Source organism: Magnolia sinica, chromosome 16 (genome assembly GCF_029962835.1).
Source record: "Magnolia sinica isolate HGM2019 chromosome 16, MsV1, whole genome shotgun sequence".
NCBI lineage: Eukaryota > Viridiplantae > Streptophyta > Magnoliopsida > Magnoliales > Magnoliaceae > Magnolia > Magnolia sinica.
Genome location: NC_080588.1, coordinates 10448520 through 10509467, shown reverse-complemented (window position 1 = coordinate 10509467; position 60948 = coordinate 10448520). Strand labels below are relative to the sequence as shown.

The window sequence follows — 60948 nt, the reverse complement described above, 5'->3', positions numbered from 1 at the left end:
ACAGGTTGGATGGCAAATAAACATTACGGTGGGTTCAATCACCACTGTTTCTTATGGTGTGGTCCACCTCAGATTTGGATCTGATGTACTGAGCGTTTACAACACGGTGGACCCCATGCAAATCAATGATGGCTGTCCCCTTTCAAACTGTTAAGGTGCTGTGGCTGAGGTTTTGCGTCTGCCCGATTTTTGGTATAAGTCCAAACGTATGAGGACACATCTGATGGACGGGTCGGATGTCATGAATACATCTCGTGGGGCCCACAATGGCCCAGTAGCACCAGAGAGCATCTGCAAAGGTATCTGAGTGTATCTTGTACATTTAGTACATCATAGCTGTGTATACACTCTCCCATCAATAGCAACAACTGGAAAATCGCTTGTCCAAAATGGGAAAATCCAACGAATGGGATCCAATACAAACGTTTCTAATGTTCATCCTTACCTACATATCGACATGTGGGACCCACTGTTTGTTTTTGTAACATCCAATCCGTCCATCACATGCGCCACCTCCTATTCTCCCTGGCCCACCTGAGTTTTGGAATGACCCAAGTCAGATGCACCTTCCTAGTCGATTAGATGGAACATTAAAAAAAAAAAAAAAAAAAGCTGTCCCCCATGTAACCTGGAAGGTTTTTAATGGTGGGCTTCCCTATCTTAACTATTCCCTGTTGTGCAGCCCACCTGAGCTTAGATCAGACTGGTTTTTGAGCTCCAAGGAGAAAAATAGGATGTACAATCGATGGACGGATTGGATGTCTTTAAGCAATTATGGAGGGCCACACATCGATTTGTACGTTAAGCTTAATGTAGAAATGTTTGTATTGTGTCCGGTCTCAAGACGGAAGAGAAAACGTGTATTGACTCCAACCTGGGGTGAAAACAGGAGGCTAAGCTCATGGTTTTAGGAAAAGTCAAAATTCAATGTGGCCCACTGAAATATACATAGAAACTTCTTTGGAATCATAACAAGTGATATACATCTCTTCTATATATTACCACCAAACGCAGGATAGAATCTCCATACACATAGTTCCAAGGCATACAGAGCACATACACCATACTTGCATATATACACTTTTTTTTTGTTCACAGGGATTGAGAAAAAGAACATCCTCCCATCTTCGAATGGCACCTGGCCGTTGGATCAAACCAGAGGTACTGTGTTATGTGTATGATTTCCTTCTGACCATGTAGTTTTTCTTATTTATTGGGACTTTTTATAGCAAAATTCCTATGAAATTCTGATTTTATGAAATAATGCCTATGTAGGTGATTCCTGAGGGAAAGGATTATCAAAATGCTCTGCATTAGCTTTGAAAATTTTTCCGAAAAATTATTTTATATATATATATATGAATGCTCACATGTGCACCTTGTTACGTGAGCACCTATGCGCACCTTTGCACACGTCAGAATTTGAACGGTTCATGTGGTGCCGTACCCCTTGAAACCTCACCATCCCAATTTTAGCCCAATCCAAAACTCTAGTGATACATGGTTACCATGTATCACTAGAGTTTTGGATCAAACTAAAAATTGAGCTCATAGAGTTCCAAGGGTGCCGCATCACGTCGACCATTCAAGTTCAGATTCTATGCCTAAGATACGTGCGCGTGCACACGGGTGCTCACAAAAGAAGGTGCTCAGGAGCATTCCTCACTCTCTCTCTACACACACCAATTGCTCTGCTGCGCATTAGTTCGCACAGAACTCCTGGGAACAATTTTTTAAGAACTCATCATACATTATGTAAGTCCAAAATCTAAACGATCCACGCGACGTAGCACCCCATGAAACCCCCAAGACCCAACTTTTACTTTAATTCAAAACTTTGGTGACCCATGAAAAAATAAAACAATTTCCCCCTTGATTTGCATCTCTCTTTGCTATGACCCACTAGAGTTTTAGATCAAGGTGAAAATTGGTCCTTTAGGGTTTCATGGGATGCCGCATCACATGGACCATTCGAATTAGACACACATGATATGTATATATGAACAGGTTCTATGCGGTCCAGCTCATGGGAACTTCCCATGAGGTCGAGCTGTGTAGGCCCCACCATGATCAACACTATGCATTTGATGGGTCCCCTTTAAATTATGGGAAATCCCAAAAACTAGACGTATACGGAACTCAGGTGGGCCATACTATCTAAAATCATGTGAAGACATTCCTAAAACATATAAAGGCACTTGGTGGGGCCCACTCAAAATTTGGATGTGTCTAAAACTTGGTTAGACCCCTCATCTAAGTGGGACACACATAATGGATAGGCTGGATTTATGAACCACATCTCGATAGGCCCAACAAATGATTATGAATGTTTTAATGTAGGGAAACCTCTATCAACTTTTGTATGTGGGTTGGCCCACACAAATCACAGATTGACTTGATTTTTAAGCCATAGGCCCGCCATGGAATGGTGCATCTGACTGATGGGGTAGATGTTCGACACGCATCATGGTGGGGCCCACACAAGCTTTCTAGGCCCACCGTGATGTGGTTCACAAATCCAGCACATCCATTATGTGTGTCCCACTTGGATGAGGGGCAGACCAAGTTTCAAACACATCCAAATTTCAGGTGGACCCCACCAAGTGTTTTTATATGTTTTAGACATGTCTTCACATGATTTTAGATGGTATGGCCCACCTGAGTTTCGTGTACGGCTGATTTTTGGGATATCCCATAATTTAAAGGGGACCCATCAAATGCACAGTGTTGATGTTTGACACACATCAGGGTGGGGCCCACACAGCTTGACCTCATGGGAAGTTCCAGCAGATAAAACGTGCATCAACGGTTAGAAATTGTTTTTTTATGGTATGATCCAGCTGATAAATGGATAGGGCTGATTTTTGCGCAAAATGATCCTCAAGGTCGGCCCAACCTATTGTAAGGGTTGGATGTCGCACATGCATGACTGAAGAGAGTTAATCATTGGATGGACCACAGATTGCGGACCAACCAGTTGGACTTGAGACACACAATGGATGGGCTACAAGTCTACCACATCTCACGGGAATTATATACAATCAGGAAGGTTTCAATGGGTGAGCATCCACTCTCAACAGTTGCCTATAGTGTGGCCCACCTAAGTCATGGATTGAACTGATTTTTAGGCCCATGGCTCCCCATGAAAAGGTGCATCTGATTAATGGAATGGATGTCCATCACACATCATGGTCCAAGACAAATGAATTTTATAGTAGAAAGGGATGTTTAGAACATAGGACTCGGTTAGTCATTGGGTCAGGTCAACCCAAGACTTTTTGGTCAAGAAAGTAATTCTTGTTTCTTCTTCTCCACCTTATTCCGCCCGATAGACAAGGCCGGCCAAATAAGAGTCCCAACTTACTCTAGGGAAACCATGATGAGCGACCTGGTTTTCAGTTAGCAGCCTGGTCTAGTTGACCAGACCAGTTGTGGACTGACCAGCCTAGCTTACCAGCTATATGGTCTACAAAGACTCATTCCATAGGAATGATAGGGTCCCATCCATGGTTTAAAAACTTAAAAACTCGACTCAATGTCCAGCTGGATTGAGTTGACTCGGAAGACACGATTCGACTTTATATTTATATGACTCGGGTCAACCTATAGTGCAAAAATAAGGCTTATCAGATGATCCTGAACATCCAATCAATAGCATGAAAAAACCAAAAATTCAGATCGAGTGGAGAAACGAAATAGGTCTGATCGCCATGAAACATCTGTTTGACAGATTCCACTTCCTATTGCTTGTGATTCCAAAGTAGCACTTTGGCTTGAGGATTCTAACCATGTAATATATGGTTCACAAAATACAGATACATTCAACAAAATGGCCCTATTCAAATGGTTAGAAGAGTCCCATGAAGGCGGGACCATTAGCATATATATAATTATTAGCAATCATTCATTTTGGTGCCGATGAACTCTATCTCTAGGTTTTATGTAATCTGTTTGATTTGGAAAAAAACAAAAAAAAAAAAAAAAAAAAACAAGTAAAATGTATTTATTTTCACCACTGTTGTTAGCGACTGGACAACAACTTCAACAATTTGTAAAGATCCATTTCAGGTTTGAATTTTTTTGTTTATTTCAAATAACGACGTCTTCTACTTAATTATTTTATTTTGTTTGTGTATTAAGTATGTGGCATGGATCTACCCATCTGATTTTCCTACATGTTCCTTCCGCCAGGTGTATCCGCTAATGGCCGCGATGACCTTTGTAACGGGCATGTGTATCTTCCAACTTGCTAGGAACATGCTAATGAACCCCGACGTCAGGTTAATCCAATTGCCAGCCCAACCCATCATATCTGCTTTGGCTTTTTTAAACCCAGAAATTTACTTAGGGTCTGTTTGGCATACACCTAAAAGATGAGTTAAATCTCATTTTAGTTCATTAGGATTGTGTATTAGAGATCATATATCATCTCTATTACATAATTATGATTAATTAAAATGAGATTATCTCATTTTCAGGTGCCTACCAAACTGGCCCTTAATCTAAAATCATAGATGAATTATTAAAAAGTAACATTGGTTAACCTAATACTTGGTGTTTGATTTTCAAGCCAAAGGTTCAAGCTATAGTGCTCCTAGTTGAATCAGTTCACTTGGAGAGTACATTCAGCCAATCTGAACCATCTCATTAGTCCACATTTCACAGGCCATAATGCAAAAATCACACTGGTCAGATGATCCAATCAGTCCTTGATTTGGCATTACTTTTTATAGCCAACCTTTTCTAAAGCCATGGATGGGATGACTAACATTGCCTAACATAGGTAGTTCTTCAGAATCGTAATCCCCCCATGATGGGTCCTAAGAGATGGATCATATTGTTGATTAGACCTGTTTTTGGGCAAACCATCTTGACTGAGTCCATATCAAGTCAGACCCAGTTCCGAGTTTCCCAGTCACTTGGCTTGAACCTCACCGAGTTGAGTTGATTTGTTTGAGTTTCAAGTTGACCAAGTGAGTTTTTGAACCATGGATTGAAACAAACACACCTGTATTTACCCTTGTACTCTTAAATGCATGGGGATAAGACCGTTACCAGGTTAAGAAACTCGAACTGGCTCATCCAGTCTTGAGTTGAGTCACAACTCACCCAAAGGGGGGATGAATCAACCCAACTCATCCGAGTTCGGTGTGACTCATCCAGGTGACTCATGGTGTCCAACTGGATCAGGTCTAGCTGAGTCCGAGTTGATTCGGATGAATGACAAGGGAGACTTCTTAACCTAAGATATGGTCTATGATATAGATAGTTTAAACCAGCCTGCAATTCACTCACATGAATTTGAGTTTTCATTGCGATCGCAGGATCAACAAAGCTCATCGCACCACTGCTGTCCTCGACAATGAAGAGGAAGGAGAGAAATATGCGCAGCACAGCCTCCGCAGGTTCCTCCACCAACGCCCTCCAGAGATCATGCCTGCTATAAACGAATTCTTCTCTAGCAATAAATAATGTCTATTCATTTCTACCAGAAAACAAAAATAATGATGATGATAATGCCCATGCATGTATGTTATTATCTTTGTTCATATATGTGTTTATGAATGCATAAATCAAGACCCATATTCATGCATGGCTAGCAACATAATCACGAGTTCGTACTCGTTGTACACTGGCATTCAACTCTCAGTTATGATTTCAAAATTTCTTTTGATTGGTGTTTTTCATACGCCGTAAAGATGTATCTCTATCTATGACACAAGGAATGCTAGTTGCAGAAGCAGATCTGCGGTTGCCAGACATGACACCCCCACACATCCCAACTGGGCACACATGTATGAGATCAGGGTAGTTCATCAGGTGGACTCCACCTTTAATACGTCCTAGCCACATACTAATTAAGAAATGGACAGTTAAAAAAAGATAATCAACAGTCCACATCCAACTTATATGGGTGGCCCACCTGATAAGCAGACTACATGATGAGCTACCCCAGATCTCATAGACGTTGGCATATGTGGGGAGTACAGGCAGGCCCCAGATGGCCTTCTACAAGTGCATTCCTCCTATGGAAGTAAATGAACGGCTATGAGTTTCAAGCATGTTCACTTCTTACGCAAATACAACAAACCCGCTACAACAGAAATGGCAACGATGGCCACTGGGAAGACCCAGTACTGCAAGGTCTTGTCCATGAGCACGTGGGCGATATTGGTAGGCTGATCTTTGGAAATTATCTCAAGTTCTGGGATAATTGGAGTTGGGTCTACCTCTCCGATGCAATAGTCTTGCATGAGCTCCCTCGCGCTTTTGCTGTGGCCCGCATCTTCGAATTCATCAGTTGCATCTTTCCCTTCACCGAATAATGATTAAGCGTTAGATTGAATTGGGTAAAATGATGATTAAGCATTAGATTGACAACTTCCTATTTGAGGAATTATCTAAGTCCAGTGACTCAGCAAAGAATAGTTCTAAAACTCACTAATTAGATCCGAAACTCGGCCAAGTCAAATTGACTCAGTGAGCTTTCGAGCTGAGTCCAACGGGAAACTCGCTTTTGAACTTAGCGAGCCGAGTTTTGGAGAGACTCAACGAGTTGACTCGCAGACTTGGTTGACTCGAGCTGAGTCACTCTCCAAGTCAAGCCAAGTCACTCTCCCCTTTTCATATATGGTCATAAAACACCCTATGATTAACTTTGGTTAGAGTGGGCCATCAAAGATGGCAATTGACTACTGGTCATATGAAATAATGCTTTTGCCCTCGACTCTCTAGAAATGAGAGAAATTTTCATTTTGGGCGAGATAAAAAACCACTTGTTATGTAGGCCCCTACACAACCACATCATCCAAACCATCCAATGGCAAGCCATCCATGGCATTTGATCTAAACTATCAAAATGGTGCATCAAAACCGTCCAAATGCTTTGGATAACCTTTTCATGTTTACATGAGGGAAAAAGGAAATTTCTACCATCTTTATAAAGTTAAGTGCAAAAGCATCATTTCATGTGATCAACAATCAACTCCAACAAAAGTTAAGCACATGGTGTCTTATGACTGCATATGAAAAGGCAAAGGGGCTGTTTGGTGATACTGAAAAGGAAAGGTGGTGTATGTCACCAACTCAAAAAAAAATTGAGGGAATCGAAATTGGGATCTTTTCCAATCCTAGGTATCTTTGCAGCATCCCATCTGGATCAAGGATTCCATCTGGATCAAGGATTCAAAATCTGTTTGGGTGTACAGTAGTGGTCACCACCAAAACAGGGTTGTATCACCCGATTCCATTGGGTTTTAGGTGATTTTAGTTTGCAAGATATTGTTTGGTGCCATGAGGCACATTCACTTAAAAGATGATTAAGAGGGAGAATGAAATACCAGCTGCATTGATGAGAACATCATCCCCTCCAGGATGCTCATCCAAATAATTCGTCACATCATATACCTATTATGAAACATGAAGGACACAAATAAGTGAAACATAAACTTACGTACTCACGTTTCATGTTAAACTGAAATGTGCGCACGCGCGCGCGCACACACACACACAAAAGAGGCTGATGCCCAAGTCGGTTAAGTTCAAAGAAATGGGAATGCATCGTCATAAGTTAACACACTAGGAATTGTTTGTATGAGGCCAATTTGCCTATTCATAGTTTCATACTGAAGAGGGAACTTCCCTGATCAGAACTTAGTTTGTAGATGTGGGGCCCACAGTTGGTCCATCCAAGCCATTGATCTGACGTACACCATAATGGATTGACCATTCCTAGAATATCCTCTCAATTTGTCAACTCTAACCTTCACATCATTGGCATGCAACTGCATGGTCAAAAAGACATGCGCGAACAAACCACATTCAATAGAGGAAAGAATAAAGATTTGATGGCTAACATCTTCCAATTTGGGATATTTTAGGGGAATGGTCCATCCATAATGGGGGCCATCAGATCAATCGCTTGGATAGACCAACCATGGGCCCCGCATCTACAAACTCCATTCCAAATAAGCAAGTTCCCTGTTGAGAATGAATAGGGAAATAGGGGCCTCTCTTTGTAATAATTGATATGAAATTGAAAAGCAGAGTCATTTGGATGCTCAATTGAATTAAATTGCAATCCATTCAATTCATCATATAGGAGATTACGATAGTGGGGGGCAGTCGAGTGGCACCATTTTAATCCAGAATGATAACAGATCATGGTTTTAAGATTAGGACAAGTCCAATATTAGATTTTATCAGAAAAGAAGGAACCAAATATCCATTAAGGTAATGGATAGCAATTGACTAGTACGAGGGATGGCTCAGACATGCCATCTTTAGCAAGCATGTCAGTAATTGACTTTACACCACATGGAACAACAATAGGAGGAAGAAGAATAAAACTGTCGGCCATGCCTTGGCTGCAGATCTATCTCATTACCAATAAAGCGTCTCTAGCACAAAGCATGCACTTCTCAAGTTCCTTCCACCATGAGGTGACCTGAGAAGTATTCCCTAGCACCAACATAAGGTCCACATCAATGGCCTCTAACCTGGCCCCATTAGAGTCTCCTCCACTGATCAGCCCAGATAAATCCCATTTGACCCCTCCAAGCTCGTCTCAAACAATACCTAAAATACCTGACTGACAAGGTCTACCAAGTGAGCCACCATCCACATTCATCTTCCACCAATTAGACAGCTGAGGCTACCACATTGCACTAAGCTAGGGCACGATACTCTGGCCATTGATGATCTCCCACCAAATTCTGGAAAGAAACACCGGAAAATTCGTAGCAGTAAGACCCCAATAAAATTAGATTCGCTTTGATTTGCTCCTTAATTCTCACAACCAGGCATGAGGCACCTTCAAAATTTCTCTTGTTTCATTCTTTCCTGAATCCCCCACATTGTTCACTTACAAACCATATGCCATAATACTCTCTCCTGATGGCATAAAGGCCCCCCAAGCCATCCCAACATAGATTGGACACAAAAGCTTACAAGACTCAACCTAGAACAACGGGGAGTAAGACTATCTCTTTAGCAACACTGCAATGAAGCATCAAATGGTCATCCAGCTGTTTGTTGTCCCAGCAGAGAAAACAAATAGAAGGGCCTGTTTGGATACACCCTCCAAAAGGGCGCTTGAGGCCTAAGCGCCATTTTGATCCAAATGGCAAATTTTATTTATTTTTTTTTTTTTCACACACACTTGCACCCACACACACCGCATGGGCACTCGAACCCATGACCTCAGCGTCGAAAAGCACATGATCCACCAAATGGCAGTTGATGTTTTATGTTTGGATGCACTTTGCAAACCCCCATCTCATCTCCCACTTGACAAAATAGGTGCTAAATTGCCGACCTAAATCCAACCAAAAAAGCAAGCTTGAAACCCCTTTTTCAAAAACCTTCTTTTTAAGGAAGTGTGTCTAAATGCACCTTGAGGAAGCATCCAATCCCAAACAACAAACACTTCTCATGAACCTGCAAAGCAGACCATATTGCATTCATTGCACCATTCAGCACTTTGCAAGCAGTAGGACGACAAGCTTGCATCAATTTCAAACTTGTCGAGCTTGGAGAAGATACACTATGCTCCGGGCAATAGCAAACCATGACAAGACCTGGTGCGGCATTTGAGACCGTGGAGGCCACTCAATTGATCAAACCACTGTCAAGGATTCAACCTCTGTTGCCGACAAGGTCATGGACTGAAACAATCTTGTGCACTTGGTTATCAATGTTGCATGCGTTGCAGAGCACAGATTGAACATGAAAGCCCCCCAGCACTCGGCACCAAGTTGCCGAACAGTCAATATTTCAACAGACTCGATCAACTACCAGCCCTAAAGAGGTGGAAGATTAATGGCCTCCAAAAAGGTGATCACAAAGAGCCACTGGCGGGCTAATTGGCTGTCAATGAGAAACTTAGAGCTCACCAGCTACTCACCACATACATCTAAAAATTCTTGCTCAGTGTCACAATGAACCTCCCATGTATCTACGCCATGTGAAGAAAGCGCGATCACACAACTACCCACATCTAAGTAACCAATACAACTAACAATGTCGTGGTCTATCATAACATCCATGAAACCATAGGAAGACCTGTCAGCAATTACCTTCCAGATTAATACACCAATTAACTCCCATGGTCATCACGAAGATAACATCAGTTCAACATCATGGTTGCCAGATTTCTGAAATTCAACACAATCATTCACCAATGCTCTTCCGTGGTCGTGTTGAGCAGGCTTCTCACAAACTCTGAGTTGTTGATCTCACAATATACAGGATTGCTTGTTGGCCTTCCTTGCCGATGCAAGAACAAAGGATTTCTATGACCGACTCTAGATTTGTTACGAACAATCTGCTGCTCCTCCTTTGGAAATTGGCAAGAAACCCCAGAAGTCAACCACAAGGGCCATGTGCAATCAAACAGAAGGAACTCCATCATCAAAAACTGCAATTCCCACCATGTGGAAATCTTGGACCACCCTTGGTGCTTACATGCATTTGAATCGGGGGATAACAATAACTAGACAAGCTGAACTTCCGAAGTTTCATAGAAATCCAAGATCTACTCGATTGCAACATGCCATTTCCCGAATTCTTCAGCGTTGAATCTCCCATGGAACCCTGGAATGTTTTCTTCATCAATCTTGATCAGTGGATTAAGTAGTTGTGCATCCACCAATTCTCTTGGTTAGAAGCATCATAGAACAATGCTTGATGCTTAGTAGATTTTTCAGATTGCAGAGATGACAGACAGTGGAATTAAAGAAAGTGATGGGTAGGGTTCTTGATGGGATGGATTGGAGATGGAGTATAGTGATGGAGAAGGTTCTTGGTGGAGTGAGATAAAATTGGAAGGTTGTGATCATTGAGAATGTTGGTAGAGTGGAGTTGAAAATGAAAGTGGTGGTAGTTGGGAATCTTGGAGGTGAGAGTTTGAGATGGACATTTGTGATGGTGAAGGGAGTGATTTTGGGTAGAGAACGGGTCGTGGTGGTGAAGGGGGGTACGGTGTTGATGGTGATTTCCGAAATTCTCCAAGGGCTCCGGTTCTTCGACAGCATGAATGAACAAATGGGTTTGCACAAAGCACTGGGATAGGATTCCTCCCTGCCTTCAGAGCCTTTCAATCTCCGCATCATGCAGATCAAACAACAGTCAGTCGTCTACCACTATACAATCACGACCTCTCACTTGAGACACCACCCACACATTCTCCTCAAAAACAACTCAGATCTGGAACAGGCAAACTTTGATTTCAGACTGCAAAGCTACAATTGCTGTCCCTGCATGAATTTCCTCCACATTCTCACGATCAGTGGACAATGTTTCATAGCTCCAAGCGCCTACCAACAAAAGATTCACAAGAACGAGCAAATCATAATCAGGTTTTTGTCAGAGACCTCTCTGATACCATCTGATGTAATCCCGGATCAGCTTGAATTGACAAGAAACCCGAATTTTCAATCTCATGGAAAAAGGGAAGGGAAGGGGAAAGACAATAAAGGGATTCCAAGTGATTTGGATTGCAATTTTCAATGCTGAACTCCTTCCAAACTAGAGAAGAAATTAGGCTCTCAAGATCTGTCTAAAACTTGCTCAAATTCTCATTTAATTTCTTCAAAATCAAAGGCTAATTAAAATGCAGAGATATATATTTTACAGAAGTTCCCCAATTAATTTTTAACGATTTGTGGTATGAATGGGCTAATCACAACTAATCTTCAACTAATCCTAACCAACACCTTAACAATAAACTAACACTAGCAAACAAAAGGCAAGTGCCAAAATACCCTTGCAGGCTCAAAACACAACACTACAAAATACCTTGAAATAGTTCACCTTCACTCGGCGTCCCTGTCTGTAGCAATTTTCATCAATCAGTGACGGATCACAGGTTTGGCTGGTAAAAATTCATTTTCCTTCAGCCATGGATCCTCCCGAAGTTTGGCTCATTATGGCCCTCCAATGGGTGGTCCGCATTGGAAGATGTTTGGCCCACTAATTGGGCAAAGTCTTGGGCATTCCTCCTAGGTACAGTGTGCACAAACAGTTATCTAATGGTAAAGATGGACACTGCTACCCGTTACGAGGCCCATGGGTATCCGGATGTAGGCTCGTGGGCCCATGACGAAGGGCTCCACCATCCTCTTGGATCAAAATTCTATCCACGATCACCCTTTAAGGGTCAGAACAATCAGATCATGGCCCCTTGGCGATCATCATATGAAGACATTTCCCCCCTTTAGCCTATATCAATATTACAAAATCCCAACCTTTTCTCCACCCTTTCTAGGACTGTATCTTACATAGAGGAAGGCAGGTCAGGCCCTGGACAAAGCCTCATGGGAAGTGCAGTTTGCCTACATCTTAGGGCTAGCACGGCTTCATCTATTTCTACTGCATTTAATGAGACTGGCTACCACAACTTTTGAGATTAGAGAACAACTTGGCTATGATAATGTTGTCCAAACTACCCACTTCTCTATCTACAATCAACACACTCATTAGGCCAATCTCCCCACTTCTCTATCTAGAATCAACATGCTCATTGGCTATGAGAATGTTGTCCAAAAGTATGGCTCCTTAACAACAACCACTTGGAATTGGAACACAATCAAGCCCATCACCTCTTTGATGCAATTAGAGAACAACTTGGTTAGGATTTTATATAGACTCACCAAACTAATTGATGGAATGGGATTCGCTTCCTCCAACTTTAGAATCAAAGCAATGATGTGGAACTTACTCTCTTATTAATAATCCTTCCGGAGTGAAATTCCTCGATGACCTTCATGAAGTCCCCTCTTGTTGATCTCCCAGTAGGCCTTGAAGAATGACATTTGGCCTAGGGGCAATCCATTCCTTCATTATATAAGAAATGACTAGAGTGGGGGCGGACCTAAGAGGCAACATTTTAATCCATAATGATAACCAATTCCCTAATTACAGTTCTGTGTGCTTTCACATTTTTTTAGAGGTAACAACAATTTATTAAGAAGCCCAACAAAAAGCAAGAAAAGAATACAACCGACACAAAAAATCAAAAAGAGAAAAGAGGAGAAGCAGTCGAAGCTGCCTATACATAATCAGCCCAACCCAGAATGAAACCCTTCACTTTCCTAATAACCTCTGACACTGAAGCACACTCATTCCAAAAGCAAAGGCCGTTACAAGCTCCCCAAATAGCCCAAAACACAACCATGATGATCAACTGCCACCAAGCTTTCCCCGATTTTCCAACCCCTCCCCCACGCCAAGCCCACAAAAGATCTTTCACTGTCTTCAACTTCACCCAATCAGTATGAAGTAAAAAATATTAGCCTATCACCCAATCACTTTGGCACACTCATTATAGGCCTATCAACCTTATTGGGATTCCCTATAAAATATTAGCTACCAGATTTAAGAAAGTTCTCCCATCGGTCATATCGGACAACCAGGGGGGCTTTGTTGCTGATAGGCCAATCTTGGACAGTGCACTTCTCGCTAACGAATGCATAGATTCAAGACAAAAGGAAAAGAAGCTAGGAGTGGTATGCAAGCTTGATATCGAAAAGGGGTATGACCACATCGATTGGGATTTCTTGAAATACATGTTGAAAAGGATTGGGTGTGGCGACAGATGGATCAACTGGATGGGGGAATGTGTATCCTCTGCCTCCTTTTCGGTGTTGGTTAACGATTCCCCTAAAGGTTTTTTTAAGGACTCAAGGGGGCTTACGCAAGGCGACATGTTATTTCCATTCTTGTTCACATTTGTAGTAGAGGCTTTGAGTGCTATGTTAGTGAGAGGTCAGCAACTCCAATTAATATCAGGTTTCCGTAGCTCGAACTCCAAGCTGATCGTCTCCCATTTACAGTTCATAGACGACACTCTTTTATTTTGCAAAGCAGATCCGGTGAAGATAGACAATTTAGGGAAGATTTTGGGTTGCTTTGAAGAGGTTTCTGGCCTAAAAATCAATCCGCATAAAAGCGAGATGTTGGGGATCAGGTTGCCTAAAGAAGAAGTCTCGGATTTAGCGGCTATTTTTGGATGCAATGCGGGATCCTTCCCCTCGTCTTATTTAGGGCTTCCTCTATATCTGGGGAAACCTCCTAAGCCTCTGTGGAGTAAGGCAATCGGAAGTTTTGAATGGAAACTTTCAAGGTGGAAAGGGAGGCATCTTGCATTAGCTAAGCACATCACTCTTATCAAATCAGCCCTCTCTAATCTTCCCCTTTACTTCATGTCTCTCTTCAAATGCCCGAAATCAGTATTACAACCCCCTAAAAAACTTTGGAGGGAATTCTTCTGGCAAGGGGTGGATGAAAAACACAAATTTCATTTATTGAAATGGAGCGAGGTATGCCTCCCTCTAGCTGAAGGTGGAGTGGGGATCAGGGATCTCAAATCTATGAATATGGCATTGTTGGGAAAATGGCAATGGAGATTCAAGGTCGAATAAGAAAGATTGTGGAGAGATTTCTTAGCCCATAGGTTCGGGTTGGAAGATAAAGGATGAGAACCAAAAAGTCTTCTTTTTATAGGGCCTCAGCAGTTTGGAAGGCAATCCTCATAGTCCCAGTTTTAGCATCGTCAACTTTTTTCCTTTGTATCATTGATTGCATTAGGTTTTGGGAGGATTCGTGGTGTGGGTCTAGACCTCTAAAGGAGGATTTTCCTTATTTGGTGGCCTTGTCGTCTCAAAAGGATATTACGATAGATCGTTGTTACACTTTTTAGGTAAGTGGAGCATGGTGTCCCCCGTGCAGAAGGGGGCTTTCGGATGTGGAGTGCGATGAGTTGGCTAGGCTTCTTCTCCAATTTCCATTCTTACCGCCTTCTCCAGCCTCGGGCAATTCCTTGGTACAGTTGGAATTAGCTTCCAGCTCCTTTACGGTCAAATCTTATTATAATTTGATTCGGCCTTCTCAAAGTCACTCAAATATTTTTATTCCGCATCATTTTTTGTTCTACGGGGCTCCTCCCAAGGTCTTATCTTTCACATGGTTGGCGGGTAGGAAGCAAAAGAAGGGTATGACTTTGCTAAACATTTACCTTCTATGCATAAGCAGCGCGGAATCCGTAGATTAGCTTCTAATCCACTGCCCATTCGTGAGACAGCTTTGGAATCACATCTTCAAGTTATTTGAGATCAATTGGTCCATGCCTCAATCAGTTCCGCAACTCTTGTGGGCTTCGCACAGCATTCTTATGGAAAAAGAAAGGGCAGTAATGAGGTGGTTGTCTCTCCTGGCGGGTTTTTGGAATATTCGGGTTGGGTTGAATGCAATACTTGGTGTTTTGATAACAAGTGCTCTCCACAAGATCTTTTCCTGAGGAAAAGGTGTTAAGGGATGTAGTTGAATGGGCTACCGGGAGTCTTCAATTAGATCTGAACAGTCTATTCTATGTTAGTAGTTTAATTTAGTTGCTTGTTGTATTCTTTGTCCTAGTTTTGCCAAGCTATTTTCAACAAATTTATTCATAACACTTCAAAATTAAAAAAAAAATAAAAAATAAAAAAAAAATGAAGTAAAAAATGGAAAATGATCCCAAGCTTTGCGAGCAAAAGGACAATGCAAAAAGAGGTGGTCAATCGTCTTCACATTCCCCATGCACATCAAGCAAACATTTAGAAGAATCAAGGATCTTTAAAAATTGTCAATCATGGGAACTCTTCCTTCCCAATAGCCAAACAATAACCGCCACGGGAGGGGAGGGCTCCACATCCGCAATACAAAACAAAAGAATGCCATCCACATACTAAGCATGACTATTTTGGAGCACACCATCCGAGGCCTTGAACCCACTAAGTAAGCCATTCTCTTCTCCTTTAAGAAGCATCTTGCTCAACCCCTCCCTATCAATAACAAACAAATACAAAGATAGAGGGTCCCCCTAATTGAGACCCCTGAACACCTTAAATAACCTTTCAGTGAACCATTAACCAGAATAGAGAATGAAACTAATTGCACACATGACCAAATCCAACCCCTCCATCTAGGGCCACACTCCAACCTCAAGAGCATATAATCTAAAAACTCCCAATCTACATGATCATATGCCTTCTCAATGTCAAGATTGCACAAAATCCTAGCTTTCCTCTCCCTAGTCCTGGAGGCAATGCATTCGGGAGCAATAAGGGTGCTATCCAAAATCTGCCTTCTCTCAATAAAAGCTCCCTAATCATAAAAAATAACCTTCGAGAGAACACTCCAAGATCTTGAAGTAAGAACCTTTGCCAAAATTTTGTAAGGACCTCCAATTAGACTAATAGGTCAGTAGTTCAGTTGGATTGCAATGTGGCGGCGGCTAACCCCAAATTGAATTGAATTGCAATCCATTCAATTCATTATACAAGATATGATCAAAGTGGGGATAGGCAAGGTGGCACCACTTTAATCCATAATGATAACCAAACCCCTAGTTGCATTTATGTGTTTTGAGTTGGATATGAAACAAAACTAATTGCAATTTGGAGGCTAGTCCCTCATCATGAGCAGAGTAAGGCTGGTGGCTATCCTCACGTTAGTAATTCACTCCCGTTTATAAAAATAAAAATAAATAAAAATAAACATAAAAATGATGCACAAAGTCGGCTGTGCAGCATTTACTTAGACCAACAGCATTTACTTAAAAATGGGACTATAGTCGAGCAAAGCAAATAGCAAATGGCACCCTTTTAACATGCTTCCACTTCAGTAGGGACTGTTCTATACAAACAAAACATCCAACTGCTTCAAAATTGAATACTTTTGTATAAAAATATGGAAAATTCAGGATATAGTCTTCGTTCAAACATCCCAAGGTATACGTGTGCAGGTATTACATATAACTGGGATTCACAGGAAAGGAACGTGACTCCTTCGGACTCTAATCATTTTATTACTTGCCAATAAAAAAAAAATCATTTTTTCATGTATTTCATATCCCACGAGTACGCGTCCACAACCAGCTGTGCTATTCCAGCAGAAGACCCTCGGCAAGGCTCAAATCCCAGACATTTTCTGGGAGAGTGGAGATCATAACTGGCTACGCTATCCAAACAGGCAAAAGAGTCAGGATGTACACCCCCCATCCTTAAACAGGCCCAAAATGTGTTAGTTGTGCAGGTAAGCTGCATCAAACCCATCACTCCAGAGTTGAAAATATCATGTAGTTGATTACCACAACACGAGGCTCAACATATGTGTTTGTTTCATAGCACAAGCTGAGAGTCTCAGAAAAAGGAATGTGATTCTACACCACTAGACTCCTTTGTGTGGTATGTGAGCCAAGTTTTGAAAAATAAAATGAAGGTGGCTAAATAACACTAGCCTCTGGCACTCAATGCCAATGACTAAACTCTATCTAGGAAAATACTCAAGGCATGTTTGGAAGTCCACACAAAACAGAATCTGACCTGCTTTTTCAGCGGAATCAATCCAAATCATTTTTGGAGCAAAGCTGTAAAGCATTAGGTGCACTTGTTTCCCTGCTTTTTCCACTCCAAATGACAAGTTGGATAAGAACCAGGATTTTATGTGAATTTGATTTCCCACATGAGTACAATGGACAGTCAATGCCCAATAAAAAGAACCAGGATAAAGTGTTGCCAAGGTAGCATTGAAGTACATATGATTTATGAGTGCCTGTTTAAAATTGTCGACGCCACTCATGCTCCACTTAAAAAGGAAGATTATTCAAATTAATAGAATGATCAAGTATATAGAAGGTAAACATTTTTAGTAGAGAGACAGACTGATAAATTTGAGTAGAAGGTGAACATTTTTTGTAGAGACAATACTGATTTATAAGCGGATTACTTGAAAAAGGAAGGATTTGGGAGAGGCAAAGAACAACATTCGACCATCCATATACATTATTTTTCAGAAAGTAAGAAATTCTAATTAGTTTAATTAAAGTTTTCTAGTTTAACCTTATTTATATATAATATATAGACACATCCATACATATAGCCATTTTTTCACTCCGTTTAATTTTTTAGTCCAAACTGTATAAAACCCAAACATTTCTTTTTTAAAGCAATTAAACCCAAACATTTCATTCTCTGAATTTTTGGCATTTCCCTTCTTCTTCTTTTTTTACTGATTTTTTACCGAATGTTTAAACATTGAGACCAAATTAAACACGAACATTTACCATATCATTTTTTTGCCGTATGCCATTTTGCTAACTATGGCCATGCTAAGCATAACCATTCTTGACTAAGTTATCTAATTATAGCATACATAGGTCGTGTATACACGAAGAAGAAGAGGATAAGAAATGAAGGAGAAGAGAATGTGTAAGAGTTCAATTTGATATCATAGTAGACGTGTTTCTAAAAAGTAACTTGCAGGTATTTTATGGCTCTATTTGGCCACTTGGCCGTACGTCCCTAACATTCAAGACAAGGTTTTTAAATAGCAGTTTTGGAGTGTGATTCAACGGGAAAGTGAGAGAGCTTGCTGCTCCTCAGTCAGACTCATTCTGACTCGGTTTGGTTTTGGAGTATGACTCACCCAATGACTTGTTCTGTTCTCCAGTGATACCAAGTCGACTCAGATTCAATATTGAAAACTGTGTTCCCAAACCCTTTTAGTTTATATATTTTTTACTCCATGTTGTTAGTTTCTCAAAGCTACAATATACATGCACGCACGCACACACGCACACACATAAATAGTTTAGAAATGTTACAACCAAGTGGCAGAATAAAGCCTCAATATACTTACAAGCTGCTTTTAAACGATGAATTTCTAGTAAATCAAATTGAGCTTTTACACCACCGCTTTCTTTTTGTCATTTGCTCTTAATCATCTATTTTGTACACTCCTTGTTTTCTTGTTCTACATATGTAACTCTCAGTCAAGTAGATCATTTTTTACTGTACTCACACAACTATCTAAGTGACTACACATTTTTCAAACAAACACCAAACCAAGTTTACTTGGATCATGGGTGGCCCCGATACGTGGTATGGGAATGGGTACAAGCTCTACTACTTCCTCCAATGTGTGGTATGCTAGGGGTAGTATCGTGTGTGCGCTACAGTAAATACACTAGGTATATATAGTATCATTTTATATTTGAGCTGATGTTGTAATTTATAGTTAATATTCAGGTCCTACATGCATAATATTATAAGTGTGCACGCTTTTGCAAAAATCAAAGGATAGATCTCTATGGTCTGAATATAGATGGACATTACAAGTCAAACTATACTAGGAGTAAAGAACCATAATTTCGGACAGGTAAAAGTAGTGATCCGTATCACAAATGACTTATGATCCGGATTATGGGATTCGGAAAATACAATGCAAGGGGTTGGTGATTTAGGTACCATTGCTCTCAATGTGTGGCGAGTTGGCGATTCTCACAACTCTAGATATTTCAAACTTTGGGAACCTTGGCACCCCAAACACTAACTCAAGTTATTTTGAATAAACTCTGACAAAACTCCTTAACTATTTTTCTCAAGCACCTTTTCAATGTACTCCAAAATTTCTTGTTCTCGATCCTTGTTCTCTTTGTTCGAGATATCAATTTGATTCTTCGATGCTTTGATATGCTCCTTAATCACGTCTTCAATCAAGATGATCTTCAACCATGAATTATTCTCTTCTGTTTCTTATATGTATTCAACCAGTCTACAAGTTGAATTGGCTTCTTTTCAAGTGTAGCATGATTGTTGTCAACAATCTTGATGGGTTACTCTCTCTTTACATGTTTCAGTACTACACTCACAACATTCTGTTCTTCCTTTTTTATTTGGCTTCAACCATCCCATTTGTACTTATGCAAAACTTCCAAACATGAGCCTACTGTTGAATATTGTTCATTATCAAGTCCTTGGCAGTGTCAAAAAACAGGAGGGGATAACTTTGACTTGCATTGTGGCCTCTTGCTAAACTGACTTGAATGGGATCTCAACTTCACTAACAATTTTCATTTGTTGCTCCAAAATAATCAAACTACATAAAAGAGGTTGATTTACCTCAGCTGGTTGATACCATTCCATCATGAATAAGCAGGGCCACTTATCAACTCTAGCCATCCACAATCAGGTTTATAATTTATTACTCAAAAGCTTCGAGTACCTTCCCCACAAAATTGCACCATGCCAGGAACCCTAACATAGACTGCAGTCCACTATTCGTATTTCAAACTTCCCATTCTTTGAGAGACAAATAAAATTCCCTTTCCAAAAAATGCCTCAAACAAATAATTTTCCAATGGACCAAGAATGCATTTTTGAAATAGATTTTTGTTTCAACACAATTAGATTGGACGAAGATATCCATCTCGTTAAGCAACCACACAAACCCACATTCATTTTCCGAACAACAAAGAGGTCACCTACCACCTAGTAGTCCCGAGTATTGTTGTCCTCTCTTCCTTTTCACACAATTTCATTCAATACTCACCCTTTCGAAATAGAAAAATGTCTAATTTGAAAAACTTCTAAAACATATTCTCTTCTCAAACGATTGTTCAATAAAAATAAAAATAAAAAACTCAAGATTAAACCAGGGTTTCGGAATTTTAGGGATACAGAGCCCTTAGATATTTAAGAGTTGTGTGTCAAAATACCTTTGCACTTCTCAAAAGATCGTTGGAGAAAGAAATCAAGATTGAGCCGTCAATTCTAATACCATTTGTACGTCTTGATAAATGAGTATATATTGGGCACAACCGAGCCTTGACAACTTGGTATTCGATACAATATCGGATGCGGAGGCTACTGTTCTCAAGGGTCCTTTTGTGAAGGCTGAAGTTAAAGCAGCAGTGGAGACAATTGGAAAGGATAAAGCTCCGAGGCTGGATGGGCATCCCTTAGCATTCTTTGAGGTGTTTTTGGAGGTGGTTAGGGCTGACTTGGTGAGCTTCTCAATCAAGTTCTTTAAGTCAGGCCGACTGCTGTCAAATATGGGAAACTCCTTTATAGCAATCATCCCAAAAAATAGAAGGGGCTGAGAACTTAAGGATTTTAGGCCCATCAGCTTTATCAGCACCCAACAAAATCATTGCTAACATCCTAGCCAAAGATTTCGGATTGTCCTCTTGAAAGTAATCTCCCCTCCTCAAAGTACGTTTATTTCCTATAGACAGATTCTGAAGAGTGCGTTGGTTGCACATGAGTGCATTGACTTGTGTCATCGGGCAAGCAGTAAAGGTATTATCTGCAAATTGGACTTGGAGAAGGCATACAATCACGTGGATTGGAAATTTCTTGATTATATGTTGGGTTGACTGGGCTGTGGGACGTTTCGGAAAAAGAAAAGAAAAGGTCAGTTGAGCTGTGGGGCTTGCTAGAGACAGTGGATTTAAGCTTCAATTTGCCAAATTCTATCCTGATTAATAACTATCCTTTTGGTTTCTTCAAGGCCCTAACAAGCCTCCGACAAGGGGATCCCCTCTCTCCCTTCCTGTCTATGGTCATCTCGAAGGCTCTTGGTAGAGTGTTGAGCAAAGGCTAGTCCTTAGGTCTCTTTGAAGGTTTCAACGTGAAGAACGTCGATCTTCACATCTTCCATCTCCCTGTCCCCAACGGAGAAACTGATCCCCTCCAAGACTTTGCTCACCAAACGTGCAACCACCTTCCAAAGGCTAGATGCTCTATAGAGGGAGGATACCCTAATCCACCACCCCCTATTAATAACATCATACTTGTTGGCAATGATAGTCCTCCAAAAATGATATGTTCCATTCCAAATTTCCACACCCACTTACCCATCAAGGCAAGATTGCAATGCTACAACCGTCTAATACCTATGCCTCCTTCCTCATATAAGGTCTACACAGTTTCCCCCCATTCCAACAAGTGGAATTTACCTTTAGCCGCAACACCTTGCCAAAGGAAATCCCTTAACCTTTCTAATCTTGCCAGAACCGACTTTAGGTACCTAAACAGCGATATGAAATATAGGGGAAGGTTTGAGAGTGCGACCTTAATGAGTGCAATTCTGTCGCATAAGGATATTGTTTGCTCTTTCATGACGATAACTTCCTCTCCATTCTTTTAAGGATCTTGTCCTACAACTTCTTTGCAAGTTTTACCACGGAGAGGGAGGCCAGGGTACATAGAAGGGAAAGACCTGGTCAGACATTCGAAGACTTCAGCTAGCCTAGCCACTTCCTCCACAGACATATGAATCCTAAGGATCTCGCTCTTGGAAATGTTAACTTTCAATTACGATCCCTCGTCAAAACTAATGGTTTTCCAAGGTATTCTCCATCAATAACCTACTGCAATGGCTAAGAATTCCTAACATCTATATAATGTGTATGAAAGATGTGAAATCAGTGGATGACCTTTTCATCCACTGCCCCTTTGCTAGGAGAGTGGGGGATGGTATCTTCAGTTCTTTTAGTCCCCTAGGTAATACTGGGATCTATTGACGATCTTTTTCTTGTTTGGCATAATGACAGCTTTGGGAAAAGAGGTAGGTCGAGGTGGCGGTTGGCCTTGCATGCTTGTCTTTAGACCCTTCAGGAACAGCAAAATAACCATTGCTTTCAAACTCATGGTGGCTCCCATTCGGATATTGATCCCCAACTGGAAAAGAAATCAAACTCGATCTCGAGATGTGCCGGCCTAGATGCCGCAGGCTCGCAAGTTGTATGAGTTATGGCCAACCTTTTCCTAGTGGGCCTAACCAAAGTGAATGGAAAAAACTATCATAGGAGAGCTAAAATGTATATTTGGGAGGGGGCACAGCCTTTGGGCTAAATTTTATTTCTCTCTCTCTCTCTCTCTCTCTCTCTCTCTCTCTCTCTCTCATGCACACACAGATTAAAAGGGTTTAGAAATATTAGACATTGAAAGGGTTTGGAAATATTGAGCATTAAGGCTGATCCTGAGAAGATAAAAGCCATTCTCAATTAGCCGACTTCGACGAACATCAACAACGTTTGCAGCTTTCATGGACTAGCATTAGGCGTAAGATTGCAACCAGTTATAAAAACTATAAAGGGTATGTTGAAATAAGGTAATGCTTCGAACAATTCAAGGACGGTGATTAGGTGTTTTCTAAAGCCAAAAAGGTTTCTTCCAGGATCACATAACAAGCTAAATTCAAGGAATATGGGTCCCTGCTATGTCAAGAAGCAACTTGGAGAATACACGTACCTCATTCTGTCCGAATTGAAAAGCATTCCTATCTTCAATGAGGAAGACATACTTTGAGCATCATGAAGATGAAAATGAAAAAGAACAAGAGATCCGGATAGTTGAAGCATCATGACAGTGTGATTAAGTGATTGAAGATGTACACAATGACCAGATTTCGTCCAAGCATAAAACTTTTTGCTGAAATGGAGGAGCCGTCCGAGGTCTAAATGTTTGTGGATCTCTAGTGAAGAATTTCAACACACTAACCCAAAGCTCTACAAACAGTACATCAAAATTAACTCGATGTAACCGAATTCTTCCAAGACAGGGGAAGCTGATGCAATCAAATCCGTCCAAAATACCGTTGTTTGATCACACATGTGGGCCCCACATGAGCACGTGCGTGGGCCGCGCATGATCACACATGTGGGCCATGGTCACATGTGTGGGTTGGCCATAGTTATTCCAGTTATTTTTGCTATTTTATGTTGAATTAAGAGTCATTATGAAATAACAAAATGGGGGCATTTTGGCTTTTTCACCCTTATTACAGTTTGGTAGAAGTTGAAGACTCTAAAAAGGCAAGGGGAAGGGACCAAAAGGGCATGTGTGGAGGTAGTAAGAAAAGGCTTGATGACTTATAGTCTAACTAAAGTTATGGCTCTTGATACAGTGGAATGCCAAAACAAGATTCATGTAATCAACCCAATTACTTGGGATAAGGCTGGATGATGATGATAATGACCCTCAATAAGGTTTTCTCTTGTTTTACTATGTAAAATCTATGCTTGAATGTGTAAAGGCAATATGCATGGAAAATTAAAAGATTGCTTTGAGTTTTTGGTGTTGATTTGCTTTGGGAGAATAAAAGAGAGGTGGCTTTGTGATCTCTAGTTCTTGACTAGAGGCTGGTGGGTTCTCCCCACAATGTTTACTCCCTTTGGTCCATTTACATCCTTTGGTTGCATAAATTCATTAGTCATTTTTGGAGGACAATGGAAGTGGCACACGACAAAGCTATGGTACAATAGTGTGTACCATCCTCAAACCGATGGATAAACACAAGTGTTAAATTATACATTGGGAAACATTCTAAGAAGCCTTGCAAGTGACAAGCCGAAGCAGTCTACGCATACCTCGAGCGGAATTTGCATTCGACAATATGAAATTCAATCAACAAGAAAATCACTATTTGAGATTATCTATAGGCGCACCCTGCAGCAAACTCTAGATTTGGTTCCTTCCCCAAATTTCTCTCTAGTAAAATGTAGAGGCTATGGTTGAAAGGATGCATAAGGTACATGAGGAAGGGAAACAATAACTCCTGGAATCAAACACAAAGGTTGACGGAGATCAACAACGATGGTTCTAAAGTATATGACAGGTATCACTTAGTGATTTGCAAAAAGAGCAGTTTTGATCGATAACATGTTACAAGTTGCACAAGAAGGAAGTGGGCCATGTAAGATAAAAGGAAGATAGGGTACAAGCATACGTGATCAAACTACCAAGCAATATGGATATCTCATCCACGTTCAACATCATATCTATGATTTTCATGGTGATCCATCTGTTCAAAGTGAAAAGGATGTGCACATGTAGGTTCAAAACATGCCAAGAACCCTATGGACAAAATTAAAGCATTTCTTGATTAACACGAGATGACTAGTGAATATGGTACTACACTCCAATATTTAATCCGACAGAGAGAAAGCCTGAGGAAGCTATGTGGATCAGTGACAATGAATGAAAAAAGATCAAAAAACACAGGATTGAGGTCTATGATGAGTGGAACTCAGGATTGGTTTCTCTTCAACTAAGAAGGGTTGATGTAGAGTCACCAAGTGGCCCATTATCATCATAAAGAAACCAAGATCTCTAAAAGGGGAAGGAGAAATAAGCATTAGGGTTCAAGATGGACCCCACAAACATCATTTGTATGATTAGACGGAACCCAGGTTTGGTCCACATTGGTGAACTAAGGAACGTGGGGCCCGTAAAAGATATTTAAAGCATCTATAGTTCACAAACGCCATATGCATGTTGTTTGGGAAAGATTTACAGTGTATAGGCCCATATGAAAGCCATGGGAATTTTTTTTAAACCATGAGAATAGACGAGATGGAGAAGTAACCAAACTTATGAGTCACAAACTCCTCATACAATTGCATATGAGAGCATGTGCATGAGATATTTTTATACATAACATTTGCATAGCTGGATTTAGACATGTAGGAATTTTCTTTATTTACACGAATAGACATTATTTAGTACTTTCTATCATTTCTTTAGCCCAGTATCACGTTGCTTCCTTTGATTTGATTACCTATTCTAGCCACAGTCCTCATTGGACTGGTTGTTCTTTTCCATTGGGTTGTAAAAGCCTTTATAAAGGCCTGCATACGAGTTGGAGAGTGATTCTTGTTTATTTTATTTTATTCAAATATTGAATGTGTGTAGTTTTCTCTCCTTTTCTTATTGATTCCAAACGATTCAATCATCCTGGGTAGTATTTCTGTCTCAATTACCTTGAGTTATTTCTTAATCTGCTAGGCTGCGAGCACTCTTGCAATAGAAGGTACCTGCATTAAGAAGCCTTCTACAAGGTATAACTCATATTTCCATTCTTTTATCTTGGACTTTTGCTGACATACGAACCTTCTAGAAAGGTGTCACTCTTGCTTCCTAGGCTTTTGCATTTGCTAACATTTCAAAACAGACATGTCCCCTTCACACACAGAAATCCCCTCTCACTTCCACCCATGCTTTGAGCAGCTAAGGTTTGAAGCTATCATTCCCTCCCCTAAACACCCATTAACATGTTTGAGTATTAACAAGTGACTTTCTGTCAAGGTATGAAATGAGTGTCGCATAACATATCATTCACACAGACATCATTATGCATCACCTTGTAACAGGCTGTTTCGGGCCGATATGGGGCCAATACGCCCGTATCGTTCATTGGCGATACTGGTACATATCGGGCGATATGAACTGGTTTCGGATGATACTTTAAACCTTTCTTCCAATTGAGGTTGGATCAGTTGATGATTGCCCTATCTTTCCAAGAGCAAGGCACAAATCAATCTGCTGTTAGCTTGAAAGTCAAGCACCTCAAATTTCGCAATACTTGAAATATAAATCTTAGTTTCTTCTTGAAATCAAATGTTGAATTCTTTCACTTATTTAAAAGAAATGGATAGAGAGGTTTCCTTCACCACTGCACTATGCAACCCAACTAGTGAATGTCAACGCGAATGGGCCAGATTTGAGGTACAATTAGACTGTGGAACTATAGCATGTGATTCAAGTTCATCATCATCATCATCATCATCATGTAATCCTTATCCCAAGTAATTGAAGATGGCTACACAAATCTTGTTACGCCATTCCACTCTACCATGGACCATATCCTCAGTGAAACCATAGGTCATCAAGTCTTTTCTTACTACCTCTACTCAGGTCCTTTGGGCCTTCCCCTTGCCCGTTTAGAGCCTTCAACTTGAACCCACTCACTCCTAACCAGTGCAGTTCTTGGTCTCTATTGCACATGACCATCTAAGCCTATTTTCCCTCATCTTATTACCCACTGGTACTGCTTAAGTTCTCTCAAATACATTCATTTCAAATTGTATCCTTCCTCATCTTGCCATTCATCTTAACATCCTTGTTTCCGCTACATTCATCCTATGAATATGTTGTTCCTCAACTGCCCAACATTTCGTCTCATAAAGCATGGCAGGTCTTATAGCTATCCTATAATATCCATCATTCAATTTGATTGGTAAGCATCAAAAACTCCAGAGACACATCCTGAATTCATCCACCCAGCTCTAATTCTATGAGTAACATCCTTCTCAATATCTCCACTCTAATTCAAGTTCTTAATCAGCCCCCCGAAACCTATCCGACGGGCATGCTTATCAACCAGATATCCTCTGTAGTCTCCATGGCCTGATCGGGCCTAATTCAAGATCAGATCAGACTACAGATGCTATACCGCCTATCCAATTAATAATTACACCCTCAAAATCCATCCAATGTACAATTGTGTAGCCTATGTAGCAACCATCGAGCTGCCGTGTATCAACATTTCTCTATATATTTCAAACAGCTGATCCGCAGACCCCCACCTTGTATGGGGGCCGTCCCAAAAACCTTCCAGATTGCAAGATCCTACTCTTTCAATCAATGGCCTAAAATAGGCGGAAAAGAATGCCCCATATTCAACAGAAAACAGTCAAATAATCATGGATTAGAATCTTCCCATATGGGAGATTCCTGGGGCATACCCCATCCATTGTAAATTCTATCAAATTAACGGTTTGGATTGCCGAACAATTATCCAACGTGTACCAACCCACCGAACTGGCACCTTCCCCAAAATTTTTAAAAAAAAAAAAAAAAAAAAAAAACAACCCAACAAAGAAAAACATGAACATTTTATTTATATATATATATATATATATATATATATATATATATATATATATATATATATATATAACCAAAGCACTCTTATATAAGGAAAGCCAACTTCTCCTACCCAAAAAATAAAAAATAAAAAGTCAAAAGCATAACTATAACGAAAAAACAAAAACATAAATAGAAAAGAAAAAAATAAATAAAAAAAGCTCTAGTGGACCCCAATATATATATATATATATATATATAGGATTCAAATACCAAGGAAAATTAAACATGCCTTAATCAATCCATAAACCCAAAAACCCAAACTCAATAAAAAAGAAGAAGAAGAAGAAGGAATAGATGGTGTTAGGCTAGGAAATGGGAAGATAGGAAATGAAATACCTTTCCAGAAACGATGACCCAGCAATCTTCTTTACTGTTGTGTTCTGAGGCCTCTTTCAACGAAAACAGTTTTGTGATGGTTGGCATCTCTCTTTCACTCTAGAAAAATGTCGCAATGTTGAAGAGATGGAAGTCTCCTCTCTCTCTCTCTCTCTCTCTCTCTCTCTCTCTCCCTCCTTGTTATTAGGAAAAGGGTTACCCGCACCAGCCGGGCGGGCGCGACTTCGTGTGGATCCCTGACTGTGGGGCCCATCGTCATGTATGTGCCTTACATCCACGCCGTGCATCCGTTTTGGCAGCACATTTTATAACATGATCGTAAAAATGAAGTAGATCCAAATCTCAGGTGGACCATACAGCAGGAAACAGTGGAGATTGAATACCCACTGTTAAAAACTACTTGGATTTCATCATGTGTTTTTTTCTTCATTTGCGTCCTGTGTGGACGCGGATTTCCTGCACAAAGATTCTACGTGAGGTTCACTGCGATGTTTGCGAGAAATCCAACTCGTCCATCTGTGTTTTCGAGCTAATTTTAGAACATGGATGCGAAACTTAAGCTAGAGATTGGAATGCGTACCGAGTAAACTCAGTTGGGCCCACCTCTATATGGTCTATCTATGCCGTCCATCCATTTTTTCATATAATTTAAGGGGTTAGCCCAAAATTGAAGCATATCCATAGATGAATTCGGTCATACCACAGGAAACAGTGGGGATAATGATTTCCACCATTGAAAGCTTGCTAGGCCCTACAGTAATGTTTATTTGTCATCCAACCTATTTATATGATCATACAGGTATGGATGAACGGAAAACACAAATATAAGCTTGATTCAAAGCTTCCGTGGCTCCTAAGAAATTTTTAACGTAGAAGTTCAATTCAACTGTTTTCTACAGTGTTATCCATTTGATAGTTATACATGCTTCAATTTCAGGATCAAGCTCTAAAATTACCTAAGAAAATAGATAATCCGAGCGGATAAAATACATAAATCATGGTAAACCTCACAGAGTTTACTCGGCACGCAAGCGTAGTGAGTTACTACGCGTGAGTTAGTACGCAATCGGCCTCCCTAAAGTTAGCCACGGGAGATGAAACTGTGGTGAAAGGAATGCGTACCGTTGAAACCTCTTTAGCCTCCACTTGATGTTTATATGCCATCCAAACTGTTTATAAGGTTATTTTCACTGAGATTTAGACAGATATAAAACTTTTGTGTCTATATAAATATGTAAATCCTTACTATTTTCTCTCATGTGGCCAATTTAAGATTCCAATCCACCTTATTTTTGGTTGCATGTCTTAAAATAAGTTCGCAAAATGGATGGACGGGTAGGATTTTTCACAAACATCACAGTGAGCCCCACCCAAAATCCTGCAACCTTTAGCTGAAAATTCATGGATGACAAATAAATATCACTGTGGGCCCTAGGAAAGTTCCAATGCTGGTGCAGCTCACATGGTCTTGGATCTGCCTCCTTTTCCGCTCGTGCCTTAAAATGATCCCTTAAAATGGAGGATGGATGGCTTGGATAAACACATACATCAGTGCATCACCATGCCTTTGAGTATTTCATCAATTTATGGCATGAGCCACCATAATATTTATCTGCCATCCAACCAAGGTGACGTGGTCCACGATAAAGTGAAAATACAAATATTAGCTTAATTGAAAACTTTTCGTGGCTCACAAGAAGTTTTTAACATTCATTCATTGTTATTTCCTGTGGTGTGGTTCACATGATATTTATATATTGCTTCATTTTTAGGCTTATGCCATAAAATGAGTTGGAAAACCAAAGACATCATAGATGTACAATGCATACATCCAGGTGGGCCACACAACCAATAAAAACGTGTTTGATTTGACTCAATTCCACCATGTCCTGATTGTAGGCCCACCTCTTTGTGTGTGTAATATATTCATGTTGTCCATCTGTTTTGCCAGCTCATTTTATGGCATGAGCCCAAAAAATAAAACAAATTCAAATCTCAAGGGAACTATACCACAAGAAAGAGTGATCATTGAATACCCACCATTAAAAACTTCCTATGTATTTTCCATCCAACTTATTGATAAGGTCACATTGGCTTACACTTGGATAAAAGGAAAACACAAACTTATTGATAAGGTCACATTGGCTTACACTTGGATAAAAGGAAAACACAAATATCAACTTGATCCAAAACTTTCACGGCCCACAAAAAGTTTTCTATGATTAATCACCGCTATTTCGTGTGGTGTGGTCCACATGAGATTTGTATCTACTTCATTTTTTGATACATGTCCTGAGATGAGCTAGCAAAATGAATGGATGTCGATAGATATAGAACGCACACATTAATTTGGGCTCACAGTCAAGACTGGATGGAACTCGATAAATCCGAACATGAATGAATCCATGCCCGCACGGGTGATGTGGGTGTTAACGTACGTGTCCAGCTTGCATTGTTCAACATAAGCCTCTTGAGGTTGAGAGTAAATGGAGAGTTTTTAATATTATGCATATTATAAAATTATCCTTGTAAGCCCTAACTTCCCATCATAGATGTGATTGAGGACAAGCTAGCAGGCTATATTACACATGGTCCAAACCTCTGGCCTGATACTCCACCTGAAGCCCAGCCCATTGATAACCCAAGTTAGGGGACACGGGTTCCTACAACACCTAATTCAAAGATGGGGCCAGCGCAATGTCCATGAAAATTTCGTTCCATGTGTTAGTTTCGCTGGCTCTGTGGGGATGAGAGTGCAAACGAGATAGATCAGATGAGAGTGCAAACCAGATAGATCAAAGACTCGAGTGGGTAATATTATAGGAAAATAGTGTATGAATGCCCACCATTGAAACCTCATTGAGGCTGACATTAGTTTTGAATCTGACATTAGTTTTGAATCAGGCTGAAATTTTTGTTTTCCCTTCATCTTGGTGGGAACCACCTTGTAGATGGGTTGGATGGCATATAAATATCACAATGAGCCTAAGGAATATGGGTATTTCCATCCTTACTGTTTCCTGTTATGTGAGCAAGTTAGATCTTGGATTTGCCCCATTTTTGGGCTATCATCGTAACATGCGCTGCGAAAATTGATGGACATAGTGGATTGTTTATGGAAATCACAATGGGCCCCACATAATTTTGTATTGCAGGAACTCATAAAACATGTGTGGCAGGAAACTTGTTTCCCTTGCTACTTTAACTAATGTAAAAAAATCAACGTAACTTACATGGAATCTGCACCACCCACCATGTACACCACCTCTTCTAGGGTCCTCATCCCAAAAAATTAAGATGGTTTAACACTTAAGTTGGCAACTCTAAAAAATTTATACTTAAAATTGTTAGTGCACTGATTTATACACCTTGTTTGTCAATTATGTGCATATGTGTGTCAGAGAGTTGGTTGAGCCCTTGGAAATTGAAGATTAAAAATACATGAAGACTGGATCATCAAGTAAGTGAAGAACAACTATATGAAAGTGTCTTGGTGACCCTAACCTTGACCCAAAACAACTCTTGAACTTCTAGAAGATCATAAACTTAATAGGGAAACTATCCTTGGTGATCATCCATTAGCCCTGCAAGCCAAATTGGAACATGATAAGTTAAGCTATAAGAGGTGCATAACTGTTGTAAATGTAATTGTCTGAAAATAGCAATTTTCATTAGGATCCTCGAACCCATTAAGCGATTCTCAATCGATCTCGATTGATCAGCCTCAATCATCGATTGAGGTACCCAGAAATATCCAGCAACAAAATGCCTATTTTTTTAAAGAATTTCTTAATGCCATCGAACAACCCTTCAATGCCATGAAAGATAGTTCTATTGATTAAATGCATCACTTGATCAATCAAATCAGACGATTTTTGTCCCTTTTTTTACCGTTGGAATCTAGTTCATATATTTAGGGCATTTGGTATTTGTGCATTTATATATCTTTTTAGTGCAATAGAAGAATAGGACATTCTTCACTCATATCTCACATTCCTAGCCTCTAAATCCATGAGTTTGGATCATCTTCTTGAGCTTAACTACTCTAATGAAGATTTCAACCTCAATGTTGAAAATGAAATAAATCTCCACCCTATTCTAGAGATTAAACCCAAGCTTATTGGCAAATTCTTTGTTTAAATCCTTTAGAACACTCGTCTAGGTGAATCCCCTATGATCATAACTTTTTCATTACTTGTTGAAGATTTTACCATCCTCTCATCACCTTGGTTACCTCAATGGAGCATTGCATGCAAGGTATTTGGTCTTGGAGCTGAAGCATTGACATCAACAATTAGGGGAGCAAAATGGAGTTGATTGAAGAAAAAGAGATCATTGATCAAGCAACCCAAGAAGGCGTTATAAAAGTGGCTCAATCCGACAAGTAAATTGTTAATTGTAAAAGTCCACACACTTTTTCCTTGTGCAAGATTGAGTGTAAAGTTTGTAACCCAAGCTTGCATATGTTCTTGTGTAGGACCATATCGCGACCGCCACAGGTGAGTACGTGTGTAAGTCCTTATGTAGGTTACCGACACATTTATGTATGTGGGTAAGTCCTTGTGTAGGTCACCGACATGGTGTGTATGTGTAATGTTACAGATTTTCACTATTTTGGATTTACAAAAAAAAAAAACTTTGAAAATTTTCATTATAATTATCTTATGTTGTCACTTACTGACCCTTAACGCTCGACGTGAGCCTATATACAAATGATACTAGTAAAGAATCGCACAAATCTGATTAATCAACCATAGGAAGCCAACAAATCTGCCTGAGCACTTAAACCTCGAGTTTAACATCATGATTTGTTCATCTTGGGCCCAAATTTAGTCAACCTGTCATTAACTAATCAAAACAACCTCAACTAAATAAAGACCTATCAAAAGCCGAGACAACTAAGGGTTGGATCTTAGTTAACAAACCAAACTAACACAGTTACTTACTTAGCCTAATAAATAATGGTTTAGGGTGATTAAGATCTGATCATTGTTTTTGCTAATTGCGAATAGGCCACAATATGAACTTAGCTAATCCAAACCTTAATCATCGGACACAAGAAATCTCGTTATCCAATTTATTCCAAAAATATCTCGATTTTTCGAATAAGCTTTATATCATTCGATAGTGAGTTATTAAAACTGAGACTATAAAAAAACGTTCATCTTAGCAGGCTTGATGTCTATTGCGGGACATTGAGTCAAAATTGTGTCTTGAATTACTCAACTTGGACTCGCAATGCTTGTGCATGAAATGCATGAATATTTTCAGAATTAATCAAGAACTTAAGTTAGTTGTGTGTATCCGATCTTTGCTAAAGTTGTGACATTCTTATCATTAGATCGTGACCAAATTTAGGCACCAACCTAAGTTAATACCCTTCATATATCTGTATAGCCACAGCTTCGATCAACCATCTGTGACCGTCAAACTGACTTTTGATCATACCCATCGATTGATACATCCAAATGGCGAGCCGATCGTATCCATACGTAGATCATCACTAGGGCCAACTATCGTATGTTATATATCGACCCCTACACCCCATAATGGGCCCCAAAGGTTAGAAACACCCTCTCATAGGGCTAGTATAATGAAAACCTAGCCCTTAGGGCCATTTGTAGCACTTTTAACACTTTATAAGGCGCTCATTTGGGCACCCTCTCTGCCCATACGAATTTGTACCATAAGATTGGGAAAGAAAGAGAAAAAGAGAGAAAGAGAAGAGAAATAAGAAAGAAAGATGAGAGAAATATAGTATAGGTGAGGGTTGTACACCCTTTACCCTTTTCTCCTTCAACTAAAGCCCCGGGCACTCTTGGATTCTTCGTAAGATTCCTTACATTGGTAATCAGAGGTAATATTTAGATCTCACTTCTCAATCTATGTTTTCCTACATTCAAATTCATGAATCTCATAATGATCTTAATATTTCTATAGGAATCGATGGTTTTTCCTAAAACTCTAATCCTAGCGTAATTATATTGCATAATTCTCTCTTAAGGTGCGGACCAGTCCTCTAGGTTTCATTTTATCAACCCTTGATAGTGTTAGATAATGATTTTTGATTGATTATAAGATGTTATATGCTATTTATATTTGAATTGCTTTATTTTTGTAATCCTAATGTTACTTGTTGATGGTAGCTAACATGTTTGATGAAATGCTTCAAGAAGATGAAACTCCTACTGTTAGAAGTCTTATATTTAAATTGATAAATGATGTTGATATACGTTGGATTGTATTGATATACATTAAATTGTATTAATTCGTACATATGTTCGGTTGATGCAACTTATTGTGGTATTAAATTGTTTCATTATTATGTTTATATATCTGATAATATGATTTGTAGTCATGTGGATTGAGCTATGCAAAATGTTAAGTGGATGACCCTCTTTGGGTTGGCCATACCGGACTTATCCGTCTAATCAAGTTTGAACACGAATAACTGATAGTAGTTGGAGTTACACAGGATGCTTTGCACCTAATGTTGGTTTGGTCTGGGGTCCCCCTTTGTTGATCAGATCAATCCAATGCATGGCCCAATCATTCTTATATTTTATGGTTGTATAATATTCAAAAGAATACAAGATATCACTATTACTATTAAATTAAATCCATTCATAACCGTTAGTGCGTTACGATCCCACAAAGACTCATGAGCCGGGCTTGGTAGTATGTGACACCATGTTCGAGCTGTCAGCCTAAACTACGGTGACATGCTTGTCACATAAGTAAGACATTGAGTGATGAGCCTGCCATGTTGGTAAAATATTATGTGACAATCCTCCCCGTAGTGACAGTTGAGCACCAATAAATGTCACGATCCTTTCATGTTGTTAATGGTTTGAGCGGCATGTCTTCTTCACATTTGGAGTTTGGGTGACGATACATACCCTAGTTATTATTGTCATTCGGCAACAAGCCCTAATATTAACCCAATTGAGTTGTATGGACTGTTGGGTGATGAACACAAATTTGGATTAATGGGCATTGGTGAGGGGCTGATACGTGCCGTCACAAACTATGTGAATCCGAAAATAATAACTACTTTTGAATCGAAAATAATAACTACTTTGCTAATCATGCATATCATTACATTGTTGGGTTGTCTTGTGGGCCAACCATTGCGCATATGTTGACATCCTCGCTAGCAATAGTGTTGATGTGGTTCTATATTGGTATCATTGATCCCGGGCATTCATTATTCTAAACATTGTTGGGTTGTGTTGTGGATCAACCATTGCACATGTCATCAATGCATTTAAATAATTAACTTAAGAATTATTTATTTTGTAATGCTATTATTGCATATGCTTGATTGTGTTAATAAAATGTGTAATTTAGAAAATGGAACTACTAAGTTGGCTACTCACTCTTATCTAAGGCGATGTTCTAAAACACTAACCAGACGATATTATCGATGCAGGTACTATCGAAATCTTGGACGGGTATGCTTAGATCGGCTTGCATCACTGTCATAATGTTTTAGAGGATTGGGCCAAAACTGAAAACTTTACACTTTAATCATTTTTGGTATGTATATTATGGCTTATACAATCCTCATTTGGGCAAACACCACTCTTTGGAATTGTACATTTTAAATATTAGTCATCAATTTTTGAGCTTAGCTATCTCTGCTTAACTTTTGATGCCACTAATTTAAAACTACTCTCACTGGTGAACGTTAATCGGACTACGTGGGCACGTGAGAATTCTCCCACATGTATTTTTACTAGGTTCACACCCGGGAACTCGAGATTAGAGTCTCTGTACTCAGGTGTCAATTTTCAAGGCGTGACAGTACATGGTAAGTCCTTAAATAGGCCGCTAACACGAATAAGTATGTGGGTAAATTCTTTTGTAAGGCTCCAACAAGAGTGTACACTTATATAGGTTAGAGGTAAACCTGATTTAAAAACTCCGATAGTGAATACCGGTATACTCAAGGATTCAGCATGAGTGGAGTAGGAAAACCGAACCACCATACATGCTTGTGTTCACAATTGTGAATTGTGTATATTTTTTTATGCTTATGTGTTTGATTAGGTAAATCATTTGAATGCTTGAATTAGATTATATATTACACACTTAACTTATATAACACATACAAGTACACTATTTATTATAGATTAGTTGTTGCATTAGTATATCTATTGTAGTCTATGTGATTGGACCCACTATTGGCTTGGAAGACTTAGTGTTAATTGGTAAATTAATTTAAGTTAGGCAATTGTGTTTTAATTGGTAAGATTTTTAAGTAGTCCTATTCACTCAACCTCTAGGACACAGCCATTCATTTAATAGCTTCGCCAAGCTTCCACATGCTGTGGTAACCTATTTCGCACAATTTAAAAAACCTCTAAATTCATGTGATATGACTCATTTGAGTTTTAACATACCATGATTGTTGGGTTATTCTTTCATTTATATGAGGCAAATCCGATAAATAGATTAGATGGAATATAAATGTCATGGTGGATCATATACAAAATTAATAAAGGGTGTGTTGAGATTTTATCTCAATTGGGTTAGTTAAATAGAATAATACAATTGTTAGAGTTTACACTTTCATTTTTGCTAAAATTTAAAAGAGATTTGATTCCATTTTCCCTCCAAAATTTGTTTAAAAGTAAAAGTTCTTTGAAAATATTTAGTCCCACATTGCTTAGAGAGAGAGCTAAATGAGTTTATAAGCTTTGAGTTCTCTAGCATTCTTACTTGGAGAATAAAGAGAGAAAAGTTGGCTTATGTGTTCCACTATGAAACATTGGAACACACGCATATGTGCTTGCAGTCGTGGGCAATGTGGCTATAGAGGCGCTAGCGGCACACTTTGTACTTTGTACTTGCGCATTATGGCACTCTCACGTGACCTACCACGATTTGGTGCAACTAGGTTAATTCGTTGCAAAATTAGCCATAGTGAGTATGTTTATCACAAGATTGATTGGAAGAGAATGATCATTGTGGATATCAATCGGCCGAAAAATAATGATCATTTTACCTATCACCTGGCAGATAAGGTCATCTCACCAATCGGTCAGCACATATTGACTGTTATGCTAAATAGTCGACAAATAAAGGCTAATGGATTTCAATCATTGTATTAATCGACCAACGGATTTTGATAATTACCATGTTTTGGTCGGCCGAATGTTTAAATTGCATCACTAGTTAGTAGATTCCAATCGTGTACGAATCGTTACTTTTGCCTTTTGAGTTAAGTCAAGTCACTTCGTAAATGACTTGAATGGTTTCAGATGCATTTTTTAAGAATGCTTTCATTCTCTATAAAAACCCTTGTAAATTGAGGATTAAACATAACAACACATCAATTATCTACTTTCTCTCTCTGTAAGCACCTGAAGTGGGTTCTCTATTTTTTACAATACATAGAATTTGACAAAATAGAAAAACTGTGTACCAAGTTACTAATGTGGATTTTCGTGACTGTTGCACGCTGATCCACCAAGATTTGTCGTATACTAGAAGAAATTCGCCAAACAACCTAACAACGATCTCAAACCAATGAGAGTGGGTGAATAACACTTTAAGGAAAGCATATCTGATACGTGCTTCGAGCTTGTTCTTGATTTGATCTTCTATTTTATTTTATTTCAGTTTCCTCCATTGTTATTTTCTCAACATTCTTCAAAGCGTTATTCATGGAGATCAAAACCAGTGTTGCTTCCATCAAGTTGATGAACTAAGATTTGGTTAAACTTGACCGATTTGATGGCATAAATTTCACACGTTTGCAAGATAAACTTATACTCTCATTGATGACGTTGAAGCTCTTTTATTTGCTAGATCTAAATATGCTTTCAATTCCTCCATCATCTGAGTTAGATTCTCAAGAAGGAATTATTGAAAGAAAGAAAAGAGAAGATAATGAACTGATCTGTCGAGGACACATTCTCGATGCCCTCTTCGACCATTCATATGATTTGTATACCAACATAAGTTTGGCCAAAGTTAGTTGAAATGCCATTGAGTTCAAATACAATGTTGAAAAAGAAGGTACCAAGAAATTTCTCATCATCAGGTTGTTATGGTAGATAACAAACCTATCCTATCTCAAGTGCATAAATTATAAGTGATTGTCAATAAGAATAAAATTTTAAAATTGACATTTCTGAATCTTTTTAAATCCGTGCAATTATCACCAAACTTCCTCCATCGTGGAAAGATTATAGGAAGAAGATTCTACATCCATTCGAAGATTTCACCTTGAAACAAATTTAAAAGCATTTTCAGATTTAAGAAAAAATTCATTTAAAAGATAAGAAAGATGACACCACTTCAAATGGTGCATCTAAAGTTAATTTAGTTGACAAGTTATATTAAAATAAGAGTAATCTAGAGAAGAACAACTCTTTGAAACCTAATAAGAATCAAGACAAGTTCAAGAAGTCTCAAAAGAAGAAAAATATAAAAATCCAAAAGTTTGTGCCATGTCTGTGGCAAGAACAAGCACTTCACTCATGTTAATAGGTTTCGCAAGAAACCTAAGAGGCTATAATGCAATAAATGAAGATAGTTGTTATGATAACCAAAGTTAACATGGTCCAAGGGAAGATACTTGAATGGTGGTATGACATTGGAGCCATGATCCATGTCTGCTACTACAAATTGGCCATTAAAAAAATGTATGAAGACACATCAATGGATAAGAGGTTCAAATGAAAAATGATGGTCGATCTAAAGTTATCGGCATGCCAAATTGTGAAAATCTTCTTCACCTCTAGAAAGAAGATTACCTTGACTAATGTATTGCATGTCCCTGATATGAGAAAAAACTTAGTTTCTAATGATCTCTCAGGTAAACCGGGCATACGAGTTGCGTTTGAGTTAGGCAAATTAATTTTGTCCAAGTATGAAAATATTATTATAAAATGATACTCTTGTAATGAAATTATTAAACTATCTCTAAATGAAAATAATTCTTCTATTGCTTATATGATTAAGTTTGTTTCATTATGGCATAGTTGATTAACACATATGTGTTATAGTACCATTAAGATAATGGTGAAAAATGGTTTAATCTCTCATTCAATGCAAATGAGAATGATAAATGTGAAATGTGTATAAGATCCAATATAACTTTTTAAAAAATCATTTCCAAGTGTTGAGATATACTCCCAAGTTTTGGACCTAGTACACATTGATATATATATATATATAAATTGAATGATATTCTTATTAGAGGTGGGAAAATGTACTTCATTAAATTCATAGATGATTGTTCTAAATATGTACATGTGTACATCTTATGATCTAAAGATGAGGACTTATATGTTTTTAAATACTGTAAAGTCGAAGTAGAAAGTTAATTAGAAAATAAGATCAAAGTTATTCGAACTAACCAAGGAGAAGAATACTTCTCTAATGATTTTTTAACTTTTATGAAGAGTACGGTATAGTGCACCAATGTACATCACCATACACACTACAACAAAATGGTGTGGCTGAAATTAAGAACAACACATTAATATAAATGATAAATTCTATGTTTTTACATTCAAAATGCATTCTAGTCTGTGGGGAGAAGTGGTATTAGCAATTTATCATGTCCTTAATAAGATTTCATCTAAGAAAGCTACAATCTCTGCATATGAAGTATGAAAATGTAAAAAATATAATTTATGATATTTCAAAGTGTGGCGGTGTCTTGCATATTGTAGAACTCTAAATACTAAAAGAATTGAACTAGGTCCTAGAGTCATCAAGTGTACATTTATGGGATATGTAAAAAATAGAAAAGCCTATAGATTTTTAAACTCAAAGTCTAATATGTACATAGAATCTAGAAATGTAGAGTTCTTTGAAAACTCTTTATCAATGGAGTTTAAGGATGTTGAGATCCAAACTCCTAGTAATATCTTATATAGTAATCTCAATTAGAGATATATTCAAGTGAGTCTCGTAAAAGTTAAATGATTAAAAAAGAGAAGAATCTACATTCTTATCAGATAGATTTTCAATCCATTTCCTTTCATCTTGTTGAGGGTCATAGAGAGAAGGTTATAAGAAAGGTCCTAATAGTGTTCAATATCAAGGATGATCTTAGGATATTTAGTGAAGCAGTGTCTTATAAAGACTCCACTTTTTGGAAAGAATCCATTAATGATGAAATGGACTATATTATGTCAAATAAAATGTGAGAACTAGTGGATTTAGCTCCAAGTTCCAAACTTAAGTGGGCATTTAGAAATTTTTTTTTATACTAATGGTACAATTCAAAACGCTAGGTTAGTAGCCAAGAGTTTTTGTAAAAAAAGAATGATCCGATTACTTTGACACATATGTACTAGTGGCATAAATAACTTCTATTAGAATCTCATTCACTTTAGCATCCATACATTATCTTCATGTTCATCAAATGAATGTAAAGATTGCATTCCTAAATGGTAACCTCAATGAAGAGGTATATATGGAACAGCATGAAGGGTTTCTTCTTTCGAAAAATGAAAATAAATTATGTAGATTTTGTTAAATCTTTATATGGATTTAAAAAAGTACCAAAATAATGTCATGAAATGTTTGACTCTAAGGTGCTCTCTCATAGTCTCATGCATAATGTAGCCGATAAATGTATATATTTCAAAGTGTGTAGTGTTTACATTATCATAATATGTCTATATATTGATGACATTTTAATAATAAGTAATAATATGAAGAGTGTGACCGAAACAAAGAGGTTTCTCGCTTTCACATTTAAAATGAAGGATCTTGAAAAAGTTAGTACGATATTATCAAAGTTAAACAATATAACAAGGGTTACATATTATACCAATACCATTATGCTGAAAAGGTACTAAAAAAGTTTAATTAATTGATAATTAAAGAAGCAAATATCTCATTTGATCAAATATCAAGCTAATAAAAAAATATTGGAAGAGCAGTTGCGTAATTGGAATATATGAGTGTAATTGGAAGTCGCATATATGCAATGTAGTGCTTGAGACCTAATAAAGCATTCGTAGTGAGTAAATTGAATAAGTTTACAAGTAATCATAGTATAAAACATTGGAAGGCTATAGGTAAAGTTATGAGTTACCTTAAAAGAAAAAAAAAATTTGGGGCTATTTTACTCAAAACTTCTAAACATATTGAAAGGATATACCAATGAAAGTTAGATATCAAGTATAGGGAACAATAAGTCCACTACGGGGATATTCACCCTAGAAAATTCAACGGTCTTTTAGAGATCCATGAAATAAATTTACAGATCACACTCGATGATGAAATCTGAGTTTATAACTTTGGTAGTGTGGTACGTTGAATCTTGGGAGAATTGCGCTCACGTGGGCTAACTAACTTTTGCGTGTAATAGAAATAGAAATAATCTGATTCCACAGTAAACTAGATCTTGTAGAAATGTTAGGATAAAGAATTCGATCATTCCCTATCTAAAAATGTCACCCTAATCTGCACTTAAATATTCTGAGTAAGGGACTACGATTATAGAGAGTGAATGGGCTAGGCACCCACTTTGCCCTATAAATGTACAGTCTCTACTTCATAAGATCTCGTGAATTGTTAAGGATTAAGATTAATTCTTACACACTAATGATGCAAGGTATATATAATGTTGTGTTAGATGCAGTGCCTATGACAAGTTATAGCCTAGGTGGGATAAATCTGTCTTGACTCTCCCACTTGCCAAAGTTATTACCAACTATTCCAAGTTTCTGATGGACAAGTTCCAATTAACTCAGCGAATCGCAAACCATACGTTTGAACTGATTAGGTATTGAGTGTTATATATGCAATGTAGTTATATATGTAAAGATGCATGTGTGATGCAGTGTTACATGCATGCCTATGGCAAGGTTGTAGTTTTGGTGGGATAAATCCACCTTAATAGGACTTTAAGGCACTTACACTACGGGAATATTTAAATTGAAAGATACCTTTTTATATGCATAAGAACGATTTTATTTTTGGCAAAAAATCTATTATACTTATTTAACCAAGTGGGAGATTGTTGAGATTTTATCTCAGTTGAGTTGGTTAAATAGAATAATAAAATTGTTAGTATTGCACTTTCACTTTTGGTAAAATTCAAAAGAGAATTGAATTTTATTTTTCCTCCAAAATTTATTTAAAAGTTAAAATTATTGAAAAATCTTTAGTCTCACATTGCTTAGAGAGAAAGAACTAGAGGGGCTTAAAAGCTTTAAGTTCTCTAGTATTTTTACTAAGAGAATAAAGAGAAGAAGATTGCCTTCTATGTTCTAATGCGAAGCACTAGAACACATGCACGTGTGTGCTAGCACTAGCGATAATGCACATGCGATCATGGTCATAAGCATGGGCGTGGGCAATGTGGACGTAGAGGCTCTAGTGGCACACTTTGCACTTTACACGTATATATCGTGTAGCAAGTAGCGCTCCCATGCGACCTATGGTAGACCAGTGCAACTAGGCTAAGCCGTTGAAAACTTAGCCATAGCAAGTATCCATTGCAAGATTGATCAGAAGAGAACAACCATTATGGATATTGGTTGATCGTTGCTCCAATCGACCAAAAGAGAGCGACTGTTTTACTTATCACCCTGTAGATAAGGTCACTCACCGATTGGTCAGTGATATCAACCTTTGTGCCAAACCGTTGACAGATAACGACTGTTGTGTTGAATGGCCGATGGATTTTGACCATTGTATCACTCGGCTGGCAGATCCCAACCGTTACTATGTTTTGGTTGGCTGAATGTTTCCGTTGTGCCAAACGGTCGGTAGATTTTAACCATTATAAGAATCGGTCACATTTACCTTTTGAGTTAAGTCGCGTCTCTTCTTAAATGATTTGACAATTGTGAACAGTTTCAGATGCATATTTTAAAAACACCTCTTTACGAAAATGCATGACCATTCATTCTCTATAAAAACCCCTTTAAAAATATTAAACATAACAACACATCATTTCTCTCCTCTCTCTTTATAAGCACCTAAAGTGGGTTCTCTGTTTTTCACAATACACAGTTTGCCAAAATAGAAAAACTACCTATCAAGTTCTTGCTATGGATTTTCATGATTATTGCTCGTTGATCCACCAAGGCTTGTTATATCCTAAAAGCAATTCGCCAAAAACCTAATAGTGATCTCATACCAACGAGAAGGGGTGAATATTACGTTAAGGAAAACATACTTAATATGTGCTTCAAGCATATTCCTAGTTTGATCTTCTATTTTATTTGATTTTATTTTCCTCCTTTGTTATTTTCTCAACAGGGTGTCTCATCCCAACTATTTCCTATGGTGTGCCCACTTGAGTTTTGGATTATCATAATTCTTTAGTTCAATGATAAAAATAGAACAGAATACCTGATGGACGGGTGGATCTCATGAAAGTTATAACTATGTGGTTCTTGATTGCCAAAATAACCGTGATAAGTACCTAGCACAAGTTACCATATCGTGGCATTTTGGTACTATGGTAGAGCTATGGATGATAGCAGGCCATTAGAAATTACTTACAAAATACTCACATAGCTTGTAAATAATTCAAAATAAAACTATTTAAATTATGGGCACATGATGTATCATGAATAGAAAGCTACTCTTGTTTGATAATAAAAATGGTTGTATGTCAGAAAACAAGTATCCATGAATATTAGGATTGTTTAACCAACCTGATTTTTTGTAACACCCTGAAAATCGGGGGTCGAGCAGGAGCCCAACTCTCGAGTTCCAACACATCACTTATGCAACATAGATAATGATGATTAAATATTGTCTGTATTAGTGCATTAAACATGAGTGAGATTATACCTAATCAACATATTATACTCCAGAGGCAGTTAAATTATGCAAGTGGAAGACTGTGATAAGTATATAAAATGTATAAGTGGTTGTACGTCCCTAGAGTATGAAAGGCACCAGGTTAAGCATTTACATGTATAATTCCAAAAATAAAAAAATGATAAAATGTGATATCTTCTATCCATATCCCTGTAGCCCCGATGTGCAACTCCAGGTCTATATAGACCCGCAAGAGAGTTGCATGTAGGAGAACTCCTCCTTGTTATCACGGCTCCGCTACGTAAGCATCACTATCATCTGCGTCTACAACAAGGTCTGGTTGGTATTTAAAGCACCATCCCAGAACGTGGGAGTGAGTGATCAACTCAGTGGAGCTCTAAAGCAAAGGTTAACATGTTATCAATTTAGTCAAGCAGTAATGATAAAGCAGTACAACAATCATGTCCTAAGTACTCTTGTTAATGCAAGTATGAGATGCAATAATGATGTATGCTCTCGTCTACACTCCCTCTGCGACATCATCTTACGATCGCAGTATGCAACACTCCTGCTATGCTCAACTCCAACGCCAAAGGCACATGCAATGCGGTGCATGTGCGTGATTAGCTAAGTTCTTAGATAAGCATATTCATACAGCCGGATTGGGAAACTAAGGTACCTCCCTTTTATAACATTTCCCAAACATTGATCCATCTAGGGTCGTCAGTCCTAGTTACTCACATACGAAGAACAGTTCTAGGTCACTACGGAGAGGCTTGTCACCATCAGCGTAGACCTAGTTTATACTCGAGGTTACTACAGAAAGGCTAGTCACCTTAGCGTAGTCCAAGTGTATACTTGAGGTCACTATGGGCACGTCAGCTGATCGTAGGCCGATAGCTCGAATATAGTGTCCCATACCACCGTATTCGACTCACGAGTTTGGGTTGCTCACTGGTCACTATGGGGAGGCTCGTCACCCCAGTGTAGCTGACAGCTTGACCACGGTGTCCCATACCACCATGCCTAGCTCATGAGTCTTAGCGGATCGAGGTACCAAGGTTAAACGGGCTTGCACTGGTGAGTTTGGTACCTTAGATTCAAGCAGTAGCATCCATACATGGGGCCAATTGGGTTACTTGACGAGCTCGACTGGTACAAGCATACGTTGAGTTAATCAACATGGAGCACATAAGCACTCCGCGTGGCCTAACCACTGTCGACACACAGCGTACGGCTCGGATTCGTCGAACACATCTATCGTGGCTAAAACAGTTCGGCCACCAGTCCCTAAACACAATTCAGACAATAGGCATTCATATGTGCTAGTCCAAACAGTAAGTAGCAACCAATTTAAATATAAATCTCATATAAGTATTTTAACGAGCACATGAAGTACATGTTAACATACATAGGCATTTCATCCATAAATCACATAGTAGTAAGATAGGTTACATGAAGGAAATTGTAACCATGATATGGGAATTGAGAATCCTATCTCAACACCCTCATTACATGCATTTTCAACAAGCATTTCCTCATTCAAGCATTTTATCAAACACTTAGGGTACACATATCACACGTATGTAATAAATTAGTAAAACACATATTACGACAAATCCTTTCGTACAGGAGTTGTCACATGCACAACAATCATGTATTTACAATCAATGATCCTGGCAAGCACAAGTCCAAATTCCATATTCATTCTAATATTTCAACAAACACATGGAATGCATTATAAATCAACATAGTTTATATATAGGCATACTGTACGGAAAACCTCGTATCTAAGCACATGTGGTAACAATCAAGCTAGTCATAAATCATTACTGACATTGAAAGCCTTGAAAACCATAACCTAAACATTTATAGTCCGCACCTTTCTCCGGTAAACTCGTAACAAACTCAGTTTAAACACTAAGTCCTCGCCTACTGCACAACGACATCCTATAGCATGAAATAGGTTAGCTATTTCACCATTTACTCTATTTGAATCCCTAAAACAGATTAGGGTTAGGATTTCTTACCTGAAAATGGAATTGGAAACACCGGTATAGCGACACAGAAGCGGTAGTTAAGCACGTGGAGTGGTAGGGAAGGATCCTAGGAATAGTCTCCCACTTTCTCTCTCACTTTCTCTATTTCCTTCTCTTTGCTCTCTTCTCTCTCCTAAGGTTTACAAATTCGTATGGAGTAAGAGAGGGGTGGGTTTAGGTGCTTATATAGGCCCAGGACTAATGTAAATGGCCCCAGGGCCATGGTATACTTAGGTTATAGCCAAAAGTTGGCTGTTTAGGTCCAATGGAGCACATCTGGAGTTTCTACGTACGGCCCGGAGTAAGTCCCCTAACATTGGATCTAGGTCCAGTTAATTTTTCGGTCCAATTGGATTTACAGATAGACTGTAGAGGAACTGTTTCAGTTCAACGATCACCTGTACTCGATCAGGGCCACAAGTGCACTGACATGTGTTGGAAATTTTTCCTGATCTGAGGGTATAGTTGGGTCAGAATCTGATGGTCTGTAGCCTTAGATTTGGCCTGTAAGTGAACGACACAATTCACTTAAGTTTTAGTTCATTTCCTAAAGATATTCGCATTTTCTCACACACTTCGCTCCGGGCTCAAGTTGTGAGTTTCTGGATACTATTAGGGCTTGATTTCTGAGATGGTTGTCAAGCCTAATAAGGTGGTCATAAACATAAGGTTTCACATCAATCAGAATTTTGATGCGCGGTCCAGGTCCGATACGGAGTTTCGTGATGCTCCCAAGAGCAACTCGGTTTTGAGATTGATCCTACGTTTTTAGGTAATGTAGCGTTAATGATTCTGCTAGTTTTGAGTCTTGTAGTTCGTATTTAAAGTGGTTAGATCTAATTTCACAGATAATCTAGTTTAGCACTTAGTTAATTCTCGTCTAATTTCTAAAGAATTTGGTCCTTAGCGATTTCTACCTGAGGTGGTACTCGGGTCGTTGTACGGATTTTTCCGAGATATTACATTTTATACTATAACTTAGCCACTGTGGTCCACATGTTAATCTGTCTAGTTTAGATTATTATATGCCTTATATACCATTTTTATGTACTTGAGTACCAAGTAAGGATGTAATTGGAACGGGTTAGGTTGGGTTTGTTGTCCAACTTGAGCCTGGCCTGACTTCAAGAGGACCCGACTCAAATTCCAACCCAAGATGCCCAACCTAATCTAACCCAAAGTCCTCTATACTTAATCCAACCTAATTCAACTTTGCCTGTCCCAACACGAATACATGTGTTTATTCAAAACTTGACCTAACCCAATTCCCAATGGGTTGGCGCTTTTCAACCCAAACCCAACCCAAGGACCTTAATAACCCAACCTGACCTAATGCAAACTTAGGTTGGGTCAATTGTATCCAGTTGACTTGGAGCGAAGTTGTAGCCATAGTCTCAAGTTACGTATGTAGCTAGAGTATCAAATAACTCCTAACATGAAAAGATGAATCATGTGCAAGGAGAAGTATGCTAACTTACTGTCCAACTAGAATTTTTTTTTTCCATTAATATGCCATCTCCGTAGGAAATTCGTATTATGGAAATAGTAGTCCTCACCGTGAAAATCACCCGTCACAAAAATTTAGTGTAGATGATTAGCAAGTTGTAGTGAGTTCTATTTATACCCATTTTTTATGCCCTTAGATGGACCAATGAAATGCTGATGTACGTCGATACTACAGGCTAGTACCGGCAGAAATGCCACTATCACTCAAGAGTATCTTCGTTTGATCTTCCAGGTATTTTGTTATTAATGTGCAGTCAGAGACTCTTATGCTTGCCTTTGGGAGAACAAATTAACAAATGTCATGTGGCCACATTTATTGTGTTAATTAATACGGCAGCGTGCCCAACATGTATATAAGAGACCTGCCAAGAGAATGGATCTTATCACATATCTAGCTATAATACCTCGACGAAGCCATCTCTCATAATCCTTACAAAATGAGAGATCTTCACAGAGAAATTCAAGAGACTATAGCTGTCAGGCCTGTGTCCTAGCGGCCATTTCATTTCTTAGGATCTCACAGTTCTCTCGGTTGAATTTCGGTGACCCACAATCTATAGATAGCGTTTATGAGAGACCTTAAGTCGCTCCCTGTCAACTCAAGTCGACTCGACCCGAGACTTGTACCATTACAACCGCGGTGATAACGCCGCGTCTTACGCACTAATGTGATACCCAGGCTAGGAGTTGTGGGCCTGCATTTATTTTGAGAAAAATGCCGTGCATTGCGAATCTCGAGAAAATCTCTACCCAATCTATCACATTAATCAATCAATCACAAGTCAAGTACATCCCATCACAACCCATACCTAGCCCATCCCTCTCTCATCCAAAAGTTAACTCTCACCCATCTCTTTCTTACACACACCCATCCCTCTCTCCTTACATCTCCTCTCTCTCTCATTTTCTCCACCATTTTTTTTCCAAGCAACAAGAGAGGAACGTCCAAGTTCTAACCCAAGTGTGTGGCCCACTTCTTACCCCAAAACTCTCAATCCAACCTTTCAATCTCCATCATCCTCCATCAAAGAAGAAACCAAGGAGCTTAGCATTTCAAGGAGCCTAGAAGATTAACAATCGGAGGGTATTTTTATAGGATTAGATTGTATTTTGATGATGGGCCAAGTGGGGCCTATCGAATGATGATATGGATCTCACTTTGGACCCTAGGTGTGGTCGATGGCCCACCATGATTCATATGATCATCTCATGATGGGGCCATTCTCCATGGACCCTATCATGATATTTATTTTTTCCATTTATGGAAAGGTCATCTAGACCTTGCATCTTTTGGTGGAAAGGGATCTCCACCATTAATTTTTATGACTTAGGGCCTACATGATTTGAGACCCATTTGATGTATGTATTGTATTTACATGGCTCACCTAGGGAGGGCTTATACAAATTCCAGCAACCTGCGACGTATAATCGATGTTTGCGCACGACCCTAAGTTGTATCCCGTAGATTTGAGTCGGCTTAGCCCAAGACTTATATCATAACGACCGCGCCGTCGCCGCGATTCCGATGCCGCGACTCGCGCGCCGAGGCGATACTCTGGTCGGGAGATGTGGGCCAGCGTTCGGTGCGAGAAAAACGCCGCACGTCGCAAATCCCGAGAAAATCCATCACATCAATCACCTCATTCTTCAAAAGTACACCCATTACTCTCCCCATTCCCAAGTACAAAAGGTAATCCCAAAAGTCAACTTCCCATCACCTCACCATTCTCTCTCCCATCACTTCTCTTACACCTCTCTCTCTCTCATTTTTCAAGCTCCTCTCTCCAAGCAACCTACGTCCATGGCTTCTAAGAGGAGAAGCTAGTGTGGCCCACCTTCCTTACTCCCATCTCCACCGTTCATGATCCAATCTCGACCGTTGAAGTTCGTCCATTGATGCTCTAGGATACTTTGGCGAAAGAAGGAGGAGAAGATCATAAGTGGGTGTCTCTATTCTCCTCTCTCTTTCTTTTACTTTTGTTGTGTGTGATGATGTGGCGGTGTGGCCCACCCGGATGTACCCCACTTGATGTATGTTTTATCCAACCATTCAAACCATTTGGACCCTACCTTAGGGAGATGGGAAAAACACAAATATCAAGTTGGTCCAAATCAAGTGGGCCACGTCCACGTGTGACCCACCAACCATCTCCATGGTTCCCACATGTGGGACCCACCTTACTCATATGTTGTATGCAACCGTCCAGCGTCCCTGGACGTGTGTGAGAAGTGAAGAAGTGAAGAGTGAAGTGATATAAAAAAAAATAAATAAAGAAAAATGTGTTGGTTTGATATAAAACAAAAACTTTGGAAGGACCACTCATACAAGCCCTACCTCAATGTATGAGTTTAATCTACGCCGTCCATCCTATCTCTTAGATCATTTTAAGCATTAAGCCGAAAAATGAGGTTAATCTGACTCTCAGACGGGCCCTAACATAGCAAACAATGTGTCTACCACTGAAATCCACCCTGTTGCTTTGATGCACTAAAAATATAGTGAATATTGTACTTGTTTGGTCCGTCTCGGGCCATGGGATACAATGGGTGGTGTGGATCTACTTGATACAGGCCCCACACATGAAAAACCTTCGAAAAACTCATTTTTTTATAAAATTGAATAAAATTAAATATAAGGTGCAGCCTTGCTGCTGGCAGACTTCAGGACGCTGCCGCACGCGCTGGCGTCCTGCGCTGGACGTTAGCAGCAGTGACGTGGGTCCCTGCTGTGGGCCCCACCATGATGTGTGTCACGTCATCAACACTGTGCATTTAGGCGAGCCCCTTAGGAAAGTGGGCCACCTCGAAAATCAGCCTTATACGTGGCTCAGACGGCCCACATCTTTGGAAACAGCGGGATTGAACGTCAGCCATTGAAACCCTGTTTGGGTATCACGGAAGTTTTGGATTAATATGAAATTTGTTTCCCCCTTTTCATTCAGGCCCGTGTGATCATATTAACGGGTTGGATTGTAAATAGACTTTACGGTGGGCCCCACGGGAAAACCACCCTAAATTATATGTTTTATCCACACCGTCCATGGCTGTGGACGGTGGATCATTGATGCATGTGTTTTATTTACACCGTCCAGCAGCTACTGGACGGTGGGGCCCCATCTTGGCCTATGTGTTCTATCCGCACCGTCCACCCCTGGACGGTGGGACCACCCCACGTGTGGGCTGATGTGTGTGCGTGTGTGTCTATATATATATATATATTATTGTATATATATTATATATATATTATACATAGATATTTTTTTTATATTATATTATATAATATATACATGATGGTGGGGCCTTCATGAGACCCACCATAATGCATGTGTTGTATCCAAGTTGTCCATCCATTTTTTAAAACTCCTTTCATTGCGTGAGCTAAAGAATGAGTCAGATCCGTAGCTCATGTGGACCCCGCCCTTGATGAATGTGTTGCATCCAAACCGTTCAACCATTTGGCAAGCTTGTCTTAACAGGCTTGAGACAAAAAAAATAAGTCAGATCTAAAGTTCAAGTGGACCCCACCATTTAAGATAGTGGACAATGATGTCCACCGTTCAAAATTTCTAAGGGCTATGGGAGTTTCCTATTAAGCTGATATTTGTTCCACTTCATCTATCATTACGTTAATTTAAGAACATGTTGGATAGGAAACATACATTATGGTGGAGCCTTAGGAACTTAAATGGTGGAAATCATTATCACCACTTTTATTGGGGTGTGACCCATTAGATATACATGGAGGCCATTGGTGTGGCTCATTTGATGTATGTATGACCATGTGAGAAGGCCCAATTTAATGTATTTTGTGGCCCATTTGTCGGGCCCACTTTAATGTATTTTGTGGCCCATTTGTCGGGCCCATTTTGATGTATTTTGTGGCCCATTGTCGGGCCCATTTTGATGTATTTTGTGGCCCATTCGAGGTGCCCACCTTGATGCATGCACTCTATATTCACACCGTCCAGCAGCTACTGCTGGATGGTGGGGTCCTCCTTATTATATGTTATTATATGTGTTGAATAAGCATACCGTCCATATGCAGTGTGGGCCAGTATGATGTATTTACTTATCCTTGCCGCCCAATCTCTGGCCGTGGGATGTGGAACCCATGTGACATATGAATTCATCCCATGCAGTCCATCTGTGTGAGGCCCACCTTGATGCATCCGTTGTACACATGGATTCCACATAATATATATGTTTTTATATCCATACTGTCCAATTATTTGGATGGGATGCCCCATGATGTATTTTTATCCACGCCATCCAGGGCAGGTACCCCATTATTATATATATCAGGGTTCATGGGTGAGGCCCATTAAGATGTATTTAAGCCCAATTGGTAAGGCCCATTGTAATGTATTTGGAACCCGTGAGCAGAGCCCACCACATATGTTCCACCCTAACCGTCCAGGTTATATAGGGCCAGTCTCGATGTATGTTTTATCCACGCCGTTCGTGGGATGTATGACCCACTAGATGTATGCATCCTATATCCACACTAACCCTCTGGTGGGGCCCATCTGCTGCATGTGCGGGGTCTACCTATTGTGCATTTGTGCGGCCCATTGATGCAACCCACTTGATGTGCATGAGCCCCAATAGTGCGGCCCATTAATGCAAGGCCCGTTATGATATGTTAGGGGCCCAAGGTTGAGGCCCATAGAGATGTATTTTCGGCCCATGGGTCGAGGCCCATTGCAACGTATTTCTGGCCCATATGTCGTGTCCCATTATGACACGTTTCCAGCCCAGTTATCGAGGCCCAACTTGATGTGTGTAAGGCCCATTAGTGCGGCTCATTGATGCAGCCCATTTGTTGGACTGACGCCCATTGATGCGGCCTAATGATGCGACCACCGTGATGTACATATTAGGCTAATGGTGCGGCCCAATATATCGACCCACCGTGGAGTGTAAGCCCACATGCTGCATGTGTAAGGCCTACCTGTGATGACTATTTGAGGCCATTTGTTGGATATTTGGGCACCCCTTATGATTAACTCTATGCGGACCACTGCTTGGGAGCAGTGTTGGTTGAATGTCCACATTTTTGGGTAATGATGGTTAGACGCCCACATGGTGACCTTTCCTTAAACCTAGTTAGACCCATTCTCATCGATACTTATTGTATAGGCCGATTTATTGAGGCCGATTCTGATTGCCGAGGCCGAGTATCGAGGTCGGTCCCGAGTGTCAAATCCGATTATTAAGGCCGATTTCGTTTGTCGAGACTTATTTGATGTATATGCGACCCGTAGTTGAGGCCCAATGAGATGTGTGTTCGGTCTGCGTAATGTATATGCAGCCCGTGTTTAAGGCCTAATATGAATAGGAGGTCTATGTAATAATGCCCATTAAGATGTGTATTAGGCTTATGATGCATGACCTGTTTGATGTATTCGAGACTCATGTCCAGGGCCCATATGTCATGTATCTGAGGCCCATGATCAGGGCCCACTTATTGCGTATATGTGACCCTTGAGTAATGCTCATTGTGTTGTATATTAGGCTTTTATGTAAGGCTGTGGGCCCATTGTATGTTTGGTTTTATGTGGGCCATACCTTGGGGGATAATGTTGGTTAAATGTCCACATTGTTGTGATTGATGGTCGATGCCGGTAATTGATACCAATTATGAGTATGTGACAGCATATAGCATCATGATACATGCCCATACGCATCATCGCATGTTTGTTATGAGATGTGGTTGATCATTGCATATGTCATTGAGCATGTTATGAGACTCCCGATAGGCGGAGGTTATCTCACATGAGCACATGATGTGCATAGGATTGATGCATGACTGGATTGTATGACTCATGCATCTCGCATTATGATTACTTTACGCCCTAGCGATATCAGTGTCCGTAGCCTCCACAGCATATCGTGGATGGCCAAATGGAACACCGAAAATGTTTGGTTCTAACATACGGCGCCATAGATGTCCCCGGGTGAAAATCCCTAAACCTCCGTGGCCGGAGACGCCCAACGTCGAGACCGAGTGGATGCGGGAGCGCCCGAGTGCCGAATACCGGAGGCCGCGTCTCCCACCGTGTCGTGGTCGGTTGGGAGGGGTGTGGCCTTACCCGCCCGAGGGTAGGGGGCATTACTAGGCTGAGTTTGACCAGCTCGTGAATGGGTCCACTATCGACGTGCCGAATAGGTATTGGCAGACTATTAGCCAGGCGGATAGTGAGGTTTTTTATGCTCACTTGGACTATGCTGTTAGGAGAGAGACAGTGCCATTTGGAGTGTAATAGACCCCGGTGATGATCCCAGAGATGAACTGTACTGATTTGTGGATTTAGTGAGTAGGAGTTGCATACTCATTCATGCATTTATTCATTCACTATCCACTCGGGTTGATGGTGCGCAACTAGTTGTTACGTGTGCCTTCGCAATGGCCAGGATTTCGATTGGGGCGCGCGACTAACCTGAGATCAGGAGTTTACCACATTGAGTCTGACTATCCAAATTTAGGTATAGGACTGGTTTGGATAGAAGTCCCTTGTGATGGACCCAATAGCCTGCGATACTATGTACTACTATCACAACTTCACACTCCAGCATGGTCATTCCATTCGCACCGCATATTGCATTACATCCACGGCATACGACATTTTGGGTTACTGTGCTTCTGCATTTATATGGTCTAGATACGGCTGGCGTATTTGTGAACACATAAGGAATTATACATTACATTGTATTCTCGACATTTGATATTGATTGGCTCATGGACTTGCTCATATTTTCGCTTACTCTGTTATCGTATGATCTATGATCTTGTGAGTATTTCTGTTTACTCTGATAATTCTTGCTCTTGTCAGTATTTCTACTTAGATGATTCATGATCTTGCTAGTATCTTTGCTTATTCCGATATTGTACGATTTATGGATTACCAGTACTTCCAATTTGCATGACAATGGCATTGTATTGAATACTTGGTACTTGCCTCGTGCACACACTTACACCACCCCCTAAGCTTTCTATAAGCTTATGCACGATAGATGCGTGCAGGTGTTATTAGGTTGCAGCAGCGTTCAGCTTGGAGCGTGCAGTTGTATTCTGGAGCTTTGATTTCGATATATGTATTTTCCCTTTCAACGTTGTGCTCAAATGATTATATTAGTGGATATGTGATGATGATGTTGCCTTTGTCAATTGGGTAATCTTGTGGTTATGCTTATTATGAGTTAAATGTACAAAAAAAATAAAAAATAAATCCCCCTTATAGGATCCCAGAATCACTGGCGTATGAACGCTAAGAGCCGAGAATGGGGTACTACGGAGGTCACTGAAATTCGCGATCGGGATTCTTGTGAATCCGATCTTCGGGTTTGGGGCGTGACAGTTGGTATCGAGCATAACTTGGGAATACCCGAAGATAACATCACATATTTACCGATAACTACCCTTGCACCGTATGATTGTTGAGAACTTAGAATGATTAGATCCCCGAGTTCGAATAACTTAGATATTTTCCTGATATAGCTCCCTATTGTTGAGATTGTGAGGTCGCATAGTTTCGATCACTTCGATTTAGGATCCGCGGTTCGGTGGGATCATCATAGTCGATGAGGCATTTTAGGAGCAGGAGGCTGAGGTTCGCTGGCGTTATCCTCATCTCTTAAGTGTTTGATTATATTGGCATGTTGTGTTCGGATAGGGTTTCCCTCCCTTGGTTGAGCTCTATATTAGTTGTGTCGTGTTTCAAATTTCGAGGACGAAATTTTTTATTAGGTGGGAAGAGCTGTAAGACCCGTATCTAGCCTATACTGTTCGACGACTCCCATGATCATTCTCATCAAATTCCAGAATTCGCGACGTATAATCGATGTTTGCGCACGACCCTAAGTTGTATCCCGTAGATTTGAGTCGGCTTAGCCCAAGACTTATATCATAACGACCGCGCCGTCGCCGCGATTCCGATGCCGCGACTCGCGCGCCGAGGCGATACTCTGGTCGGGAGATGTGGGCCAGCGTTCGGTGCGAGAAAAACGCCGCACGTCGCAAATCCCGAGAAAATCCATCACATCAATCACCTCATTCTTCAAAAGTACACCCATTACTCTCCCCATTCCCAAGTACAAAAGGTAATCCCAAAAGTCAACTTCCCATCACCTCACCATTCTCTCTCCCATCACTTCTCTTACACCTCTCTCTCTCTCATTTTTCAAGCTCCTCTCTCCAAGCAACCTACGTCCATGGCTTCTAAGAGGAGAAGCTAGTGTGGCCCACCTTCCTTACTCCCATCTCCACCGTTCATGATCCAATCTCGACCGTTGAAGTTCGTCCATTGATGCTCTAGGATACTTTGGCGAAAGAAGGAGGAGAAGATCATAAGTGGGTGTCTCTATTCTCCTCTCTCTCTCTTTTACTTTTGTTGTGTGTGATGATGTGGCGGTGTGGCCCACCCGGATGTACCCCACTTGATGTATGTTTTATCCAACCATTCAAACCATTTGGACCCTACCTTAGGGAGATGGGAAAAACACAAATATCAAGTTGGTCCAAATCAAGTGGGCCACGTCCACGTGTGACCCACCAACCATCTCCATGGTTCCCACATGTGGGACCCACCTTACTCATATGTTGTATGCAACCGTCCAGCGTCCCTGGACGTGTGTGAGAAGTGAAGAAGTGAAGAGTGAAGTGAAAGTGAAGTGATATATAAATAAAAATGTGTTGGTTTGATATAAAACAAAAACTTTGGAAGGACCACTCATACAAGCCCTGCCTCAATGTATGAGTTTAATCTACGCCGTCCATCCTATCTCTTAGATCATTTTAAGCATTAAGCCGAAAAATGAGGTTAATCTGACTCTCAGACGGGCCCTAACATAGCAAACAATGTGTCTACCACTGAAATCCACCCTGTTGCTTTGATGCACTAAAAATATAGTGAATATTGTACTTGTTTGGTCCGTCTCGGGCCATGGGATACAATGGGTGGTGTGGATCTACTTGATGCAGGCTCCACACATGAAAAACCTTTAAAAAACACATTTTTTATAAAATTGAATAAAATTAAATATAAGGTGCAGCCTTGCTGCTGGCAGACCTCAGGACGCTGCCGCATGCGCTGGCGTCCTGCGCTGGACGTTAGCAGCAGTGACGTGGGTCCCTGCTGTGGGCCCCACCATGATGTGTGTCACGTCATCAACACTGTGCATTTAGGCGAGCCCCTTAGGAAAGTGGGCCACCTCGAAAATCAGCCTTATACGTGGCTCAGACGGCCCACATCTTTGGAAACAGCGGGATTGAACGTCAGCCATTGAAACCCTGTTTGGGTATCACGGAAGTTTTGGATTAATATGAAATTTGTTTCCCCCTTTTCATTCAGGCCCGTGTGATCATATTAACGGGTTGGATTGTAAATAGACTTTACGGTGGGCCCCACGGGAAAACCACCCTAAATTATATGTTTTATCCACACCGTCCATGGCTGTGGACGGTGGATCATTGATGCATGTGTTTTATTTACACCGTCCAGCAGCTACTGGACGGTGGGGCCCCATCTTGGCCTATGTGTTCTATCCGCACCGTCCACCCCTGGACGGTGGGACCACCCCACGTGTGGGCTGATGTGTGTGCGTGTGTGTCTATATATATATATTATTGTATATATATTATACATAGATATTTTTTTTATATTATATTATATAATATATACATGATGGTGGGGCCTTCATGAGACCCACCATAATGCATGTGTTGTATCCAAGTTGTCCATCCATTTTTTTAAAACTCCTTTCATTGCGTGAGCTAAAGAATGAGTCAGATCCGTAGCTCATGTGGACCCCGCCCTTGATGAATGTGTTGCATCCAAACCGTTCAACCATTTGGCAAGCTTGTCTTAACAGGCTTGAGACAAAAAAATAAGTCAGATCTAAAGTTCAAGTGGACCCCACCATTTAAGATAGTGGACAATGATGTCCACCGTTCAAAATTTCTAAGGGCTATGGGAGTTTCCTATTAAGCTGATATTTGTTCCACTTCATCTATCATTACGTTAATTTAAGAACATGTTGGATAGGAAACATACATTATGGTGGGGCCTTAGGAACTTAAATGGTGGAAATCATTATCACCACTTTTATTGGGGTGTGACCCATTAGATATACATGGAGGCCATTGGTGTGGCTCATTTGATGTATGTATGACCATGTGAGAAGGCCCAATTTAATGTATTTTGTGGCCCATTTGTCGGGCCCACTTTAATGTATTTTGTGGCCCATTTGTCGGGCCCACTTTAATGTATTTTGTGGCCCATTTGTCGGGCCCATTTTGATGTATTTTGTGGCCCATTCGAGGTGCCCACCTTGATGCATGCACTCTATATTCACACCGTCCAGCAGCTACTGGACAGTGGGGTCCTCCTTATTATATGTTATTATATGTGTTGAATAAGCATACCGTCCATATGCAGTGTGGGCCAGTATGATGTATTTACTTATCCTTACCGCCCAATCTCTGGCCGTGGGATGTGGAACCCATGTGACATATGAATTCATCCCATGCAGTCCATCTGTGTGAGGCCCACCTTGATGCATCCGTTGTACACATGGATTCCACATAATATATATGTTTTTATATCCATACTGTCCAATTATTTGGATGGGATGCCCCATGATGTATTTTTATCCACGCCATCCAGGGCAGGTACCCCATTATTATATATATCAGGGTTCATGGGTGAGGCCCATTAAGATGTATTTAAGCCCAATTGGTAAGGCCCATTGTAATGTATTTGGAACCCGTGAGCAGAGCCCACCACATATGTTCCACCCTAACCGTCCAGGTTATATAGGGCCAGTCTCGATGTATGTTTTATCCACGCCGTTCGTGGGATGTATGACCCACTAGATGTATGCATCCTATACCCACACTAACCATCTGGTGGGGCCCATCTGCTGCATGTGCAGGGTCTACCTATTGTGCATTTGTGCGGCCCATTGATGCAACCCACTTGATGTGCATGAGCCCCAATAGTGCGGCCCATTAATGCAAGGCCCGTTATGATATGTTAGGGGCCCAAGGTTGAGGCCCATAGAGATGTATTTTCGGCCCATGGGTCGAGGCCCATTGCAATGTATTTCTGGCCCGTATGTCGTGTCCCATTATGACACGTTTCCAGCCCAGTTATCGAGGCCCAACCTGATGTGTGTAAGGCCCATTAGTGCGGCTCATTGATGCGGCCCATTTGTTAGATTGACGCTCATTGATGCGGCCTAATGATGCGACCACCGTGATGTACATATTAGGCTAATGGTGCGGCCCAATATATCGACCCACCGTGGAGTGTAAGCCCACATGCTGCATGTGTAAGGCCTACCTGTGATGACTATTTGAGGCCATTTGTTGGATATTTGGGCACCCCTTATGATTAACTCTATGCGGACCACTGCTTGGGAGCAGTGTTGGTTGAATGTCCACATTTTTGGGTAATGATGGTTAGACGCCCACATGGTGACCTTTCCTTAAACCTAGTTAGACCCATTCTCATCGATACTTATTGTATAAGCCGATTTATTGAGGCCGATTCTGATTGCTGAGGCCGAGTATCGAGGTCGGTCCCGAGTGTCAAATCCGATTATTAAGGCCGATTTCGTTTGTCGAGACTTATTTGATGTATATGCGACCCGTAGTTGAGGCCCAATGAGATGTGTGTTCGGTCTGCGTAATGTATATGCAGCCCGTGTTTAAGGCCTAATATGAATAGGAGGTCTATGTAATAATGCCCATTAAGATGTGTATTAGGCTTATGATGCATGACCTGTTTGATGTATTCGAGACTCATGTCCAGGGCCCATATGTCATGTATCTGAGGCCCATGATCAGGGCCCACTTATTGCGTATATGTGACCCTTGAGTAATGCTCATTGTGTTGTATATTAGGCTTTTATGTAAGGCTGTGGGCCCATTGTATGTTTGGTTTTATGTGGGCCATACCTTGGGGGATAATGTTGGTTAAATGTCCACATTGTTGTGATTGATGGTCGATGCCAATTTTTGATATCGATTATGAGTATGTGACAGCATAACATCATGATACATGCCCACACGCATCATCTGCATGTTGGTTATGAGATGTGGTTGATCATTACATATGTCATTGAGCATGTTGTTATAAGACTCCTGATAGGCGGAGGTTATCTCACATGAGCACACGGTATGCGCAGGATTGATACATGACTGGATTGTATGACTCATGCGTCTTGTATTATAATTACTGTACGCCATAACAATATCAGGGTCGTAGCCTCCACAGGCATATCGTGGATGGCCAAATGGGACACTGAAAATGTTTGGTTCTAACATACGGGCGCCATAGATGTCCCTAGGTGAAAATTCCTAAACCTCCGTGGCCAAGAGACGCCCCAACATTGAGACCAAGTGGATGCGGAGCGCCCGAGTGCCGAATACCGGGAGGCCGCGTCTCCCACTGTGTCGTGGTCGGTTGGGAGGGGGTGTGGCCTTACCCGCCCGAGGGTAGGGGGCATTACTAGGCTGAGTTTGACCAGCTCGTGAATGGGTCCGCTATCGACGTGCCGGATAGGTATTGGCAGACTATTGGCCAGGCGGATAGTGAGGTTTCTTACGCTCACTTGGACTGTGCTGCTAGGAGAGAGACAGTGCCATTTGGAGTGTACTAAACCCCGGTGATGATCCCAGAGATGAACTGTACTGATATGTGGATTTAGTGAGTAGGAGTTGCATACTCATTCATGCATTCATTCATTCACTATCTACTCGGGTTGGTGGTATGCAACTAGTTGTTACGTGTGCCTTCGCAATGGCCAGGATTTCGGTTGGGGCGCGCGACTAACCTGAGATCAGGAGTTTACCACATTGAGTCTGACTATCCAAATTTAGGTATGGGACTGGTTTGGATAGAAGTCCCTTGTGATGGACCCCATAGCCTGCGATACTACATACTATCATCCCAACTTCACACTCCAGCATGGTCATTCTATTCGCACCGCATATTGCATTACATCTGCGGCATATGGCATTTTGGGTTACTGTGTTTCTGCATTTATATGATCTCGATATGGCTGACGTATTTGTGAACACATAAGGAATTATATACCTCATTGCATTTCTCGACATTTGATATTGATTGGCTCATGGACTTGCTCATATTTTCGCTTACTCTGTTATCGTATGATCTATGATCTTGTGAGTATTTCTGTTTACTCTGATAAATCTTGCTCTTGTCAGTATTTCTGCTTACTCAGATAATTCATGATCTTGCTAGTATCTTTACTTATTCCGATATTGTACGATTTATAGATTACCAATACTTCCAATTTGCATGACAATGGCATTGTATTGAATACTTGGCACTTGCCTCGTGCACACACTTACACCACCCCCTAAGCTTTCTATAAGCTTATGCACGATAGATGCGTGCAGGTGTAGGTTGCAGCAGCGTTCAGCTTGGAGCGTGCAGTTGTATTCTGGAGCTTTGATTTCGATATATGTATTTTCCCTTTCAACGTTGTGCTCACATGAGTATATTAGTGGATATGTGATGATGATGTTGCCTTTGTCAATTGGGTAATCTTGTGGTTATGCTTATTATGAGTTAAATGTACAAAAAAACATAAAAAAAAATCCCCTTGTAGGATCCCAAAATTGGAAAGGTCATTTAGACCTTGCATCTTTTGGTGGAAAGGGATCTCCACCATTAATTTTTATGACTTAGGGCCTACATGATTTGAGACCCATTTGATGTATGTATTGTATTTACATGGCTCACCTAGGGAGGGCT

General features: G+C 40.1%; 2 protein-coding genes across 2 annotated transcripts; one reads left to right on the top strand and one right to left on the bottom strand.

The window, feature by feature from the left end:
• Window positions 1-1005: 1005 nt before the first annotated feature.
• Window positions 1006-5674, top strand: LOC131229067 (uncharacterized). The gene is made up of 3 exons (XM_058224929.1): window positions 1006-1161; window positions 4192-4280; window positions 5325-5674. The coding sequence occupies exons 1-3, from the start codon at window positions 1132-1134 to the stop codon at window positions 5470-5472; spliced, it is 267 nt and encodes an 88-aa protein (XP_058080912.1). The 5' UTR covers window positions 1006-1131; the 3' UTR covers window positions 5473-5674.
• LOC131229066 (cytochrome b5) lies at window positions 5506-28043 on the bottom strand. The gene is made up of 3 exons (XM_058224928.1): window positions 27867-28043; window positions 7341-7407; window positions 5506-6313 (listed from the first exon to the last, which is right to left on the bottom strand). Exons 1-3 carry the CDS (start codon window positions 27951-27953, stop codon window positions 6066-6068), a joined length of 402 nt encoding a protein of 133 aa, XP_058080911.1. The 5' UTR covers window positions 27954-28043; the 3' UTR covers window positions 5506-6065.
• Window positions 28044-60948: the final 32905 nt, after the last annotated feature.

What these genes read in the sequence shown, in the direction of transcription:
- LOC131229066 (XM_058224928.1), bottom strand. Translation starts at nt 27,953, where the DNA reads ATGCCAACCATCACAAAACTGTTTTCGTTGAAAGAGGCCTCAGAACAC. An exon ending in GGGTCATCGTTTCTGGAAAG is followed by an intron (nt 7,408 to 27,866) that starts GTATTTCATTTC and finishes GTTTCATAATAG; the next exon opens with GTATATGATGTGACGAATTA. An exon ending in TGTTCTCATCAATGCAGCTG is followed by an intron (nt 6,314 to 7,340) that starts GTATTTCATTCT and finishes TATTCGGTGAAG; the next exon opens with GGAAAGATGCAACTGATGAA.
- LOC131229067 (XM_058224929.1), top strand. Translation starts at nt 1,132, where the DNA reads ATGGCACCTGGCCGTTGGATCAAACCAGAG. An exon ending in GCCGTTGGATCAAACCAGAG is followed by an intron (nt 1,162 to 4,191) that starts GTACTGTGTTAT and finishes TCCTTCCGCCAG; the next exon opens with GTGTATCCGCTAATGGCCGC. An exon ending in CTAATGAACCCCGACGTCAG is followed by an intron (nt 4,281 to 5,324) that starts GTTAATCCAATT and finishes TTGCGATCGCAG; the next exon opens with GATCAACAAAGCTCATCGCA.